The sequence below is a fragment of the Dendrobates tinctorius genome, unplaced genomic scaffold, assembly GCF_039654945.1.
Source record: "Dendrobates tinctorius isolate UK_male_01 unplaced genomic scaffold, ASM3965494v1 ptg000331l, whole genome shotgun sequence".
In the NCBI taxonomy this organism is placed as follows: domain Eukaryota; kingdom Metazoa; phylum Chordata; class Amphibia; order Anura; family Dendrobatidae; genus Dendrobates; species Dendrobates tinctorius.
The window spans coordinates 1,230,090-1,302,178 of NW_027361997.1; the positions used below are offsets into that span (position 1 = coordinate 1,230,090).

The 72,089-nt window shown below is 44.5% G+C and overlaps 1 protein-coding gene across 2 annotated transcripts; it reads left to right on the forward strand.

The window, feature by feature from the left end:
* Positions 1-10,184: 10,184 nt before the first annotated feature.
* On the forward strand, positions 10,185-38,021 carry LOC141074256 (uncharacterized). Of its 2 annotated transcripts, none has more exons than XM_073561875.1 (7): positions 10,185-10,473; positions 11,688-11,791; positions 13,867-14,046; positions 34,446-34,521; positions 34,628-34,725; positions 34,806-34,914; positions 35,654-38,021. In XM_073561875.1, the coding sequence occupies exons 2-7, from the start codon at positions 11,714-11,716 to the stop codon at positions 36,442-36,444; spliced, it is 1,332 nt and encodes a 443-aa protein (XP_073417976.1). In that variant the 5' UTR covers positions 10,185-10,473; positions 11,688-11,713; the 3' UTR covers positions 36,445-38,021. The 2 variants fall into 2 exon arrangements, with proteins under 2 accessions (XP_073417976.1, XP_073417975.1); XM_073561874.1 differs by having other exon boundaries at positions 10,187-10,473; positions 11,637-11,791.
* The last annotated feature ends 34,068 nt before the right edge of the window (positions 38,022-72,089 follow it).

Below are 72,089 nucleotides of genomic sequence, written 5' to 3' on the forward strand. Positions count from 1 at the left end.
CCGCACTGGGCGCCGCACGCGTACCTCAAAGCCCTTGCTCGCCCTGACCCTAAACCCTCACTAGGGAATTGGTCAGTGCGGAAACTAATCCCACCACTGCACTAACAACACACATGAGGGAAAGAGACAATACAGGGGGACACCACTTAGCTTTATGCTCTGTGCTTATGCTCCTGCAACAGAGCCCTCCACCTGGGTGCGTCTTCTCCTCCACCCGGATCCATCACCATAACAGGATCCTTCACCATAACAGGGTCCTTCACCATAGTGCAGCCTTGGAGCAGAGTCCACCACCAGTTGCTGCTGCTTAGAACCAGAGTCCCAAAGATGAGTTCAGCTTCTGCCACGAAGGCAAGCATGCTTGAGTCCAGCTCAGCAGCCAAGTCCCACATGGTGAGTGCCACTCTCCATAGTCGCCACTCCACCAGTCCATGCAGACACTTCCTGCCGACACCATCACTGCGACCCCACCACGCCATGCCAGCCCTTCGTCCAGACACCATAGCTGACACACGTCCCCCCCTGGCTAAGCTGCGCAGGACTCCTCCTCAGCTCCATCCTTCCACCAGGCTCTCACCAACTCAGAACAATGAATGAATGAATATCACCAGCCGTGATTACACACCCTGAGACTCATTTATAGAGCCCCACACCTGATTAATAATTATGTGCACATTAAACCTAAAGTGCGATACCACTAACCACCACCGGGGACAGTCAAGTCACTTGGCACTTGCCAAAGTAAAAAAAGTTCACCCTGTGCAATTTAAAACTGTCAGATCAAATTCAGATCATGACAGTACCCCCTCCTTAATGAGGGGCCTCTGGACCCTCAAGACCACCCCTCATTAGGGAAACACCTACAGCGGGGACGCCCAGATCCTGAGTTCACCCCACCACTACCTGACACTTCAGGTTTATGACAAACGCACCGCTGGTATTGGCAATATATGTTCATTTTGGAGGCACCACTCGTCTCCACAGCGCCGACCTGGGGAACGAGTTTATGTATGGGTATGTTTGCTATGAGCTGATCAGACTCCACAACACACTTCCACAAGATGTTTTTTGGTGGCCACCCATACATGCTCGTTCACACACAGGTCCGGACCTGAACGTTTATTGCACACATTCGTTTGTCATAATTAGTGAACTCATTCTGGACTTGACAACAAGGGCGTCCTCCTGTGTCACCACACTCACACCCCCGCCATTCACCAAGGGACACCACCCTCCAACCCTCTTCACCATGAGGTCTGCGCCTCCCAGGGTTGGTTAATGGCGAGGGTTGAGATTTGTCCCTACTCCCCCGCAGCACACCCGCTGCTCACACCAGGAGGAGAGGGACCGGATATGGAGGAAATATACACTCACTTGTCGCCTCCACACGACCAGGAGGGGCGGCTACTTCGGTGGTATTTGAAGATTTGGCGTAAACCCCGCGGACTCCACACCAGTCTGCTCATCACCGGGACGTACCCCTTCTCCTCGGGGAATACCAAGCAGCTCCGTGGGGCACCATTCCTCCCACCTGCCTGGGTACGCTCGCGTGCATGAGCAAGTCCCGCTCCCCAGCAGCGACTCTAGGGGCTTTTAGCCAGATCACAGCCGCCTTTTTTTTTTTTTTTTCTCTCAGCAGAGGCCCCAGACCCAGATAACTGCTGCTGCAGCGGCTTAAACACACCATGCCACTCCCAGTCACCTCAGTGAAGCCCAGCAGCAATTGCTCACAGGTCTCCACATGGCCAAAAGCTCACCAGAAAAAAACAAAAAACTGTAGGGCTGGTGATATTCATTCGTGGCAGAAGCTGAACTCATCTTTGGGACTCTGGTTCTAAGCAGCAGCAACTGGTGGTGGACTCTGCTCCAAGGCTGCACTATGGTGAAGGACCCTGTTATGGTGAAGGATCCTGTTATGGTGATGGATCCGGGTGGAGGAGAAGACGCACCCAGGTGGAGGGCTCTGTTGCAGGAGCATAAGCACAGAGCATAAAGCTAAGTGGTGTCCCCCTGTATTGTCTCTTTCCCTCATGTGTGTTGTTAGTGCAGTGGTGGGATTAGTTTCTGCACCGACCAATTCCCTAGTGAGGGTTTAGGGTCAGGGCGAGCAAGGGCTTTGAGGTACGCGTGCGGCGCCCGGTGCGGAACCGGCATAGGGAACGTTAGGAGTGCAGGGACACTGGCTCAGGGGAGCTCAGGAGGTCTCCACTTCCCTATTCCCTATCGCAGGGCCCACCATTGTTAATGTTTCCCAGGTCCCCCTTATTATTTAAATTCGCCGTACTGGAGGCGGGGTTTCCAGAATTTATATTAACGTGTAATACCTAAATTCGCCAGGTGGAGGCGGTGTATCCATCTGCACGTTTTATTATTTAAATTCGCCCCACTGGAGGTGTTGTATCCTGGGTCACGTGTGTTATGGGTTCGCCTTGCGGAAACATCTGCGTCCAGACACTCGTGACCATTACATTATCACCAGCCGTGATTACACACCCTGAGACTCATTTATAGAGCCCCCACACCTGATTAATAATTATGTGCACATTAAACCTAAAGTGCGATACCACTAACCACCACCGGGGACAGTCAAGTCACTTGGCACTTGCCAAAGTAAAAAAAGTTCACCCTGTGCAATTTAAAACTGTCAGATCAAATTCAGATCATGACACAGATGCTCTTATATGTGGATGACATGCTATTGGCATTTAAAAGAAAAAAAGAAAAAAAAAAATTTGGTAACAAAAGGGGTTATTTTTTTAAGATGACCTATATGTATGAACTGCCCAGTAACCTCCTAAGATATGTCATAGTATTCAACCATGGCATAAGCTATGTCTCAACAGGAGGGATGGTAGAGGTCATATCTTACGTATTTATGATGTATGGCTTTACTAACTATTAAAAATTTTTGTTTAATCTGCATTACTTGTGCAAAAATAATTCCGAAAGGAATCTGAGACCAGAGAGAGGACAATGTCCTCACCCTGAATACTTATTCCAACATATTTGTATGGATTTTATTGAACAAGTGTGAGGGAAAAAGTCCGGCCTTGTTATTATGGATGCTTTCAGCAGGTGGATTGAAGCGGTCCACCCTGATGCATTAGTGGTACCGAAGGTCCTTCTAAAGGAAATCATACCCAGATTTGGGGTTCCAGAAAATATATAGTAAACTAAGTAATGTTATTATTACCTAAAACATTGTCAATTGAGTTGGGAAACCACTGTGCCTGTCATCACCAGTCAGCCGGACTGGTTGGGAGACACAGTGGGATCTTGAAAAATAGGTTGACAAAGACCATGCAGGAAACAGGAAACATTGGTTGTACTGTTTCCTATTGGTTGTACTAAATATGTATGTCACACGGACATCGGTAGTGCTGACAGCCTTTGAAGTCATATACGGGAGACCTTTTCTGTTACCTCAGCTAAAACCCTTTAGAAGGGAGGAAGTTGATTGTACATTAGCAGAATATATGGCTAAGATATTAACTCACAAAGAAGTTTCTACTCGTAGTTTTGTTCCAGGAAACCCACTAACAAAACCTGAGATCGTGAATCCTGCAGGCTGGGTCCTTGTGAAAGTGATAAAGACGAAACACCAGCACCATCCTAAGTGGGAAGGTCCTTACCAAATCCTGTTTACTCCTACTGCGGTCAAGATTCTTGGATCCATCTCTCACACTATAAACTTGTCAGACAGGTAGGGACAGAGTAGGATCTGACTTGCTTGTCAAAGTCCAGCTACAAAGGGAGGTTTTCCACAAGGGAAAGCTTGTCTCAAACTGGTGAAGTCTCCCATTCATCCCCCTACCCGGACAAGACGGTCGGATCTAGGATGTGTACATCAGGGTTAGTCACATGTATATTCTTCGTGACCATAGTGATGGGAGATTGGAGAGTAATAGACCCAGCAGGAGAGGAAAGTCCAGGGTAGTAGAATGGTTTCAGATTTAAGACTTTAAATCCTACTTTTGAAATTGGACAGGAGGCTGCCATGTTAGTGGATTTCTGTCTGTTGTATAAATGATACAGAGATAGGGGACAAGCTGTGAAACTAGCAGAGTCTGATAAGTATGTTTGTGTTATGAGCTCTAATAGCAGAGGGGATGGATGGGTGCTGACTGGAGTAAAGCAGCGTGGACAATTGTAGCCCGAGACTATAGGTATAAGCCTTATGGCTACATAGATTTTAAAGCCTGATTCTCCATTAGGAAAAAGGAGATCCCCTTACACAAATAAGAATAATTGTAATCAGCTACTGAGAACTTTTAAAAAACCCTAAGATGAGGGATCAAAGTTTATAGGAGCTGATATGTCAGGATTAGAGTCAATATGATATTTCTACATAGAAGTTCAGAATAATAGCATACATAGACCCAAGGAAGGTATGTCAGAAATTAACCCTAACAAAGTCTATAGGGTTCATAGTTAGATTGTCTAACCTAACTTATGAAGATAAACTAGCTCTAGAGAGAGGCTGTGAGAAGAATGAATGGTTAGAATGGCTTAAATACATTGCAAAAAGGTTTAAAAAATTAAGTAATATAGTAAAACTTATGTCTCCTCAGAAAGGGAAGGAAAAGGTAAAATGTTTTAATTTTTATATCCTCCACTTGAGAAACCGGATATCCCACCACAGGTGATTGCTAATCCTGGTAACTATACTTGTTTTAGTCTTCCAGGGCATGGGCACGACTTCGGAGAGCTCCAAGGCGACTCTTGTAGAGAATGGATCATTGTCTCCCACAGGGCCAAGTACTCAGCCATATGGTCAGACCACACTATCCTGAGAGCGGATATATGGTGGTTATGCGGTGATAAAAGCATAAGAGCCAGACTACCACATGGTTCCCGAGGGGATTGTGCGGTGGTCCAGCCAATCATGCCGTTCCACCTGTTGTCAACAGGGATATGGCCAAAGGTACGTAGTGGAAGAGACAGAAGCATGAAACTCTGCAAGGATCCTTCCATTCTAGTATCTACATAGATGACATTGGAGTTCCCAGGGGAGTGACCAACGAGTACAAGACTAGGAACCAGGTAGCAGCCGGGTGGGAATCCATAATTTGGTGGGTGATTATAAAAATGAATGTAGATTGGATAAACTACTTATACTATAACCAGCAGAGATTTGTTAATTATACCCGAGATGCAGTTAAAGGGATAGCTGAGCAATTAGGACCAACTCCTCTCATGGCTTGACAGAATAGGATGGCATTAGACAAGTTAGTAGCAGAAAAGGGAGGCGTATATAAAATGTTTGGAGGATTTTGTTGCACCCTTTATCCCTAACACAGATTCTGATGGGAGTATCTCCAAAGCTCTTCATGGACAGACTGCCCTGTCTAATGAATTAGCAGAGAACTCTGGATATGACGACATATTCCTGGATTGAAGGATGGTTTGGGAAATGGTCAGGATTATTCACTTCTGCGCTGACATCTCTTACCATCGTGGCCGGAGTGCTGACTCTTTGTGGATGCTGCGCTATTCTATGCATTAGAGGACTTGTTCAAAGACTGATTGACTCTGCCATAACAAAAACTATGCATCAAGGAATGGAGACCTTGGAATCCAACGAAAGAATGAAAAATTTGGACTTGATAAATATTCTGAACATATTACTCTCCCTCTTTATTATATGAAGATCTTCTGTGAAATCTGACAAAAAGAAATCTGTCCCCAATGTGTACAGATAGATGATTTTATTACAAGATGAGGGAATGTTATAATAATAGTAATAAAGTCCTTTCTTTTGTGTGCATGGGTGTGTGTATGTATATATATATGATATATATATGTGTATATATACCCATGTGTGTATGTATGTATGAGTGTGTGTATATGTATATACAGTCATATGTAAAAGTTTGGACACCCCTATCAATGTTAACCTTTTTTCTTTATAACAATTTTGGTTTTTGCAACAGCTATTTCAGTTTCATATATCTAATTACTGATGGACTCAGTTATATTCCTGGATTCAAATGAGGCTTATTGTACTAACAGAAAATGTGCAATCTGCATTTAAACAAAATTTGTCCGGTGCAAAAGTATGGGCACCCTTATCATTTTCTTGATTTGAACACTCCTAACTACTTTTTACTGACTTCCTGAAGCACTAAATTGGTTTTGTAACCTCATTGAGCTTTGAACTTCATAGCCAGGTGTATCAAATCATGAGAAAAGGTATTTAAGGTGGCCACTTGCAAGTAGTTCTCCTATTTGATTCTCCTATGAAGAGTGGCATCATGGGCTCCTCAAAACAACTCTCAAATGATCTGAAAACAAAGATTATTCAACATAGCTTTTCAGGGGAAGGATACAAAAAGTTGTCTCAGAGATTTATCCTGTCAGTTTCCACTGTGAGGAACATAGTAAGGAAATGGAAGAACACAGGTACAGTTCTTGTTAAGCCCAGAAGAGGCATGCCAAGAAAAATATCAGAAAGGCAGAGAAGAAGAATGGTGAGAACAGTCAAGGACAATCCACAGACCACCTCCAAAGACCTGCAGCATCATCTTGCTGCAGATGGTGTCACTTTGCATCGGTCAACAATACAGCGCACTTTGCACAAGGAGAATGTCATGATCCCAGTGCGGGTTTTTGAGCTGCACACCGGGGGTTAATGATTGTAGCCTCTTTCTGGTTCTGGGAGAGCTTCATAAACCCCTGGGTAGCTTCAATCCCTGCCAGTTATACTTTTGCCATTGGCCTAGTGTGCTGACCCCCGTGTGCCTGTTTGTTGCTATAGCTTGTTTATATGGTTCTGACCCGATTCTGTTTCCCGTTGTGAGTTTGCCTGTTGATTTTGTACTGCGTTATTATCTGTGTATGACTCATTGCATGTGACCTGACTACTCTCTGCTCGCCCCTCTTGTACCTTGCAACTATCTGTGTATGACTCATTGCATGTGACCTGACTACTCTCTGCTCGCCCCCTTTGGTACCCTACAGCTATCTCTGTGTGTGACTCATTGGCTACGTCCTGACTATTCTCACTGTCTATTCCCCTTGGTAACTTTGTCTCGCAGTTACTCTGCTAGGAATTGTCTTGCAGCTCCTAGCTCTGTGGAGTTTAGGCCACGCCCCCAGCAGTCACGTGCTTCAGGTCCTGCAGCTCTGAAGTACGCATCTATTCGGTTGCTGCCCGCTCCACAGGTAGCTTTGAGCACTGTTCGCTTTACTCAGGACACGTGCACTGGCTCAGTGAGCAAGTTCAGTGCGGTGTCTCTGACAGAGAAGCTGTATGGGAGAGTGATGCGAAAGAAGCTGTTTCTGCAAGCACGCCACAAATAGAGTCGCCTGAGGTATGCAAAAGCACATTTGGACAAGCCAGTTACATTTTGGAAGAAGGTCCTGTGGACTGATGAAACAAGGATTGAGTTGTTTGGTCATACAAAAAGGCGTTATTCATGGAGTCTAAAAATCACAGCATTCCAAAAAAACACTTGCTACCCACAGTAAAATTTGGTGGAGGTTCCATCATGCTTTGGGGCTGTGTGGCCAATGCCAGCACCGGGAATCTTGTTAAAGTTGAGGGTCGCGTGGATTCAACTCAGTATCAGCAAATTCTCGACAATAATGTGCAAGAATCAGTGACGAAGTTGAAGTTACGCAGGGGATGGATATTTCAGCAAGACAATGATCCAAAACACCGCTCCAAATCTACTCAGGCATTCATGCAGAGGAACAATTACAATGTTCTGGAATGGCCATCCCAGTCCCCAGACCTGAATATCATTGAACATCTGTGGGATGATTTGAAGCGGGCTGTCCATGCTCGGCGACCATCAAACTTAACTGAACAGGAATTGTTTTGTAAACAGGAATGGTCACAAATACCTTCATCCAGGATCCAGGAACTCATTAATAGCTACAGGAAGTGACTAGAGGCTGTTATTTTTGCAAAAGGAGGATCTACAAAATATTAATGTCACTTTTATGTTGAGGTGCCCATACTTTTGCACCGGACAAATTTTGTTTAAGTGCAGATTGCACATTTTCTGTTAGTACAATAAACCTCATTTGAATCCAGAAATATAACTGAGTCCATCAGTAATTAGATATATGAAACTGAAATAGCTGTTGCAAAAATCAAAATTGTTATAAAGAAAAAAGGTTAACATTAATAGGGGTGCCCAAACTTTTACATATGACTGTATATGTATGTATATATGTATCTATGCACATGACTGCATATATGCCATTTATTTTTGCTTAAGACTTTGAAACTCTTTTCAGCTGATGTAATACATGGGTGTTACTTTTGGGCATTACTTTTTGTGAACGTTAGCTGCTTTCCTTGTCTTGCGTGACTTCTCTGGTAACGTAGATAAGAAGGATTTCTAACAAGCTAAGCATATTCCATGTACTCTTTTTGCAAATGTAGTGTTTTCAACGCCTTTCGGCTCTGCTATTTAAACTCTTAAGAATATTTATTGAGTTAGACAGAGGACGGCCCACACCTGGTGTGGCTGTCATTCTCTCTCCATGTCGGCATGTCCAGTAAAGAAGCATCTTACTTATTCACTTCTGGACGATTTCTAATTGGAAGACAAACTCCCTTGACAGAGACAGCTAGAATGGAGTTGCTGTATAGAGGACGTCCTTATAGACAGTAATGTGTGCACAGAAATCATGAGCCTCAGTGCAGGAACTCCGATCTACTCATCTCTGTAGTGAGACAGCTAGAATGGAGTTGCTGTACAGAGGACGTCCTTATAGACAGTGCTGTGTGCACAGAAATCATGAGCCTCAGTGCAGGAACTCCGATCTACTCATCTCTGTAGTGAGACAGCTAGAATAGCGTTGCTGTATAGAGGACGTCCTTATAGACAGTGCTGTGTGCACAGAAATCATGAGCCTCAGTGCAGGAACTCCGATCTACTCATCTCTGTAGTGAGACAGCTAGAATGGAGTTGCTGTATAGAGGACGTCCTTATAGACAGTGCTGTGTGCACAGAAATCATGAGCCTCAGTGCAGCAACTCCGATCTACTCATCCCTGTAGTGAGACAGCTAGAATGGAGTTGCTGTATAGAGTACGTCCTTATAGACAGTGCTGTGTGCACAGAAATCATGAGCCTCAGTGCAGGAACTCCGATCTACTCATCCCTGTAGTGAGAGAGGTAGAATAGAGTTGCTGTATAGAGGACGTCCTTATGGACAGTAAGGCTACTTTCAGACATCAGATTTCTTTATCCGGCAGGATGCGGTGAAATGCCGGACTACCGGATCCAGCCGGAAACGCTGACACCGGATCCTTCTTTCTGCCGGATATGTTCCTGGCAGAGAAGGTCTTCCAGGCATGTGCAGTGCGAAAAACCGGTCCAGCGTTTGGAAAAAAAAGTTGCATGCAACGTTTTTTCCAGACGCCGGACCGGCAATTCTTGCGGTATCCTGCAAAAGCCGGATGTGCCGCATTGCCATCCGGCGCAATGCGGCGACAATGAAAGTGTACGGGAACAAAGCTGGATCCGGTCGTAACAGGCGCCGGATCCGGCTTTTACATATTTTGCCGCATCGTGCCGGAAAGCAAAAAACTGAAATGTGAAAGTAACCTAATGTGTGCACAGAAACAGGCAGGTAGAATGGCGTTGCTGCTTGGAGCTTGATGTTTTCTGGGCAGGTACACATTTCAGCCTCATTCATTACCATTCTGTGTGCCAGGCTTGTTGAATGGTCTGCCGTAGCACGATGCCCCAAATTCCCTCATCTCTGTACACCTCTTGCTGAATGTGCTCTGCCTCAGGTAATCCACTCCACGGAGTCCATGTTTGTAGTCATTTTCTCCACTCTTGTGCTGTAACATATGATGAATCTGCCAACCTCCTCAGGCGCTACCCACTCTTCAAATTGTGGCGCTGGCACAAACGCGGCAAGAGCCCATCTCTAGCGAACCCCTCTGATGAATCGCGCCATACATGCCATTTTTTACGGTACGAAAAGGGATACAACGAATGCAAACTACTTGCAGAAAAATACAGTTTGCTGGCCGACACAGAAATCATCTGAAAATGCAAAGTTACTATTATTACATTCTTGAGGTTTATTCTATTACAAGCTAAGCAGAAGCAGTGCCCCAGAGTATATATGGCAGCCATGAAATCATAAAGGACTGTAATGTGCCTATCAGCACAGGATCCTCGGGCGGAGTGTGTGGGCGCTGCAGCAGCTGCTGGAATCTCCTGGCTACAACGGAGCTGCTGTACGGACCTCATATGTAGCGCCTCTGTCAGGACCAGTCTCCACACATGCGCACTACAACTTCCTGGTATGGTTGAGCGCTGCACAGTGGGAGGCGCCGCCTCTTCTGGTGACGTCATCGCACATAGCCCAGCTGCATTCTGGACACGCCCATTCCTGCCCATCTGCTGTGTTCCTGTGCTGCCGTACCCCAGTGACAGAGCCCAGATACCCGGTACCTGATCGCCCACCTGTGGTGGCAGTTTTGGGGTCTCATTGCTCGGTATGTATGCTAGCTTTGACACTAAACAGTCCCAGGTGGTAAAGATCGATATTTTTATTATAACTCTTCCTTGTTCCGAAATGGAATGCCATAAATGCAGATAGGACTGACACCAGTGTACACTAGCAAAAATAACTGCATTGGCCTCGGTCACACCTCACTGTTCTGCTTGGTACCTACAGACTGAGTGTAATGGCTAGAATTGCCATTCAGGATCTGCAGAAAGCTGGGTGACACTCCCTATGTGCAGTGTTAGTGCCCATCATTGATTGCCCCTCTGCGTACTGTGGTAAATATCTGTGTAGTGTGGCTATAAGGGGCCTGCAGAAGATAAACGCTGTATACTGACGCCGGCCACGGATCATGTGCCCGAGCCTAATGCTGGACCCCACTGGCTTCCTGTATAATGCAGCTGCGAGGTGGCTCCCCTCTGTGGTGACGGCACGTACCGGTACACCAGGCCTGGTTCTGTCACAGTGATTGCTTGTGTGTCTGTCACAGTAACATCAGACTAGACTTGTATCATTTACTATTGGCCAGAGGGGAATAGAACTTCTAGCGGAGTGAGACGGGCTACCTAGTAATGGGGCCTGGCCACCCACCACCACTTGGCACCCCCTGCTGTAAGGCTAATGTGCTGCCAAATCATCTTCAAGAGTCATAGGAAAGGGTAGACTGTTGGTGTTATACAGTACAGTATTTAAAGACATATTGATTATTTTTTTAACATTTTTTAGATTCCTGTCTTAGGTCTTAAATCACCACTCCAGAGGTCCCTGACCTTAGCATTATACTCACCAACCACCGTCTAAAGTGCCGCTCCAGTCCTGCGCCGCCATCTTGTGACTCCTGACTGACCGCAAGTCACAAGCTCTCAGTGTAAGTCTGTGGGACCCTCGTTCTGGCTCTCATAGACTTACATGGAGCTGTGACCTCAGGCTTGTCCAGCAAACACTGGAGCAATCCGGCAGGTCTCAGACTGCTGGAGACCAACCGGAACAGCGCTAATAGTAGGTGAAGACAGCGGCTGTTAAGATGAGACTAAGGACAGATAGTTTCTGTTAGTAGCTTTACTCCAGTGTTGCAGTAAAAATAGCTGGAGTGGTGCTTTAGTATTTCTTTTATTTGGTATTTTTCTTGATTATGTCCTTTTATGTTTCCAGATGCCACCTTACTGCTAGAAATCTGATACAATTTCTTCTACTCATGCACAGTCACTACCTCTGATGTTCCTGGGACAATGGACATAAATAATGACAAGATTGCTGGGAGAATATTAAATCTAACCCTTGAGGTCATCTATCTGCTGACTGGAGAGGTGAGACATTTACACATTAGGTGGCTGTCAGCAGAATGATACTTCAGACATTCAGCTGACAGCCATCTCTCCCATACATGGAGACTCCATTGGTCGAGCACCTCTGTGTTTTTTAGGAATAAGTATCTGACTGACGTGTCGGGCCTCATCTTATCTCAACTAGAATAAAGCGATTAACAGTCCAAAATTGGACACAGCTAATCCGACATCAGTTGACTGCCGAACCCATCAATATCAGTGGATGTGGCTATTAGTCTAAAATGTATGGGGCTTTAAATAGTTGAGAGATTCAATAATAAGATAGGGACATGTCCAAAGAAGCAAGGGATTCAATGATGAGATGGAGACACATCCAAAAAGGTGAGGGATTCAATGATGAGATAGGGACATGTCCAAAAAGGTGAGGGATTCAATGATGAGATAGGGACATGTCCAGAGAGGCAAGGGATTCAATGATAAGATGGAGACTGAGGGAAGGGATTCAATAATGAGATGGGGACATGTCCAATGAGGCGAGGGATTAAATGATGAGATGGGGTCATGTGCAAAGAGGTGAGGGATTCAGTGATGAGATGGGGACACATCCAGAGAGGCGAGGGATTCAAAATAAGATGGAGAAACGTCCAGAGAGGCGAGGGATTCAAAATAAGATGGAGACACGTCCAGAGAGGCAAGGGATTCAAAATAAGATGGAGACACGTCCAGAGAGGCGAGGGATTCAATTATAAGATAGAGACACATCCAGAGAGGCGAGGGATTCAAAATAAGATAGAGACACATCCAGAGAGGCGAGGGATTCAAAATAAGATAGAGACACATCCAGAGAGGCGAGGGATTCAAAATAAGATAGAGACACATCCAGAGAGGCGAGGGATTCAAAATAAGATAGAGACACGTCCAGAGAGGCGAGGGATTCAAAATAAGATTGAGACACATCCAGAGAGGCGAGGGATTCAAAATAAGATTGAGACACATCCAGAGAGGCGAGGGATTCAAAATAAGATGGAGACACGTCCAGAGAGGCGAGGGATTCAAAATAAGATAGAGACACATCCAGAGAGGCGAGGGATTCAAAATAAGATAGAGACACATCCAGAGAGGCGAGGGATTCAATTATAAGATAGAGACACGTCCAGAGAGGCGAGGGATTCAACGGAGACACGTCCAGAGAGGCGAGGGATTCAATTATAAGATGGGGAATGAGGTGAGGGATTCAATAATAAGATGGGGACATTTCCAGGTAGTCATGGGATGCAATGATAAGATGCGGACATGCCCAGAGAGGTGAGGGATTCAATAATAAGATAGAGACACGTCCAGAGAGGCGAGGGATTCAAAATAAGATAGAGACACATCCAGAGAGGCGAGGGATTCAATTATAAGATAGAGACACGTCCAGAGAGGCGAGGGATTCAACGGAGACACGTCCAGAGAGGCGAGGGATTCAATTATAAGATGGGGAATGAGGTGAGGGATTCAATAATAAGATGGGGACATTTCCAGGTAGTCATGGGATGCAATGATAAGATGCGGACATGCCCAGAGAGGTGAGGGATTCAATAATAAGATAGGGACACATCCAAAGAGGTGAAGGATTCAATAATAAGATGGGGTCACATCCAGAGAGGCAAGGGATTCAATGATGAGATGGGGACTGGGATGAGGAATTCAATAATAGGATGAAGATAAGTCTAGAGAAGTGAGGGTTTAAGTGGTAAGATAGGGATATTTCCAGACAGGTGAGGGATTCAATGGTAAGAGAGGCGTGGGATCCAATGATAAGATGAGGACACCTTGGCAAGGGATTAAGTGAGAAGATGGGGACATTTCCAAGAGAGGTGAGGGATTCAGTGATAAGATGGGGACATGTCCAGAGAGGCAAGGGAATCAGCGATGAGTAAAATTGAGCCATGTTCCGTAAGGTGATGGATTGAGGGGAACAGTAAATGTTTTTGTATTAATAAAACAGGAATAGGCTTTATATCAATAAAACTACTGGAATATAAGGTTGTGTTTCACAACTTGATATAAGATTTGACCCCAGCTTAATGTTTTATTGTGTATTTATCATTTAGGGTTATATTTTTACAAAGAAGACATTTGAGGAACCTGAGACATCTGGTAATAGCTCAGGAAGATGGAGCAGGGCACAAAACTACATCACAGTGTCTCCTCATGTGATGACGCAGGAGAATGATAATGAGCAGAAGATTTTACAACTTACCAACAAGATTGTGCATCTCCTAACTGGAGAGGTGAGCATGGCTGGGAGATTATACTGTAACACCATTCACATTGTTAATAATAATAAAAATAAAGATTATTATTATTAACAATGTGAATGGTGCCTCAACGCAGTTTCTAGCACTGGAGAGGGTATTGGGGGAGAATGAGGGGCATGTAATGGTGTCAGTGGCCTTACTAGAGGGCTGGCATCACTTTCAACAGTATCTGTGTCCCCCGTAATTGGGTACAGTTGAAAGCTGCCCTGCCAGAGGCATAGAGTGGGCACTATTTCTGTGAGGGGACACAGAGGGGGCACTATTTCTATGTGGAGACACAATAGGGACTGTTACATTGTTGAGGCACAATGGGGCATTGTAATTGGATTGTGGCACTGAGAGGACATTTTACTGTGTGGGTGCCCAGAGAGGGCATTAGTACAAGGTGGGAACACAGAGGGGGGCATTCTTACTAGATGGGGATACAGAAGGGGAACGATTTAAAAGAGACAACTCTGATGTATCATACCTTCTAATGATTTTATATATAGACACTGCTACATGTATAACCACGGACGAAAATGTTTACCACATGGATATTAGAATTAGGACTAATACTAAAATATCCTGCACAAAAAGGCCAAAAAACAAAAAGGTGATATAAAAATAGAAAAACCTTTATTGATCTGAAAAGAAACTGTTTCAGAAAGCATCAGTCACTAAGGAACCTGAAGATGAAGCAACAATCTTCTACATAAACTACACCTGACATGTCGTGTTTAACCAAGAAATAAATGTCAGGTACAACACTGACAGCCCTAAATGACCATAGTGAAACTGCATGACTAGGGTGAGGCTAAATAGTTACTGCACATATATTCTTAGGCCGGGGTCACACTAGCGTATGGCATCCAATGCGCTAATGACCCTCGGCTCTTGCTCTGCTGCGAGCGGGATACGAGGGTCATGCGTCTGTGCTCCGAGCTTCTCGCACATAGAGGATCGGAGCACAGCTGCGGAGAAATGAATTTCCTCATCTCCTCCATTGCCGGAGACTCCTCCGAACCCTGGGAACCATAAATCTGTAAAAAATAGAATTAAAATAAAAATTAGTGATATACTCACTTTCCGACGGCCCCCGGACCTCGCGAGAGTGACGTCATCTTTGGTCCTTCGCGCTAAGCCTTACTGGGACCGGAAGATGCGCATACTCCGGCGCCAGAGCCACACTCCTCCCCCAGTCTCCGGCAGAACGGGACAGCGCTGGACCACAGGAAAGATGGGTGAGTATAAATGTTTTTTTTGTATGTGTATATGTTTTTTTGTATATGTCCTAGGGGTGAGGGGACCATGCATACCAGTAAAGGGGGGTGAGGGGACCATGCATACCAGGAAAGGGGGGTGAGGGGACCATTCATACCCAGAAAGGGGGGCGAGGGGGACCATGCATACCAGGAAAGGGGGGTGAGGGTAACATGCATACCAGGAAAGGGGGGTGAGGGTAACATGCATACCAGGAAAGGGGGGTGAGGGTAACATGCATACCAGGAAAGGGGGGTGAGGGGACCATGCATACCAGGAAAGGGGGGTGAGGGGACCATTCATACCCAGAAAGGGGGGCGAGGGGGACCATGCATAACAGGAAAGGGGGGTGAGGGTAACATGCATACCAGGAAAGGGGGGTGAGGGGACCATGCATGCCAGGAAAGGGGGGTGAGGGGACCATTCATACCCAGAAAGGGGGGCGAGGGGGACCATGCATAACAGGAAAGGGGGGTGAGGGTAACATGCATACCAGGAAAGGGGGGTGAGGGGACCATTCATACCCAGAAAGGGGGGCGAGGGGGACCATGCATAACAGGAAAGGGGGGTGAGGGTAACATGCATACCAGGAAAGGGGGGTGAGGGGACCATGCATACCAGGAAAGGGAGGGTGAGGGGATCATGTATACCAGGATAAGAGGGGTGAGGGCGACCATGCATACCAGGATAGTGGGGGTGAGGGGGACCATGCATACCAGCAAAGGGGGGTGAGGGGACCATGCATGCCAGGAAAGGGGGGTGAGGGGGACCATGCATACCAGGAAAGGGGGGTGAGGGGGACCATGCATACCAAGAAAGGGGGGTGAGGGGGACCATGCATACCAGGAAAGGGGGGTGAGGGTTACCATGCATACCAGGAAAGGGGGGTGAGGGGGACCATGCATACCAGGAAAGGGGGGTGAGGGGGACCGTGCATACCAGGAAAGGGGTGGTGAGGGGGACCGTGCATACCAGGAAAGGGGTGGTGAGGGGGACCGTGCATACCAGGAAAGGGGTGGTGAGGGGGACCGTGCATACCAGGAAAGGGGTGGTGAGGGGGACCGTGCATACCAGGAAAGGGGTGGTGAGGGGGACCATGCATACCAGGAAAGGGGTGGTGAGGGGGACCATGCATACCAGGAAAGGGGTGGTGAGGGGGACCATGCATACCAGGAAAGGGGTGGTGAGGGGGACCATGCATATCAGGATTGGGGGGTGAGGGGTACCATGCATACCAGGATAGGGGGGTGAAAGGACCATGCATATCAGGGTTGGGGAGGCATTGTTGCATTATTATTACATCTTCATAAATATACTACATACATATTCTAGAATACCCGATGCGTTAGAATCGGGCCACCATCTAGTAGATGAATAATGGTCCAAGTTCTATGTGATGTTTTATCGCATAGCACTCATCTGTATTTAATGCAAATGTGACTCCGGCCTTAATGGGATAGTCTAAGGCTGCTTTCGCATATCACTTTTTTGGCGTCAGTCACAATTCGTCGGCTCGACGGATCCGTCGCATATTGTGAAAAACGTATGCAACAGATCCGTTTTTTTTATGCATCCGCTAGTCGGATCCGTCACATCCGTTTCTTTCGTTTTTTGACAGATCCGTTTTTAAAGAACACCCACAGACAGATTTATAGATAGATAGATATAGGATATAAAGAATACATAGCTATATCCATAGATATATCGAAAGATAGATATATCTATAGATAGATATAGATAGATAAATAATAGCAAGGCCAATGCTTCTTAACCCCTTCATGACCAAGCCTATTTTGACCTCAATGACCAGGCCATTTTTTGCAATTCTGACCAGTGTCCCTTTATGAGGTAATAACTCGGGAACGCATCCTAACGATTCCGAGATTGTTTTTTCGTGACATATTGGGCTTCATGTAAGTGGTAAATTTAGGTTGATAATTTTTGCGTTTCTTTGTGAAAAAAATGGAAATGTGGCAAAAATTTTGAACATTTCGCAATTTTCAAATTTTGAATTTTTATTCTGTTAAACCAGAGAGTTATGTGACACAAAATAGTTAATAAATAACATTTCCCACATGTCTACTTTACATCAGCACAATTTTGGAAGCAAATTTTTTTTTTTTGTTAGGAAGTTATAAGGGTTAAAAAAAAGTTGACCAGCAATTTCTCATTTTTACAACAAAATTTACAAAACCATTTTTTTTTAGGGACCACCTGACATTTGAAGTCACTTTCAGGGGTCTATATGGCAGAAAATACCCAAAAGTGACACCATTCTAAAAACTGCTCCCCTCAAGCTACTCAAAACTATGCTCAAGAAGATTATTAACCCTTCAGGTGCTTGACAGGAACTAAAGCAACGTGGAAGGAAAAAAATGTATATTTTAATTTTTCCAACAAAAATTTTCTTTTAGCCTCAGTTATTTCATTTTCACATGGGCAACAGGATAAAATGGATCCTAAAATTTGTTGGGCAATTTCTCCTGAGTACACCGATACCTCATATGTGGTCATAAACCACTGTTTGGGCGCACGGCAGGGCCCAGAAGGGAAGGAGCACCATTTGACTTTTTGAATGGAAAATATGCTGGAATATTTAGCAGTTGCCATGCCGCGTTTGGAGAGCCCCTGTGCGCCTAAACATTGGAGCACCCCCAAAAGTGACCCCATTTTGGAAACTAGACCCTCCAAGGAACTTATCTAGATGCATAATGAGCACTTTGAACCCCCAGGTGCTTCACAAATTGATCCGTAAAAAAAAAGGCCTTTTTTTTTCACAAAAATTTTCTTTTAGCCTCAGTGTTTTCATTTTCACATGGGCAGCAGGATAAAATGGATCCTAAAATTTGTTGGGCAATTTCTCCTGAGTACACGATACCTCATATGTGGTCATAAACCACTGTTTGGGTGCATGGCAGGGCCCGGAAGGGAAGGAGCGCCATTTGACTTTTTGAATGGAAAATTAGCTCCAATCGTTAGCGGACACCATGTCGCGTTTGGAGACCTCCTTTGTGCCTAAACATTGGAGCTCCCCCACAAGTAACCCCATTTTGGAAACTAGACCCCCAAAGGAACTTATCTAGATGTGTAGTGAGCACTTTGAACCCCCAAGTGCTTCACAGAAGTTTATAACGCAGAGCAGTGAAAATAAAAAAAATCATTTTTTTTCCTCTAAAATGATTTTTTAGCCCGCTACTTTTTATTTTCACAAGGGTAACAGGAGAAATTGGACCACAAAAGTTGTTGTGCAATTTGTTCTGAGTACACAGATACCCCAAATGTGGGGGGGAACCACTGTTTGGAAGCATGGGAGAGCTCAGAAGGGAAAGACCGCCATTTTGGAATGCAGAGTTTGATGGAATGTTCTGTGGGCATCATGTTGCGTTTGCAGAGCCCCTGATGTGCCTAAACAGTAGAAACCCCCCACAAGTGACCCCATTTTGGAAACTAGAACCCCCAAGGAGCTTATCTAGATGTGTAGTGAGAACTTTGAACCCCCAAGTGCTTCACAGAAGTTTATAACGCAGAGCCATTAAAAAAAAAAAAATAATTTTTCCTCAAAAATGATTTTTTAGCCCGCTATTTTTTATTTTCCCAAGGCTAACAGGATAAATTGGATCCCAAAAGTTGTTGTCCAGTTTGTCCTAAGTACGCTGGTACCCCATATGTTGGGGGGAACCACTGTTTGGGCGCACGGCAGGGCTCAGAAGGCAAGGAGCGTCATTTGACTTTTTGAATGGAAAATTAGCTCCAATCGTTAGCGGACACCATGTCGTGTTTGGAGAGTCCCTGTGTGCCTAAACATTGGAGCTCCCCCATAAATGACCCCATTTTGGAAGCTACACCCCCTAAGGAACTTATCTAGATGCATAGAGAGCACTTTGAACCCCCAGATGCTTCACAGAAGTTTATAACGCGGATCCGTGAAAATAAAAATATTTTTTTATTCCTCAAAAAATGAATTTTTAGTGCGCTATTTTTTATTTTCACAATGGTAACAGGAGAAATTGGACCCCAAAAGTTGTCCAGTTTGTCCTGAGTACGCTGGTACCCCATATGTGGGGAGGAACCACGTTTGGGCACACGTCGGGGCTTGGAAGGGAAGTAGTGACGTTTTGAAATGCCGACTTGATGGAATGTTCTGCATGCATCATGTTATGTTTGCAGAGCCCCTGATGTACCTAAACAGTGGAAACCCTCCACAAGTGACCCCATTTTGGAAGCTAGACCACCCAAGGAACTAATCTAGATGTGTGGTGAGCACTTTGACCTCCCAAGTGCATCGCAGAAGTTTTATAACGCAGAACCGTGAAAATAAAAAAAAATTTTCTTCCTCAAAAAATGATTTTTAGCCCACTATTTTTTATTTTCCCAAGGGTAACAGGAGAAATTAGACCCCCAAAGATGTTGTGAAATTTTTCCGGAGTACGCTGATACCTCATATGTGGGGGTAAACCACTGTTTGGGCACACGTCGGGGCTCGAAATGGAGGGAACGCATTTGACTTTTTGAACGCAAAATTGGCTGGAATAAATGGTGGCGCCATGTCGCATTTGGAGACCCCCTGATGTGCCTAAACAGTGGGAACCCCTCAATTCTATCTCCAACCCTAACACCAACACACCCCTAACCACAGCCCTAACCCTAATCCCAACCCTAACCACAACCCTAACCCCAATACACCCCTAATCCTAACCCTAATTCCAACCCTAACCCTAATTCCAACCCTAACCCTATTTCTAACCCTAGCCCTAACCCTAATGGAAAAATAAAAAAAAAGTATTTTCTTTATTTTATTATACGTCCCTACATATGGGGGTGATAAGGGGGGGCGGTGATTTACTTTTTTTTTTATTTTGATCACTGTGAGACTTTATCACAGTGATCAAAATAAATGAATGAATCTGCAGCGTAGCAGATTCGAGTGGGTGCACTGCGCATGCGCCCGCCATTTTCCAAGATGGCGGCGCCCATCATCGGAGACGGCGGGACCACGGGACGGCCAGAGGGACGTCGGAGGCACCGTGGAGGGTGAGGGGGGGATCGGAAGGCGGGGGGAGCGGAGGGGAGGGGCAGCAGATTATGACGGCGGCAGCCGATCTGCGCCTCCAGTCGGTGGGGGGGGGGGCTGATCGGTTTCTCCAGCCATGGCAGATGCTATTGCAGCATCTGCCATGGCTGAATTGTAATATTTCACCAAATTTCATTGGTGAAATATTACAATCGCTCTGATTGGCTGTCAAAAGTGAAACAGCCAATCAGAGCGATCGTAGGCACGTAGGAGCTAAGCCACACCCCCTGGAGTTAACTTTGAAGGGTCCTCTGTGTGCGGGTCGGGTGACCTTTCAGTGACCCCGGTCACCCGACCCGCAGGGGGGCTTTAAAGTCATGACGTCACATAGACGTCACTGGTCATAATGGCATTGGTTTTCATGACGCCTTTGTGGCGTCATTGGTCGGGAAGGGGTTAATAAACAATATTTTTTATTTAAAAAAAAAAACGGAAAAAAATGGCGTGGGCTCCAGCGCAATTTTCTGTGCCAGAGGGGGAAAGCCGGGGGCCAATATTTGTAGCCTGGGAAGGGGGTAAAACCCATGGCCCCTTCCCAGGCTATGAATATCAGCCCGCAGCTGTCTACATAGCCTTTACTGGCTATTACAATAGGGGGACCCCCCCAAAAAAATGACGTGGTCCCCCTATATTTTATAGCCAGAAAGGCTACGCAGATAGCTGCAGACTGATATTCATAGCTTAGGAAGGGACCATGGATATTGGCCCTACCCGGCTACAAATACCAGCCCTCAGCCACCCCAGAAATGGCACATCTTAGAGATGCACCAATTCTGGCACTTGCAACCTCTCTTCCCATTGCCGTGTAGCGGTGTCTATTGCTATTGTAAGGTGACATTAAGCCCGGTTAATAATGGAGAGGTGTCAATAAGACACCTCTCCATTATTAACCCTAGAATAGTAAAGGGTTAAAAAAAAAGACACACACATTAATTAAATTTTTTTTTAATTAAATAATCACAAAAATGTTTTCAACCAAATTTATTATTCTGCTAATCCAAAAAAGCCCTTGTTCTGTAAAAAAAAAATAAAATAAAAAAACAACAATATACATCTCCACTGTTCAGTCAGGTTCCCCGCTGCAGTCCATCACAAGGGGTTAACTAGTTTACAACGGGGACCAGTGCTAATGCTCCCGGCCCCTCTGTAAACCACTGCCGAATGAATGACTTCATCTCTGCGCAGCCTCCCCGGCTGACCGGAGATGAACTAATAGGCTTGGAAAAGTTTCTGAACCTTTTCCCATGCTGTCAGTTCACCTCAGGTCAGCAGGGAACTCCTCGCAGCCTCACTGACGTCACTGAGGTTGCGCGGAGTCCCCAGCTGACCAGAGGTGATCTGACAGCGTGGGAAAAAGTTGAGAAACTTTCCCACACTATCAAGTTCACTTCAGGTTAGCCAGGGACTCCGCCCAGTCTCAGTGACATCAGCGGTAGTCAGTGAGGCTGCGCGGAGTCCCTGGCTGACCCGAGGTGAACCCAGGAGCGTGGGAAAAAGTTCAGAAACTTTCCGACGCTTATTAGTTCATCTGTCAGCCAGGGAGGCTGCGCAGAGATTAAGTCATTCATTCAGCAGTGGTTTCCAGCGGGGCCGGTAGCATTAGCATCGGTCCCCATTGTAAACTAGTTAACCCCTTGTGATGGATTGCAGCGGGGAACCTGACTGAACAGCGGAAAGGTATATATATTATTGTTTTTTATTTCATTTTTTTATACAGAACAAGGGCTTTTTTTGGACTAGCAGCATAATAAATTTGGTCAAAAACTTTGTGTAATTATTTCTTGAAAAATGTTTGATGTCTGTGTCTTTTTAACCCTTTACTACTATAGAATTAATAATGGATAGGTGTCTTATTGACACCTCTCCATTATTAACCAGCCTTAATGTCACCTTTCAATAGCAAAGTGACATTATCCCCTTATTACCCCACTTGCCACCGCTACAGGGCATGTGGGAAGAGCAGGGCAAAGCGCCAGAATTGGCGCATCTAATAGATACGCCTTTTCTGGACAGCTGCAGGCTGCTATCTTTAGGCTGTGGGGGGCCAAGATCAATGGCCCCTTACCAGCCTGAGAATATCAGCCCCCAGCTGTCTGCTTTAGCAAGGCTGGTTGTCAAAAATGGGGGGGACCCCACACCGTTTTTTTAAAATTATTTAAATAATTTAAAAAAAAAAGCATGGGAACTAGCCTTACTGAAGCTGACAGCTGAGGGTTGCAGCCCCCAGCTGTGAGTTTAATCTGTCTGATTATCAAAAACGGGGAGACCCACACCATTTTTTTTATTATTATTTATTTATATTCAGCGCAGGAGTGGCAGATGAATACTCCCATCCGCCGCTCCTGCTTTCACTACAATTCATGGTAGTAGGTTGTCAGATGATGGGATCAGTTGTCCCATCAGCTGACACCAGTGACTAGAGGTAAACTGAGCATGCTCAGTTAAAAAAACGGAATCTGTCGCCAGATTCTGGCATGTGACGAACTACGATGGTTCCATCGCTCATATTCGTCCATTCTAGCAGATGGCGACGGGATCCGTCGCTGTCCGACTTTTCGATGGAGACAAAAAATGTTCCTATGTGCATCGTCTCCGGCCGCCGGACAGAGAATTTCCGACGTATCCAGTGAACGACGGATGAAACGTGAGGCCATCCTTCGCAATCCGTTGCTGATACAAGTCTATGAGAAGAAAAACGATCCGGCGGCATCAGTCGCCGGATCCATTTTTTTTTTCAAAATTTGACGGATTACGACTGATGGCAAAAAACTGATATGTGAAAGGGGCCTTACCAGTAGAGTCTGCTGCTCCTGGAACGCCACCAACCCCAATGCTTTTTTCGGCACAGCCACCGTCTGTGGATATATAGGGTGCTTTATTACTGTGTGAAGGCAGAAAGGGTTTCATCACTATGGAGTTTGTGTATAGTTGGGGGAAAAATGAGAGGCTGCTGGAAAATCAATTGGCCAAAGATGAATGTGTTTCATTCTGCAAATGTGAGACATGGATGGAAGAAGTCTTCATGGCAATCTGGACAACTGGAGAAGATAATGAAAGTCAGTAACTTCAGAGAGAATATCACCTGTGAGTCACTGAATTTACCTGTAGTGTAATCACTTATAAAGCATGCTGTGCGCCGGTGAATGGTGTCTACAGCTTTATGGTCACTGTTTGTTAGTTATAATATTCTTTGTACAGTGGTTTTTGGTAATGACTCTTAGGGCTCATTCTCACTTGCGATGAAATCGAACGAATGCCATCCGTTTATATTTTCTACTTCTGTTTTCCAGAAGCAACGAGCAGTGTATGTTGTGGAGTGAAAATTGCAAACTGCTGTTGAAGTGACCAGTACCTTATAGTGACCAGTACCTTGTAGTTCCCAGTATGTTATGCCCAGCTCATGCTTTTGTAGACACTCGTAAATTAGGCTCATTGTTACAGAAATGCCAAATATGTGGACGCTAAATGTGGTTTAGGCACACTGGGGCTCAGTAGGGAGAGGGGCATTTGGATTTGGGAGCACAGAATTAGCTGGATTATTTTTTTTTGGGGTGGGGCGAGGAGCTATAGCGTTTTTCCAGAGCCTTTGTGCTACCAGTAATGTGGAAACCCCCTATATTTCCATTAACAGATGACAGATTTGAGTGGGGACTTGCTTTTTTGTGGATTGAAGGCTTTATTGGGAACATTTTACACAACATTTCTGATCACAATTATCCGGCGCTCTACGCTGAGCACTTACATCAGGGTTTACATCTAAATCTCCGAATGACGTGATTCAGATGAAATCTTCGAAGGATCCATTCACTACAATGAGGCATATTTATTTATTTTTTCTCTTTGGCTTCTGTCACGCACTAAAACTCGCTTTTTTATTTAATTAAAAAGCATAGTTTTTGCCTCGTGGGTTTTTTTTTACGGTCGTCACTGAAAGGGTTAATTAGTGTTACAGTTTTATAGGTCAGGTAGTTCAAGATGCAGCGATGCCAAATACTGTATGTGTATTTTTTTTTTTCTCCTTTACTTATTAACCCTTCTACCCCCGAGGGTGGTTTGCACGTTAATGACCTGGCAAATTTTTGCAATTCTGACCACTGTCCCTTTATGAGGTAATAACTCTGGAACACTTCTATGGATCCCGGTGATTCTGACATTGTTTTCTCGGGACATATTGTACTTCATGAAAGTGGTAAAATTTCATTGATATAACTTGCGTTTATATGAATGAATAAAACGGAAATTTGACGAAAATTTTGAAAATTACTCCATTTTCCAAATTTGAATTTTCATGCCCTTAAATCACAGAGAAATGGCACACAAAAAACTCTAAGTAACATTTCCCACATGTTTACATCAGCACAATTTTGGAACCAAAATTTTTTTTTGTTAGGAAGTTATAAGGGTTAAAAGTTGACCAGCGATTTCTCATTTTTACAACACCATTTTTTTTAGGGACCACATCACATTTGAAGTCACTTTGAGGGGTCTATATGACAGAAAATACCCAAAAGTGACACCATTCTAAAAACTGTACCCCTGTAGGTGCTCAAAACCACATTCAAGAAGTTTATTAAACCTTCAGGTGCTTCTTAAGAATTTTTTGAATGTTTAAAAAAATGAACATTTAACTTTTTTTCACAAAAAAATTACTTCAGGTCCAATTTTTTTTATTTTACCAAGGGTAATAGGAGAAATTGAACTGCAAAAGTTATTTTGCAATTTGTCCTGAGTATGATAATACCCCATATGTGGGGGTAAACCACTGTTTGGGCGCATGGCAGAGCTCGGAAGGGAAAGAGCGCCGTCTGACTTTTTCAATACAATTGGCTTGACACCATGTCACATTTGGAGAGCCCCTGATGTGCGTAAACAGTGGAAACCCCCCCCCCACAAGTGACCCCATTTTGGAAACTATACCCCCCCAAGGAACTTATCTAGATGTGTAGTGAGATCTTTGAACCCTCAAGGGCTTCACAGAAGTTTATAACGTACAGCCGTACAATTAAAAATCAGATTTATTCTAAAAAATGATCTTTTCACCCCCAATTTTTATTTTCCCAAGGTTACAGGACCCCAAAAGTTATTGTGCAATTTGTCCTGTGTACGCTGATACCCCATATGTGGGGGTAAACCACTGTTTGGGCGCATGGCAGAGCTCGAAAGGGAAGGAGCGACATTTGACTTTCTCAATGTAAAATTATCTGAAATTGAGATTGGGCACCATCTTGCGTTTGGAGAGCCCCTGATATGCCTGAACAGTGGAAACCCCCCACAAGTGACCCCATTTGGAAACTAGACCTCCCAAGGAACTTATCTAGATGTGTAGTGAGCACTTTGAACCCCCAAGTGCTTCACAGAAGTTTATAACGCCTGGGCGTGAAAATAAAAAATCGTATTTTTTCCACAAACATGATCTTTTAGTCCCCAATTTTTTTATTTTCCCAAGGGTAACAGGAAAAGTTGGACCCCAAAAGTTGTTGTCCAATTTGTCCTGAGTACGCTGATAACCCATATGTGGGAGAAAACTACTGTATGGGCACACATTGGGGCTCGGAAGGGAAGTAGTGATGTTTTGGAATGCAGACTTTGATGGAATGGTCTGCAAGTGTCATGTCGCATTTGGAGAGCCCCTAATGTGCCTAAACTGTGGAAACCCCCCACAAGTGACCCCATTTTGCAAACTAGACCCCCCAAGGAACTTATCTAGATGTGTGGTGAGCACTTTGAACCCCCAAGTGCTTCACAGAAGTTTATAACGTAGAGCCATAAAAATAAAAAAATCATTTTTTTTCCTCAAAAATTATATTTTTGCCCTCAATTTTCTATTTTCCCAAGGGTAACAGGAGAAATTGGACTCTAAAAGTTGTTGTGCAATTGATCCTGAATAGGCTGATGCCCCATATGTAAGGGTAAACCACTGTTTGGGCGCATGGCAGAGCTTGGAAGGAAAGGAGCACCGTTTGACTTTTTCAGCGCAGAATTTGCTGGAATTGACGTCATGTCGTGTTTGGAGAGCCCCTGATGTGCCTAAACAGTGGAAACCCCCCAAGTCTAACTCCAACCCTAACACATCCCTAGCCCTAATCCTAACCCTAGCTCTAACACACCCCTAACCCTAATGGGAAAATGGAAATAATTTTTTTTTAATTTTGTTGTTTTTCCCTAACTAAAGGGGTGATAACGGGGGGGTTTGATTTACTATTTATAGCAGGTTTTTATGTTTGGCAGCTGTCACGCGCTAAAAGACGATTTTTATTGTGAAAATAGTTTTTGCATCACCACATTTTGAGAGCTATCATTTTTCCATATTTTGGCCCAGAGTCATGTGAGGTCTTATTTTTTGCGGGACGAGTTGACGTCTTTATTGGTACCATTTTCGGGCATGTGACTTTTTTTATTGCTTTTTATTTAGATTTTTGTGAGGCAGAATTAACAAAAACCAGCATTTCATGAATTTCTTTTGGAGGGGTGCATTTACACCGTTGATAAAGCGGTTTTATTCTTCGGGCCAGTACGATAACAGCGATACCTCATTTATATAATTTTTTATGTTTTGGCTCTTTTATACACTAAAAACAATTTTATATAAAAAATAATTATTTTTGCTTCGTTTTATTCTACGAGCTATAACTTTTTATTTTTTCGCTGATTACGCTGTGTGGCGGCTCGTTTTTTGCAGGACAAGATGACGTTTTCAGTGGTACCGTGTTTATTTATATTCGTCTTTTTATTCGCGTGTTATTGCACTTTTTGATCGGCGGTATGATGATAAAGCATTGTTTTTTGCCTTTTTTTGAAGGGGTTTACTAAAGGGGTTAACTAGTGGGACATTTTTATAGGGGGGGGTCGTTACGGACGTGGCGATACTAAGTATGTGTTTTTATTGTTTCTGTTTTTTTTTTATTTACAAAAAAAATTATTAGGGGATTTTTTTTATTTAGGATTTCTATAAAAAATATTTTTATACATGATTTTTTTTTTTTTTAGACAATTTAACTTTGTTATATTGTCTCGGGGGGGGGGGGGGGGGGGACATCACTGTGAAGTGTCAGATCGCACTGAGAAAGTCGCCTCCCTGCAGGAACCCGAAGGCCCCCACGGCCATATTGGATCCCGGGGCCTGCAGGGAGGAGGCCCTCGGAACAGCGCAATCACATCGCACTGTTCAGAGGGTCTCAGGGAGGCACTCAGGGAGCCCCCTCCCTGAGCGATTCTTCCCTGTGCTTCCGGAACACTGCGATCATGTTTGATCGAAGTGTGCCGGGGGTTAATGTGTCTGGGGCGGTCCGTGACCGTCTCTGGCACATAGTGCCGGGTGTCAGCTGTGATAATCAGCTCACACCCGGCCACGATCAGCGGCGCTTCCCCCGTTAACGCCGCTGATCAACTATGACGTATTGTCCAGTCCATGGAAATTAAGTCCCGGGTCACATGGACGTCATATGGCAGAAAGGGGTTAATGGGTATAACTATATTTGTATTTTTTATTTTATTTTAGTAGTTAGTGATTTCTATATTGCAGGGATTGCGTAACAAGCAGACAATCCCCCCGTGTGTTGTCTGTTGGCTCAGCCGGGAGACATGCATTAGCGGCAGCGACTTGCATATTTTTCGAGCACGCCGAAATACTCCATTAGGACATGAGCATGCTCAGATCACAACTTATCCGAGCACACTCGCTCATCATTAGTAAACAACTTTGTTTCAAGCATGTGATGCTTGTTCAAATGCACCTGTGGCAAGTAATAAGTGTGAGCAATGTGAAAATTGAACCTGAAGCCAGATAAAAAGGGGAGAAGTTAACCCAACCTTTGCATTGTTTGCCTGTGTGTGCAGCGCTAAGCATGCAGAACAGAAGGAGAAGAGAACTGTCTGAGGATTTGAGAACCAAAATTGTTGAACTATAGCAACAATTTAAAGGTTCCATGTCCATCTCCAGAGATCTTGATGTTCCTTTGTCAACAGCTCGCAACATAATCAAGATATTAAACTAATAGCAAAGCCACAAAAGAGGACAGAAAATCCTCCAAAAAATACAACAAAAAAGGGCAGCTCCGCATACCTGCCCAAGTCTTTGAACAAAATCACTACAGGATGCAGCCAGTCCATATAGCAAAGATGTTGCAAAATACTAAGTAGCCACTCACTGCATACCCATTCATGGAGGGGGTCTTGAATACAGGGGTGTTGGGATGCATTTAGAGAGTGCTGGCCAGCAGCCCGCCTAATCGAATATTAGGGGCTTGACTAATAGGCTGTGAACCAGACACTATGCCTACCTGCATGTGAACAGTTCCATATACGGTCCTCTATTGTGCAAATGTATAGAAAGCAGTCACCCTCTCCATGAGTAGGTATGCGGCGAGTGGCTGTCTATTATTTTGTGCCTGTGTTTTGAAACATCTTTGCTATATGGGCTGGCTGCATCTTGTAGTGCATTTGTTCAAAGACCTGGGCTGGTAAGCGGTGCTTTTTTTCTGCTGTATTTTTATTATCAAGAAATTGCTAAACGTAGAAGGGTTATTCCAGGCACCATGTTTGTGTTACGTGTGCAACAAACAACCTGACTCCTCCTTTAAAATTCACCTCAACAGACCTCTTCTGGGTGGTGCATAAGCTGGTTGCACATGATAAAAGATAACAAAGAAAAACAGAAAGCACTCACCCGATCCTTATTCCAACTTGTGGTTTAATCCATTACAACGATGTCATTATACATGCGGACGTGCAGGTGTCAGGGGAGTTTTTCAAGTGAACAAGAAGACCTGATGGACAACGGCCGTTACACGCCTTGCTGGCGCTTCTACGGGTTCAACCGTAGAAGCGCCAGCAAGGCGTGAAATGGTCATAGTCTGTCAGGTCTTCATGTTCACTTGGAAAAACTCCCCTGACACCTGCACGTCCGCATGTATAATGACATCGTTGTAGTGGATTAAACCTCAAGTTGGAATAAGGATCGGGTGAGTGCTGAGTTCCTGTTTTTCTTTGTAATCAAGATGTTTCCAACATATGGCCCTTTAGCTAGTCTCCCTCGACATGGACAGCAGAAAAAAATTGACGAAAGGTTTCAATGCAGAATAGTCCAGATGGATAATTCAGCTCAATCAAATTCTAAATAAATTGTCCTGCAGTCTCAGTGTGCATCATTGTCAGCGTGAACTATCAGTCGACATGAATGAAATTACACGCTATGGCAGGAGACCCAGGAGGACTCCACAGCTGACCCTGAGAAATAATGAAGCTAGACTGTAGTTTGACAAAATATACGTGACTAAGCCAAAATCCTTCTGGGAAATCGTCTTGTGGACAGATAAGACCCAGATAAAGCTTATCGATAAAGCACATAATTCTGCTGTTTACCAAAAATAGAATGAGTTCTACAAAGAAAAGAACACAGTATTTACAGTCAAATGTAGTGAAGGTTCAAAGATATTTTGAGGTTGTTTTGCTGCCTCTGTCACTGGGTGTCTTGATTGTATGCAAGGCATCTTGAAATCTGAAGAATACCAAAGGATTCTGTGTTGCAATGCAGTGCCCAGTGTCAGAAAGCTGGGTTTAGTACTAGGTCATGGGTCTTCTAGAAGGTCAATGGCCCCAAACATACTATAAGAAGCACTCAAAAATGGAAGGAAACAAAGTGCTGGAGATTTCTGAAGTGGCCAGCAATGAGTCTGGATCTAAATCCCATTGATCACCTGTGGAGAGATCTTAACCCCTTTCTGCCATGAGACGTACTATCCCGTCCATGTGCCCTGGGATAGTACGTCATAGCGATCAGCGGCGCTCGCATGGTGAGCGCCGCTGATCGCGGCCGGGTGTCAGCTGATTATCACAGCAGACACCCTGCACAATGTGTCAGGGGCGGTCACGGACCGCCCCCGACACGTTAACCCCTTGTACACCGCGATCAAACACGATCGCGGTGTACTGGGGGTTAAAGGGAAGCATCGGCAGGGAGGGGGCTCCCTCCGTGATTCCCTGAGCCCCCCACGGCAGCGCAATGTGCAGCGCTGCTGCGGGGGGCTCTTTCCCTACAGGCCCCCGGATCCAAGATGGGACCTTTGGGGGCCTGTAGGGAACTGACTTCCTCACTGCCTGCAAAGCGCAGGCATGAGGAAGTCTGCAGCAGTGCCTGTGACAGATCGCTGATCTGTCATGGTGATCTGTGATGTGACAGATCAGCGATCTGTCACAGGACAGTGATGTCCCACCTGGGACAATGTAATAAAGTTAAAAAAAAAATGTAAAAATCATTTAAAAAAAATTGCTAAATAAATTAGTAAAACAAACAAACAATAAAGGTACACATATTTGGTATGGCCGCGTCCGTAACGACCCGCCCTATAAAACTGTCCCATTAGTTAACCCCTTTAGCGAACTCCTTAAAAAATAAAAAACGAAGCAAAAAATAATGATTTATTATCATACCACCGAACAAAAAGTGCAAGAACGCACGATCAAAAAGACGCATATAAATATCCATGGTACTGCTGAAAACGTCAGCCTGTCCCGCAAAAAACGAGCCGCCATACAGCATCATCCGCAAAAAAATAAAAAAGTTATAGCTCGCAGAATAAAGCAATGCAAAAATAATTAATTTTTATATAAAATAGTTTTCATTGCATAAAACCGACAAAACATAAAAAATGACCTAAATGAGGTATCGCTGTAACCGTACTGACCCGAAGAATAAAACCGCTTTATCAATTTTACCGCACACGGAACGGAGTGAACACACCCCCCAAAAAGAAATTCATGAAACGCTGTTTTTTGTTCATTAAAAGCGATCAAAAAATGTCACGTGCCCGAAAATGGTACCAATAAAAACATCAACTCGTCCTGCAAAGAATAAGACCTCACATGACTCGGTGGGTCAAAATACGGAAAAATTATAGCTCTCAATATGTGGTGATGCAAAAACTATTTTTACAATAAAAAGCGTCTTTTAGCGTGTGACAGCTGCCAAATATAAAAACCGCCATAAATAGTAAATCAAACCCCCCCGTTATCACCCCCTTAGTTAGGGAAAAATAAAAAAATAAAAAAATGTATGTATTTCCATTTTCCCATTAGGGTTAGTGCTAGGGTTAGGGGTGTGTTGGGGTTAGGGATGGAGTTATAATTGGGGGGTTTCCACTGTTTGGGCACATCAGGTGCTCTCCAAATGCAACATGGCGTCTGATCTCAATTCCAGCCAATTCTGCGTTGAAAAAGTCAAATGGTGCTCCTTCCCTTACAAGCTCTGCCATGCGCCCAAACAGTGTTTTACCCCCACATATAGGGTATCAGCATTCTCAGGACAAATTGCAAAACAACTTTTGGGGTCCAATTTCTCCTGTTACCCTTAGGAAAATAAAAAATTGGGGGCAAAAATATCATTTTTGTGGAAAAAAATGATTTTTTTATTTTCACGCCCAGGCGTTATAAACTTCTGTGAAGCACTTGGGGGTTCAAAGTGCTCACCACACATCTAGATAAGTTCCGTGGGGGGTCTAGTTTCCAAAATGGGGTCACTTGTGGGGGGTTTCCACTGTTTAGGTACATCAGGGGCTCTCCAAAAGCAACATGACACCCGCACACCATTCCATCAAAGGCTGCATTCCAAAACGTCACTACTTCCCTTCCGAGCCCCGACGTGTGTCCATACAGTAGTTTTCTCCCACATATGAGGTATCAGCGTACTCAGGACAAGTTGGACAACAACTTTTGGGGTCCAATTTCTCCTTGTACCCTTGGGAAAATAAAAAAATTGGTGACTAAAAGATCATGTTTGTGGAAAAAATACGATTTTTTTATTTTCACACCCGGGCGTTATAAACTTCTGTGAAGCACTGGGATGTTCAAAGTGCTCACCACATATCTAGATAAGTTCCTTGGGGGGTCTAGTTTCCAAAATGGTGTCATTTGTGGGGGGTTTCTACTGTTTTGGTACATCAGGGGCTTTCCAAACGCGACATGGTGTCCGATCTCAATTCCAGCCAAAAACGTCAAATGGCGCTGCTTCCCTTCCGAGCTCTGCCATGCGCCCAAATAGTCATTTACACCCACATATGGAGTATCAGTGTACTCAGGACAAATTGCACAATAACTTTTAGGGTCCTGTTACCCTTGGAAAAATAAAAATTGGGGGTGAAAAGATCATTTTTGTGGAAAAAATATGATTTTTTAATTGTACCGCTGTACGTTATAAACTTCTGTGAAGCCCTTGTGGGTTCAAAGTTCTCACCACATATCTAGATAAGTTCCTTGGGGGGTCTAGTTTCCAAAATGGGGTCACTTGTGGGGGGTTTCCACTGTTTAGGTACATCAGGGGCTCTCCAAACGCGACATGGCGTCCGATCTGAATTCCAGCCAATTTTGCATTGAAAAAGTCAAACGGCGCTCCTTCCCTTCTGAGGTCTGCCATGCGTGTGCCGAAACAGTGGTTCCCCCCACATATCAGGTATCAGCGTACTCAGGACAAATTGCACAATAACTTTTGCAGTCCAATTTCTCCTGTTACCTTTGGTAAAATAAAAAAAATTGAACCTGAATTATTTTTTTTTGTGAAAAAAAGTTAAATGTTCATTTTTTTTTTTTAAATATTCAAAAAATTCCTGTGACGCACCTAAAGGGTTAATAAACTTCTTGAATGTGGTGTTGAGCACCTTAAGGGGTGCAGTTTTTAGAATGGTGTCACTTTTGGTTATTTTCTATCATATAGACCCCTCAAAGTGACTTCAAATGTGATGTGGTCCATAAAAATAAAATGTTGTTGCAAAAATGAGAAATCGCTGGTCAATTTTTAACCCTTATAACTTCCTAACAAAAAAAAATTTTGGTTCCAAAATTGTGCTGATGTTAAGTAAACATGTGGGAAATGTTATTTATTAAGTTTTTTGTGTGCTGTATCTCTGTGATTTAAGGGCATAAAAATTCAAATTTGGAAAATTGCGAGATTTGCAAAATTTTCGCCAAATTTCCGTTTTTTTCACAAATAAACGCAAGTTATATGAATGAAATTTTACCACTAACATGAAGTACAATATGTCACGAGAAAACAATGTCAGAATCACCGGGATCCATGGAAGCGTTTCAGAGTTATAACCTCATAAAGGGACAGTGGTCAGAATTGTAAAAATTGGCCAGGTCATGAACGTGCAAACAACCCTTGGGGCTTAAGGGGTTAAAATTGCTGTACGGAGAAGACACCCTTCATAAATGAGAGCAGTTTGCCAGAGAAGAGTGGTGCAAAATTACAGTTGAGAGATGTAAGAAGCTTGTGGATGGTTATAGGAAGCAATTGATTGCATTTATTTATTCCAAAGGGTGTGCAACCAAATATTAAGTTGAGAGTATCAACAATTTCATCTAGTCCATTTTGGGGGTTTTATGTGAAATTATGTCCAATTTGCCCTTTTTTTCCCTCAGTTTTTTTTTTTTTTTTTTCAATACACACAAAAGAAATAAACGTGTATAACAAAACATGTACTGCAATAATTTTCTGGGAGAAATACTTCATTTCTAGAACAATTTCGAGGGTGGCAACACTTTCGGCCATGACTGCTATTGGCCTGAAATTCTCACCAGATGTTGGTAACCATTAAATCCACATGGGCAAGGAAATCTAACCATAGATGTGCATAAATTAAGAGAGATATTGTTTATTTTTTTGAGTTGGAGTACATATCTTTGTAGAGCCTACCAAAGCCAATTGAACCCACTCATGTGAGCAGCATGCTGCAAAAATTTCCTTGTGCTTGTAGGACTGTTGATTTTACTTTAGCCCCTAGTATTCTCTTAGTTGCAATGCTTCTAAACTCATCCACGGTATTCAGCTGCCTATGCCACAATGAAGTGAGAAGTCCCACCTCTGCAGCAGCCACGCATGAGCCCCCCATAGCTGTTTTAGAAACTGCTACATCAGAGGGGCACTTTCCTTTTTCACATAGTGAGAGGTGTGAGAGTACACTTTTTTGATGTGTATCCTTTTTGTCAGATTACATAGAAACGGCCCTATGATATCTTTATTATGGTCTGTGTCAGATTCCTAAATAAATGTTAATATTCTCTCACTTAGGTCTGGGAGTATTTAGAAGGAAACAGAAATCTGTACATGGACATCATAGTAACTGACCCATCCCTCACATCACAGGGTAAGAGGAGATGTTCACAACCTGTTACAATTGGTATCCTAATCATCTGCCTAGCGCATATAGAATTCATATTAAACCACTGTATTTTCTTTTTTTTTTTCTACAGCTGGTCCCAATAGCAGATATACACCTGAAAAATGTCACATCTCTCATTACTCCAAGGACCTTCCAAAGGAAGATCAAGATATCTCACAAGACTCTCCGGTAGAATGAAATGGAGTTGGGATATTTAAAATCCTCTTTATAGCCATATGAGTCCATTGTGGTGTTTGTGTATTACGTAGGGTGAAGATTTGATTGATATTAAAGTTGAAGTACTAGCGGAAGAAGAAGATGCATTTGAGAACAGTGAGGCGCAGTGCAAGGAGGAGACACGTTCTACTACCACATCATGTGAGTAATAATTACTAAACCCTTAAGGTTGTTCTTTTTTTCCAGTCATAATGCTTCAATCAGGTGTCCCTTTTTCTCGTATATGTTCTGTGTGTGTTGTTCATGGCTAGAACACATACTCATTATAGTCTAGGAGGCTGTTCACACCTTCATATGTTTTTGCAAAAGAAAACCTAGACATGTTCATTTTTTATCTAAGTCCTGGATCTAATTCCCCAATGAAAGACTGTGGTCTTAATTTGTTGTACCCACCAGTCTTAATAAAGGAATATTTTGGAGTAGAGTGACACATCTTCTCAGTAGCGTGTGCCTCGTCAGAACTGCGTAAAAGATGCCACACGTGTTGATGAATTTGACTGGCAGGCAATTCCCAATATCTGCCCAATTTGACAGAGCTGCTAGGAAAGTTGTGTGAGAATAGAAAGTTACAACAATTTTGCACAACTGCACATTGCTCAAAAAACTAGCAACTTTTAAAGTGTTTTACACAAGTTTTCTGGCGTAAACACTTTGAAGCATCATGGTCTATGGGTCTGTGAAAAATGTCACTGAGTGTTTGGAAGGAAAATTTAAGTAAAAAATCTCCATCAGTGTTTTTTTTTTTTTTTTTTTTAATGAGAAAAACTGATCAAACTCTGATTGTAGAAAAGGACAAACTGACTAAACACTGATGAAAATCATAGACTTTTATATAGTATAAATTGCTGTACCACACTGAAATTTGTATTATATTTTGTAGGTGATGGAAATAATAGGAAGGTTGTTGCTGAGGAAGATCCAATTTTATCTGCTATTTGTGATATGAAAGAAAAAGACATTGCAGTGGTTAAGGAAAATCAGGCTCTGAGTGGACCAGATGTACTATGTGATAGTTCTGGCCACAAGAGAAGTGGACCCGATACAACAAATATTGATGCAAATTGCACATCCCATACATGTAATGGCTTATTCCCATGTTTTCATTGTTTTACAAAAAATTCAAGTCTAGTTCCAGAAGAGACAATTGATGTATGTAAAACCCCATTTTCATGCTCTGCCTGTGGAAAATGTTTTACCAAGAAATCAAATTTGGTCCGTCATCAGATTATTCATACAGGCGAAAAGCCGTTCCCTTGCCCCGAGTGTGGAAAGTGCTTCAAAACGAAAAGTGATCTGGTCAAGCATAAGAAGACACACACTGGAGAGAGACCTTTTTCATGCATTGAATGTGGCAAACGTTTTTCAGGTAAATCTAACCTTTTCTATCATCAGCTAATCCACACAGGAGAGAAGCCATTTCCATGCTCTGAGTGCGGCAAATGCTTTACACGTAAACAGCAGCTTCTCGTTCACCAGAGGACACACACAGGGGAGAAGCCATTCCCGTGTTTGGAATGTGGGAGATGTTTCAGTAATAAGTGCGATCTAGTTTTCCATGAGAAGACTCACACTGGAGAGAGACCGTTTTCATGTTCGAAATGTGGGAAAAGTTTCATTCGTAAATTTCGTCTCATTCATCACCAAAAAACTTGTAGACAACAAGCAACGTAACTATGCAGCTGGGGAACACACCTCAATAATAATCACAGTGACCCCCTCAATTTGAAGCCATTCCCAGTTTTTTTTCTGTAATGGATCATTTGCCAAGGAGCTTTGAAGACTAAAGTTACCGCATTAGAATAGAGAACCAAGGAAGCAGTGAGAAATGTATATGGTTTGACATTTTGAGAATGGCTTTCACTATGCACACAGAGTTGGTTTTAGGAAGACTTTTCATCTTGAGATAAATACACCAGCTTGTTGTTACGTCCACTATTATGGTAGCTAGTCATTGTACTCTCATTTTTTTTAAATTTTTACAGCTAGTCCTTAGAAAAGAAAGGTAAAATTGTTACTATAGTCTGTATTAATTAAATTGCCACAGTATATATTGTCTTTGGACTAGAGGTCAAGCTTCAAAGGGTTGTCTCAAGAGACATTACACAAATGCTGTAAATAATTGTCCATCAGTGACTAAACTGGTTGTAACTAAGGAATTTACAAGAAAAGTATCTCCTTAAAGGGGTTGTCCAATCTTTTGAGGAAAGTCTGCAGTCACTCTGACTGCAGACTTCTGAATCCTTACAGCTTGCCCACTGCATGTGTCAGGATTCTCCAGTATTACCAGTGAGAGTGGGCGGTCACATGACCACAGGTATTCGATTTGCATGCATGTGGTCACATGTTGACTAGTTGTGCTCAACCCCACTAAATAGAAGGGAATTACGGCTCGTATTGTCTGGAATTATGCAAACTGTATGCTTGTGGTCACATGACTGTCTACTATCACCGGTAATATCGGAGAATCCTGACAGCGAGCGTTGCTCACACAGTAAGGATGCAGAAGTCTGCATAAAGTCACTGCAGACTTCCATCAGAAGATCGGGCAACCCCTTTCAAGAAGACCTAAGTATCTCCTCCAACTGATGCTACTCCGTTGATTCTAGAAACATTTTTATTTTCCTTCTGAGCCCCTCCGTTCCAAAGTTATGCACCCTGCTAATGAAGGGGTGTTAAAACCTAACTTTTATTATTCCTTTTTTCATTTAACAAAATCTATCCCCAAATGAACTATATTAAAATAATGTCTCCGTCTTGACGCGTTTTGTGGGTCTGTTTGAGCAACTCATGAGGAGACACACTGACAAAGTCAGAGACACCATGACATAAAATCAATATGTAGTGGATTCTACTCTATTTATGTGTCTATAACAACAATATGCCAAGTGAATCAATCGATTGCAGCTGGGCAGGATGCCCCCATGACGCATACATCAGGGGCTTGGCTCACTCCGCCAATAGCAAAGCTAGAGGGGGCAGTACATAGGCCCAGAGCAACAAGTGCTAAACCGGAGGCGTTTTTCTCCGTACTGTATTCATACTATTGCCTGGATATGTCTAGGCGAGTATTGGTAAAGGCACTCATCACCATATTAACATCAGGAAGACCTCTCACTTGGTCTTATGACATAATACTCTTAAAGAAGGACATGTTTATTATGTGTTATAGATATTAGACATATTAAAATAATTTTTGTATGATATACAGGTTATTTAATTTTGATTTTTGAATAAAAGTTATGTCATAACATCCTGTTCGGTGAGTCCTGTTAGTGTAGGGATTTATTATACCTGTCAGTGATATGTCCCCGCTAAGGGAATAGCAAATTTTCCTTTCAACCAACTGGGCTTATACCACAGAGCTTCTCTGTGGGCATGGATGTGAATTTTAGTTTTCTGGCATTAGAGAAGATGCCCAGTTGGTTGAAGTATAAAATTTGCTTCTTCATTACAGGGAGTTACGGTCTATGACTCGCTTACTCTCTTCTACTTTTGGGATTTCTTCCTTTGGACACATCTCTGGTGTAGGAGGATATCCAAGGGTTAAGTATCATCCAAAATGTCCAGTGTAGGGAAATGGCTCACAAGAGAGATTTTGTCTTATCCATAGGGTATGCCCCTAATTTCAGATGCAGTTCTGTCGTCTGTGACCTGCATTAATCAAAAGAATAGGGATCCCCAATCACCTATTCCCGCTAGCATCTGCCTACCAGTGAGTGGAGAGATGGTGGCACATGAGCCGTCGCTCTCTGTTCATTGCTTTTAGGAGTCCTGAATACATCAGAGCAAGTACTCTCAGCTTCCTCTGCTGTAGCAATGAAAGAAGGCCATTGAAAGAATGACAATGGGGAGGTAGGATAGGGGAACTTCAGTTATGAATGGTCAGATTACTGGGTCAGAACCAGATAGGAACAAAATTGGCAGACATTAAAACGGTCTGAAAACAAGCCTAGGTCACAATCTAGTGTTCACTGGAAACACAGAAGCTAAGACAGTAGTTTTCCAGAGCTAATATACCCATGACTGGCAGTTAGTAATGAGCGAGCGTGCTTGGATAAGGTGTTATCCAAGCACGCTTGTGTCCTAATCGAGGATTTTCGGCGTGCTCAAATAAAAATGCTTGCGTCTAGGTGACTGTTCGACAGTTGCAACACATGCATGGAGGGATTGCCTGTTTGTTAGGCGATCTCTGCATGTACCTTATCCGAGCACGTGCACTTATCATTAATGGCAGTAAATAGCAGAGTTCAAGGAGCTTAAATATTCTGGAGGCGAAAAATCAGAGAGCAACAAACAAATTGGCTCCCGAGCTACCAGCCCTGACTGTACAAATCCCAGAGAACATAGGACTAGCGCTATCATCTGAAACGATAGGGCAGTGCTGCCCAGCGACAAAAAATGACTCCTGAAGGGCTGGCACTGGTATGGATACAAAATACTGTATTTTTTTCATGACTGCACGTGAGGTTACCATTAAAGGTTCAGACTGACCTTCATGTGTTAATGCAGGAGTGGGGAATATCTGGCCTATGGGCAGTATACAGCCCATAATAACTTTTGGTCTGGCCATCAAGCAGATTCCTGTTGGGATGCAGCACTCAACTGCATATTGGTTTGCTGGCTCTTTTTTTGGAGAAAAACAAAACTGAATTAAGTCTGATTCTGACCAGCATCAGAAAATTTTTTGTGAGTGGGGATAGCACACTGTGCTCTTCTGTCCTGCTCCTACTATTATTGCTCCGCCGCCACACGCGGTCTGTGAGCATCGGGTGAGCTGCATCCAATTATTTTTTTTCCCCATCTTTAAAGTTTGTGTGAGTTGGTGAGATTGGGCCTATGTGATGTACCGTGTATAGCAGTCTTGGGCGAAGTTCACACTTGCGGATGGCTGGTCTGCAGATGGCTGCGTGCATCCTCCCTTAAGCTCCGGCTACTTCTGCATGTGTCCTCCGTTGTCCTGCATATCTATCTTTAACATTGGGTACGCAGGGACATGCGTTGTATGCGGATGCGTCCGCATGCGGCATTTTGACGTCTCCGCCGACCACACGGGAACGCATTTCTGTGTGGTCGGCGGGCACGTCAGAACGCCGCATGCGGACGAATCCGCATACAACGCATTTCCATGCGTACCCAATGTTAAAGATAGGTATGCAGGATGCATGCGGAAGTAGGCAGAGCTTAAGGGAGGTCATACGCAGCCATCCGCAGACCAGCCATACGCAAGTGTGAACTTAGCCTTAGTGCATCCTAAGTGATGTATTCAGCAGTCTGTGCATCTTGTGTGATGTATATACATCAGCTTTTAAAGTGTGTTTTTCTCTAAAAACTTTGCAGCATTTCAGAGTCAAACATATCTGGCTGGAATCATGCATTGTGCATCAGGCATCATGTATCAACTGTCAGGTTCCTGTTAACCAATGTTCCATTTGGTGGAGTGGTTCTTGCCATATCCTGGCTTAAATGGAATCTGTCACCCCTTTTTTGAGTTCTATTGTGTGTCACATAAGGATTCTCTTAGTACTTTTGCTTCCCCCTGACGCCGCACCTTTCATGCATAAATACCTTTTTTATATCGCTTCAGATGTATGTAAACTGCTGCTTTCCCGTCCGCTGGGCGGGGCTTATTCACCTGCCCCCCCCTGTCTTGCTCTACGCATTTCTTCTTGTATAGAGCAAGACAGGGAGGGGGGGAGCAGTTAATAAGCCCCGCCCATCGGACCGGACCGTGGCAGTTTACATACATCTGAACCGATATAAAAAAGGTATTTATGCATGAAAGGTGCGGGGTCAGGGGGAAGCAGAAGTACTAAGAGAATCCTTATGTGACACACAATAGAATGATATCATTATATGATATCTCAAAGGGGTGACAGATTCCCTTTAACACAGTTGTGGAATAAGAATCCGCACTCTATGGAACTGTGTACCAACCCTGCCTCTGCAAAATAGACCTGATCAACTCTTGATGAGGTATACCTGTTCATTGGAAGCCTTTCCTGGTGACTACTTGATGAATCTGCTTAACATGTTAATGATAAGCAGATGATGAACAAATGTAAACAATAGTTTCAAAACCTCTCTGTATATTCAGGAATGGGTAAGAGCGACACATGCAGAAATCCCTGCACTTATGACTTTTGACGTTATCAATTAGGTCATTAATGGTTAGTGACTGTTCTGCCACACTGAATGAATTTGGACTTGCAAGTTGTCAAGATCCACTGCGGGCAGCTCCGTTTGCAGTTGCCGACCAATGATGTGCTTGATGGAAGACAAGGAGACGTTGCAGGTTCCTACATACTGACAAGCCTCTTTCTTGGTGTTGCAATTTCATCAACTCTGAGGTTCATATATATATACCGTATTTTTCAAACCATAAGACACACTTTTTTCCCAACATTTTTTTGGGGAAAATGGGGGTGCATCTTATAATCAGAATATACTTACAAAAACTGTGGCGGCAGCAGGGGTTGGGCGATTCTGCTGTGGTCCTAGTCCGACGCTGCGGGGTAATGATCACACTGCCTTCCCAGGCTGGTGTGGCAGGTTCGGTGGTGGTGTTCTGTGGTGCGGGGGGCTCCGCCGGCATTTTGTGAAACCCTGGAGGCCCTGCACATCCATTGCTGCGATGAGGTGGCCTTTGGAAAAATGGTCGCTGGGAGGCGGCGCATGCTCAGACTGAGATCTTGGCAACGAGATCTCAATCTCAGCATGCGCTGCCCCCGACGGCCATTTTCCCGGAGGCCACTGCATCGCAGTAATGGATATGCAGGGCTTCCGGGCTTTCACAAGATGCCGGTGGAGCCACCTGTACCACAGAGCACCATCGGTGCACCGGCCTGGGATGGGATATCCTGGAAGCCACCGCATCACAGCAATGGCTATGCAGGGTCTCCGCCGGGCTTTCACACGATGCCAGCGGAGCTCTGAGCACCACCGCCGAATCTGCCGCACAAGCCTGGGATGGGAGTCATATCGACAAACATCTCCTGTAATGCCGCTCCCCCAGCGCTGCTGATTCCCCCCCCCCCCTTGCTGTTGCAAGTGTAATCCGGCCTAAGATGGACTCCCATTTGACACATTAATTTTTTTCCCTATTTTCCTAATGAAAATTTGGGGTGCATCATATAGTCCAAAAAAATACGGTACATGGAGGCTGGCTTTATACTTTTTCTCACATACACCTCACAAGATGTATAACCATTCGTTCAGAGTCATGTACCATTCGTGCTTGTCATATCGCTTAACCATAAAGGAGCTTTAAGCTGAGATACTCCAAGGTGGTAAGTATGGGAAAAAAGTAGCCAAGAATTTAGGTCTCTGCTTAGGGACAAATCAGATGTATTTTGTACAATGTGAAAAGGAAAATGAGAAATTAAATTGTAAATGGATTATAGTTGGCAAAGAGAAAGTGAAAAATATTTTATATTTGGTTGATGTAGTTCATGAATTCATACCAGACAAATCTGTGTATGTTAGTGCAGTTACTATAGTTTTTCAGGATACAGTCCATGTTGTGAGGCAGTGAAGGGAATTATATGCGAGTGACTGTATGTATCTCCCAGGATGCGCATAGAAGCGTATTGAGGCAGCTGAAGTACATTGCGGTCACAGACATAGCTGTGGTTGCAGTGCAGAATAAAAGTAAGTTTGGTCTTGGACAAGCTATTTGCCCAAGGCATATTTAAGAAAACCTGACATGGGCTTTTATTTTTGGAGTGAACTACAGGATGGTGGTGGTGTGGTTCACTCTCTCCAGCCGGGTCTTACAAGTGGCCCATGGCCACAGCGCTCATTTAAAAACCCTGCAGCAAAAATTGGGTGTGTCAGTGTTGGTTTGCAAGCTGCAGAGCAGGTGGCTCTGCAACAGTCTTATGTGTGCAGTGAACACAGCCAAGGGAAGCAAGACGCCTGGCACCCCTCAGCATGACGCGGTGGTGCAGTCGCCCACGGCAAAAGGTCTCGGAAAAGGACTGTTGATGCCACGGCTGCGATCCGGAGGATACTGCTTGCTTTTCATGTGAGTTGTTTTGGACATTAAAGACATTTGCGTTCAACTTTACTGGGTCAGTCCCTCATTACCGCACGGTGTGAACACATATGGTTGGAGAATGGGGGCAGTGTGAACTGACGCATACCCCAAAGCGTGCTGCATGGGAGTTATTAATACTGCAGTGCTACAGCTAAAGCCTGCTAAGAACATGGAGGAAATACTTAAGCAGTTGGCACACACCTGGCAGCAGGAGCAGCAGCTGCAGTTACAGCAGCAGGAGCAGCACCAATTGCAGCAGCACAATCACCAGCAGCAGCAGCTGTATCACCAGCAGTAGAAAACCAATGAGCTGATCCTACAACAGATTAAAGCTCTGCGAGAGATGTCCTCACCAGCAACCATGATCCGTTCGGAGGTCCGGTATAAAGTTTGGTCAGCCTTGAGGAGGGTGACTTATGGAAGATTTGGAGGCTTTCCTCACCATGTTCGAGAGCACAGCAGAGCAAGAGAGCTTGCTGATGTCCCAGTGGGCTGAAGTGGTGGCCCACCTCCTGACGGAGATGCCCAGAAGGCCTACTTGGACCTCAGTCGGGTAGATGCCCTTGACTATGAGAAACTCAGAGGTGAGATCCTTGGCTGACTGGGGATTAATACATATGTGCGGGCCCAACGGGTGTTGCAGTGGTCCTCTGCGGAGTCTCTCCCCGCCAGGTCTAAGGCATGACTTGCTACAGCTGGTAAAAAAAATGGCTTCATCCTGAGACCTTAATCCCTTACTAGATGGTAGAGAGGGTGGTGGTCGATCGGCTAGTAAGAGCTCTGCCAGATGCTAGTCAGCATTGGGTGGGCGAAGGGTATTCCGGCACCCTAGACCAGGTGGTCAGCCTGATTGAGCGGTATACGGCCACTCAGGACTTTATACGGGACTCTGCTCCACTATGTTCACCATGTTGGGCCCTGCCAGCCCAGGAGCCTGGGAAAGGTCCACGACCCTCTGCTGAGGCCAATCGGGACCGAGCCCATACTGAGGGGGTACCCCAAATTGAGAGTGACGAGACTCGTTTCCCTTAAACTGGTCCCAGGGTCCAGTCGTGTCGCAGCTATTAGATGCTGGCGGTGCCAACTGCCCCCTGTCAGCTGAACCCATGGACTGCGAGTTTACTCAGCGTGTGTCGATGTACGATCAGGCTGTTTTCGCCGCTGATGGTTTCGTTCCAGCAGATGAAACGTATCTGTGCACGATGCGCGTAAACGGACACCAGGCCGAGGCCCTCCTGGACTCGGGAAGCTTAATGACACTGATACATGAGTCGTTAATCTCAGGCTTAGAATCCACTGGGAAGAAAAGTGGGTGTTTGTATACATGGTGTACCCGACCGCAGAGGTTACTTTATCCACCCCACGTGGAGAAATAAAACATGGCTCGGGATTGGTGAAAACCCTTCCTTATGGGACTGTGTTGGGAAGAGACTTGCCCCTGTTCTGGTCCCTGTTGGAGAACAGGGCTAACCCTCCCAGGGCAAATGTTATACCGGTCACAGAACCTGAAAATCCTGAATCAGGGATACCTGCCGTAGGGGTCGCCAACCTAGGGACAGAGTGTAACCCTAATAGGTTTCCCCTAGAGGTACTGGCAGGACAGGTCGAGGAGACCCCAGCAATCCCCGAGCTGGAAGTATCCCCTGGTACGTTTGGGACAGCTCAACTCCAGGATCCCACTTGGCCCAGGCACAAGAAAAGGTGGTAGAAATAAATGGGGTGGCTCATAAAACTGGGCACAGAGGTGGTCTTCCCCCGCATGGCTGTCAACCAAGAGTTTTTATACATGGTTGATAAAATCTGGGATGAAGTGGTGAACAGCTGGTGGTGTCCCAGTCGTACCGTCGGGCAGTACTAGAGATGACACTTATACACATGCTGGGGGGAAACTTAGGGGTAAAGAAAACCCAAGAAAGTATAGTGCGGAGGTTCTTTAGGCTGGAATTTATGCTGAGGTGGAGAGGTATTGTGAGTCATGTCCCAAATGTCAACTCGACACACCCACTGCTAATTTTCAGAGTCCATTGGTACCTCTCCCCATTATAGAGGTAAAATTTGAGCGGATAGCAATGGATATGGTGGGGCCTATAGTCAAGTCTGCCCCCGGCCACCAACATATTCTGGTCGTAGTGGACTATGCCACCCGTTAACCAGAGGTGATACCTCTTCGGCACAACTTATCGCCCGCAAGCTGTTTTCAATGTTCTGCTACATTTGGCTACCAGAGGAGATTCTTACAGATCAGGGGACTCCTATTATGTCCAAAATGACAAGGGAGCTACAGGTGCTACTCACAAAATTAGAATATCATCAAAAAGTTTATTTCAGCTCTTCAATACAAAAAGTGAAACTCATATATAGCATCATTACAAACTGAGTGATCTATTTCAAGTCTTTATTCCTGTTAATGTTGATGATTATGGCTTACAGTCAATGAAAACCCAAAATTATCTCAGTAAATTAAAATTAAAATCTGAACTGTTGGTCTGCTAAATGTACTCAATACTTGGTCGGTGCTCCTTTTGTATCAATTACTACATCAATGTGGCATGGCATAGAGGTGAACAGCCTGTGGCACTGCTGAGGTGTTATGGAAGCCCAGGTTGCTTTGCTATCAGCTTGGCTGAAACAATGATGTCCTAGGCTGGGATCGAGTACTGATGTACTCGATCCTAGAGCCGGTTCCTGGCAACGCCAGGCACCGGCAAAAAGCACCCGGATTGGCGCGATCGGCGATCTGATCGATCGCGCCAATCGCAGTGCACAGCGGCGCTATATCGCCGCTGTGCCCTGCCAGTACCGGCCGGATCGGTGCTATATTAGCACCGATCCTAGGCTGGAGCCTGATGCTCCTGCAGAAGTTGGCTGGCGCGATCGATTAGATCGGCGATCGCGCCAACCACAGGGCACAGCTGCGGTCACCATGTGACCGCTCTGTGCCCTGCTAGTGACCTGGGCATGACCTGCGAGCTCCGATTCTAGGCAGTTGCCATGGTCACCAGGCAGATCAGGGATTGGTGGGATCGATGCAATCATTCGATCCCACCAATGACAGGTCACAGCAGCGATGTGACCGCTCTGTGACCTGCCCCCTGACCTGCCTCTGACCTGTCTGCAGGGGTCCTCACTCTAGCTGAGGATTCCTGCAGAGAGGTCGGACGCAGCAAGAGCTCCTGTGCTGGGTATTGTGGTGCCACAGCTTGTAGCATCACAATCCCTGCAGAAGAAAGAAAACTACAACTGTAAGTGCTAATTGATCCCTGATCCCCTGCCCAATCTATCTTCACCCCCCCAATCTATCTTCACCCCCCCAATCTATCTTCACCCCCCCAATCTATCTTCACCCCCGCATCCCCCCTCCACCCCCCTCTTACCCCCCTTCACCCCCCTTTTACCCCCCTCCACCCCACTTTTGCGCCACCTTCGTGCGCAGCCGGCGAGCGTTGATCGGTGACGCAGTTCACCGATCAACACTCGAGCTCGCTTTTTTTCCTTAGCCCCCTTTGCGCCACTTCCGTACACCCATCCCGCAGCTGCAAAAGTTGGATAAGTGACACACGTCACTTATCCAAGCTTGTGCCTGCCGTTTTTCATTTTTTTCACCCCCCTTTATGCCACCTAACTACAACCCTAACTGTTCATCCACCCCAATCCCCCCATCCCCCTTCCCCCTATTTTTACCCCCCTCCACCCCACTTTTGCGCCACCTCCGTGCGCAGCCGCCGAGCGTTGATTGGTGACGCAGTTCACCGATCAACACTCGAGCTCGCTTTTTTCCTTAGCCCCTCCGTACACACATCCCGCAGCTGCGAAACTTGGATAAGTGACACAGTTCACTTATCAGAGTTTGTGCCTGCCGTTTTCCTTTTTTTTTTTTTTTTTTCCACCCCCCCCCTTGTGCCACCCCGTGCGCACATCCAGCAGCCTAGTTTTGATAAGTGACACTTATCAGCTAGGGCCTGCTGTTTTAGACTTTTTTCCACAGCTTTTTCTTTACAGAAAGTTTACACCAATCACTCCCCCCCTTACGTACACATACAGTTTTCAATAAAGTGTACACCCAAGCACCATATTTACACAAAAATGTCATCAAATTCATCCCAACAGCGCTATTCAGTGGAGGAGGCATATGCTTTACTTGCCTCCGACACTGATAGCGATTTGGATGGCGATCCGACTTTTCTTTATTTTTCGGATTCTTCATCCTCTTCCTCTTCCCCCTCCTCATCTTCCTCCTCGAGTCCTGCGGAACCGCCACGCAGACGCTCCAGGACAGAAGATGAGGCAGCGCCCACCATGCCCGCAGCTGACCCAGTGCTCCCCGTATGGACCTCGCCCCCCGAAAATTACGAGCCACTGATTCCTGATTTTGTGGCAGAATCAGGAATCAAGTTTGACACCACCGGCCTCACAGAAATTGACTTTTTCAAAGTCTTTTTCTCTGAGGATTTTGTTAACCTCATGGTGGAGCAAACTAATTTGTACGCTCGTCAATTTTTGGAGCAAAACCCGCGTTCAACATTTTCAAACTGGTCTCCTGTAGACGCAGTTGAAATGACGCAGTTTTGGGGCCTGGTCCTCCATATGGGGATACTGAAGAAGCCGGAAATTCTGCAATATTGGAGTGTTGATATTTTATACAACACTCCAGTGTTCCGAATGGTCATGGCCCGGATGCGTTTTGAGGCCATCCACAAGTTTCTGCATTATACTGATAATGCAGAGTGTCCCGCACAAGATGACCCCAAGTGTACGTGCCCCAAAGGGACTTCTGCGTGGATGAGTCCTTGGTTCACTTCAAGGGAATGCTGCGATTCCGTCAATACCTGCCCAGTAAGAGGGCCAGGTACGGAATCAAACTCTATAAGTTGTGTGAGAGTACCTCAGGGTACACCCACAAGTTTAGAGTTTACGAAGGGAAGGACACCCGGATTGAACCCCCTGAGTGTCCTCCTTTCCTGGAAGTGAGTGGGAAAATTGTGTGGGATTTGGTGCACCCACTGCTGGATAAAGGTTATCACCTCTACACTGATAACTTTTATACCAGCATCCCACTCTACAAATCCCTCTCTGAGCGACGTACCGCAGCCTGCGGTACTGTCCGCAAAAATCAGAGAGGCCTCCCGAAGATGCTACTTGGGCAGATGCTCCGAAAAGGTGAGAGCAGAGCCCAATGTAGCGACCACCTGCTGTGGTCAAGTACAAGGACAAGAGAGATGTCCATCTCTTGACCACCATACACGGTGATGGCAGTACCCTCTACACTGTACGGGGTACCTCTACACAGGTCCTCAAACCGACATGTGTAGTGGGGTAGAACAAAAACATGGGGGGAGTTGATCTCTCCGATCAATACCTCCAACCGTACAATGCATTGAGGAAGGCCAAGGCGTGGTACAAAAAGCTGGCCGTGCACATCGTCCAAATGGCAATGCTCAACGCATTCCTGCTGTCACAATGTGCATGCCCCAGCGATACGGCGTACCTTCATTTCCAGGAGGTAGTGGTTAAGGCCCTGATGTTTGGCTCTCAGGAAGGAGCGGGCCCCAGTACTTCTGGTACTGAAGGTGCTCGTATTGTTCCAGGTCAGCATTTTCCGGGGGTGGTCCCGCCAACCCCAAGAAAAGGTAAGCCGCAAAAAAGGTGTCGAGTGTGTTACAAAAAAGGAATAAGCAGGGACACCACTTATCAATGCGACACCTGCCCCGAAAAACCTGGCCTGTGCATGAAGGATTGCTTCAAATTGTACCACACCTCCATGCACTACTAATTTACATTAGATTAGTTGGGGGCACCTCTAGATTTGTTCTTTGGGGGTCTAGTATCCAAAATGATGTCATATGTGGGGTTTTTTCCTGTTTAGGCACATCAGGGACTCTGCAAATGGAACATGACGCCAGCAGACCATCAAAGTCTGCATTCCAAAACAACACTACTTCCCTTTCGAGCCCCGACGTGTGCCTAAACAGTTTTTTCCCACATGTGGGGTACCAGAGTACCCAGGACAAATTGGACAATGACTTTTGGGGTCCAATTTCTCCTGTTACTCTTGGGAAAATTAAAAATTGGGGACTAAATGATCATTTATGTGGGAACAAAACAGGATTTTATATTTTCACGCCTGGGCATTATAATCTTTAGTGAAACACTTGGGGGTTCAAAGTGCTCACCACACATCTAGATAAGTTCCTTAGGGGGTCTAGTTTCCAAAATGGGGTCACTTATGGGGGGTTTCTACTGTTTAGGAACATCAAGGGCTCTGCAAATGGAACATGACGCCCGCAGACCATTCCATCAAAGTCTGCTTTCCAAAACGTCACTACTTCCCTTTCGAGCCCTGACGTGTGCCCAAACAGTAGTTTTCTCCCACATGTGGGGTATCAGAGTACTCAGGACAAATTGGACAACAACTTTTGGGGTCCAATTTCTCCTGTTACTCTTGGGAAAATTAAAAATTGGGGACTAAATGATCATTTATGTGGGAACAAAACAGGATTTTATATTTTCACGCCTGGGCATTATAATCTTTAGTGAAACACTTGGGGGTTCAAAGTGCTCACCACACATCTAGATAAGTTCCTTAGGGGGTCTAGTTTCCAAAATGGGGTCACTTGTGGGGGGTTTCCACTGTTTAGGCACATCAGACGCTCGTCAAACGTGACATGGCTTCCGATCTCAATTCCAGCCAATTTTAGGTTGAAAAAGTCAAACAGGGCTCCTTCCCTTCTGAGCCCTGCCATGTGCCCAAACAGTGGTTCCCCCCTACATATTGGGTATCAGCGTACTCAGGACAAATTTGACAACAACCTTTGGGGTCCAATTTCTCCTGTTACCCTTGGGAAAACAAAATATTGGGGACTAAATGATCATGTTTGTGGAAAAAATATGATTTTTTATTTTCACGCCCGGGCGTTATAAACTTCTGTGAAGCCCTTGGGGGTTCAAAGTGGTCACCACACATCTAGATAAGTTCCTTAGGGGGTCTAGTTTCCAAAATGGGGTCACTTGTGGGGGGTTTCCACTGTTTAGGCACATCAGACGCTCGTCAAACGCCACATGGCGTCCGATCTCAATTCCAGCCAATTTTAGGTTGAAAAAGTTAAACGGGGCTCCTTCCCTTCTGAGCCTTGCCATGTGCCCAAACAGTGGTTACCACCCACATATTGGGTATCGGCGTACTCAGGACAAATTTGACAACAACTTTTGGGGTCCAATTTCTCCTGTTAACCTTGGGAAAATAAAAAAATTGTTGCTAAAATATTATTTTTGTGACTAAAAAGTTAAATGTTCATTTTTTCCTTCCACGTTGCTTCTGCTCCTGTGAAGCACCTGAAGGGTTAATAATCTTCTTGAATGTGGTTTTGAGTAGCTTCAGGGGTGCAGTTTTTAGAATGGTGTCACTTTTGGGTATTTTCTGCCATATAGACCCCTCAAAGTGACTTCAAATGTGAGGTGGTCCATAAAAAAAATGGTTTTGTAAGTTTTGTTGTAAAAATTAGAAATCGCTGGTCAAATTTTAACCCTTATAACTTCCTAATAAAAAAATGTTGTTTCCCAAATTGTGCTGATGTAAAGTAGACATGTGGGAAATGTTATTTAGTAACTATTTTGTGTCACATATTTCTCTGTTTTAAGGGCATACAAATTCAAAGTTTGAAAATTGCAAAATTTTCAAAATTTTCGCCATATTTCTGTTTTTTTCATAAATAAACGCAAGTTATAGCGAAAAATTGTTACCACTAAAGTGAAGTACAATATGTCACGAGAAAACAGTCTCAGAATCGCCTAGATCCGTTGAAGCGTTCCAGAGTTATAGCCTCATAAAGGGACAGTGGTCAGAATTGTAAAAATTGGCTCGGTCATGAACGTGCAAACCACCCTTGGGGGTGAAGGGGTTAAGAGACGCAGATCCATTTACATCAGCGATCCAGGCTGCCATATAGCGTGCAAGAAAGGTGGACTACGCTAAGGACAAGTTACAAAAAGGAACATTAGGTGCCTTTTCCTCCATTCTCTTACTTCTGCGAGTTCATCAAAGACAAAGCAGAGTGCAAGGCCAACCCAAGCTTCACCTGTGTAGAACCCACAGACACAGCTTCACCCGCTCCCAAATATGAGACACTGTATTGCCAAGTTTTTAACACTAAGGTTCGGAGACGGCTTTAAAGAAGGCTACTACTTGCGATATAATGCAATTTTATTTCAAAGTACAAAATTAAAGGAATAGTATGATTGCATAGTATGATTGTGAAGATATGTGAAGAGTCTCCGCGAGCTCAACGATCACTGGGTTTTGGCCGTTGCAGCTGAAAAGAGGAAATAGGAAAACCAGGGGAAGAGTCTTGAGGAGACCATTTGCATATTCCCAGTGCCTTCTGGAATGAGTGAAGAGTCTCCGCGAGCTCAACGATCACTGGGTTTTGGCCGTTGCAGCTGAAAAGAGGAAATCGGAAAACCAGGGGAAGAGTCTTGAGGAGATCATTTGCATATTCCCAGTGCCTTCTGGGATAAGTGAAGAGTCTACGCGAGCTCAACGATCACTAGGTTTTGGCCGTTGCAGCTGAAAAGAGGAAATCGGAAAACCAGGGGAAGAGTCTTGAGGAGATCATTTGCATATTCCCAGTGCCTTCTGGGATAAGTGAAGAGTCTCCGCGAGCTCAACGATCACTGGGTTTTGGCCGTTGCAGCTGAAAAGAGGAAATCGGAAAACCAGGGGAAGAGTCTTGAGGAGATTATTTGCATATTCCCAGTGCCTTCTGGGATAAGTGAAGAGTCTCCGCGAGCTCAACGATCCCTGGGTTTTGGCCGTTGCAGCTGAAAAGAGGAAATCGGAAAAACCGCGCGCCTGTCGGCGCGCAAATTTTGGCTCATCTTTCATCGATTTTTAAGAAATCTCAAGATGGAAGAGGCCAGGAGCCATTTGGTGAGCTGCATTTCTTGCTACATGTTCACAGATTTACCAGTGGAAAAGCCAAACTTCACATGCCACAAATGCAAGCTTGTGTCCCTGTTGGAGGAAAAGTTGCAAAATCTCGAAGAGAGGTTAGCTACGTTGAAGATCATTAAGGAAGGTGAAGAGTTCTTGGACAGAGCAGAATTATCTCTTCATGTTACAGAAAGAGAAGAAATTCGAAGTGCACCTGAAGAAACAGAGGAATGGAGACATGTGACCCAGAGAAGCAGGAGGATCAGGAAGCAGTCAGCACCCATACTGCTCAGAAACCAGTACCAGGCTCTCACGCAGGAAAACGATGAAGAAATACATCAGGATAAGACTTTGCCAACAAACAGCAACCTTGTACGCCTTCAGAGTCCTCCTGGATGGAGAAAGAAAAATGTTGTGAAGAAGAAACGGAGAGTGGTGGTCAAGAAACCACTGGAGCCATAGGCGGAGGAGGACATGACTTGGGGATGGGTGGACCTTTACTCCTGCAGCTTTTTTGGTGTAGTGGTATAGATTTGCACAAGGGATGTTGATTTCAGAGTAAGAAGCCCAGTATGTCTGTGCCTGGGGGTTACTGTGAGGACGGTGGGACTTATATAGGACAGGAAATCTGTGTCTCTCTCTCTTTCATGCACAGGATGAACAGGAGGAAGCATGTCTGCAGTGTCAGGGAGTATAATACTGGGGTTATCACCTCACATTACAGATGATAGGAGCACATTCACCTCAGACATCATGTACCAGTGTAGTATCAGCACCTACATTATGTATGGGACCAATATTACCTCAGCAATTCATGCAGCTGCCATGTCCCTCATGTGCATGCTACATTTTCCTCACAGACTGTGAGACAACTTCTGTGTGACCTCCCTGCAGACATGTTTGATATACTACTCTGCGTTCACCTCAGACATCATGGACTAGTGTAGTATCAGCACCTACATTATGTATGGGATCAATATTACCTCAGCAATTCATGTAGCTGCCATGTCCCTCATGTGCATGCTACATTTTCCTCCCTGCAGACCTGTTTCATATACTACTCTGCATTCACCTCAGACATCATGTACTAGTGTAGTATCAGCACCTACATTATGTATGGGACCAATATTACCTCAGCAATTCATGTAGCTGCCATGTCCCTCATGTGCATGCTGCATTTTTCCTCACAGACTGTGAGCTTCCGTGTGACCTCCCTGCAGACATGTTTCATATACTACTCTGCATTCACCTCAGACATGGTGTAGTGTGTACTAGGGTAGTATCAGCTCCTACATCATATCTGGGATCAAGATTACCTCAGAAATTCATGTAGCTGCCATGTCCCCTCACTTATTGCAGAGGCAGCTTTTGTGTGACCACCCTGCAGACATTTCTGATATACCACATTACTGCTGTATTATACAGAGTCTTCATGAGTTCTGGGTTTATGTATGATAGGACAGAGCAGGGACACATGCGGTGTCTGCCATTACTATGGTGGAGCGGGGCAGTCCCATGTATTAGAGACACTGGTGAGAGGAGCAGTCGGGGGATAGTATATGTATGATGATGAGAGGCTGCACTTCATGTTAGTGCACTGTATACTGACCCTGCTGTGTGCTGATTATCCCCCCTTCCCAGTTATGGAGTCTGATGATCTGTATGTGACCTCATCTCTGTTACATACTTTGATGCTGGGTGTACAGATCCAGTGTAACCAGGTTACTCGCTATATGTGGTATCTGTGTAAAGGCTCTATTCCTGTGCTGTATACTTCACCTGTACCACAGGTCTGTATACATGATATCACTCCTCACTCTGCTATATACGGATCACGCTGGGTATAGACATCCTGTGTCTCCAGGTCATTTTCCTGGCTGTACATATAACCTGGACATGACTTCCAGCTTAGTGCTTGATTTCTGTAGCTATTGCTGCCTTTAGTCCTCTTATGTTACATGCAGTCCTGCCGGATATATCCATCCTGTTTATATTGTCTCCTTCGTATGTTGCATGATCAGAGTATACCCACCAAGAGCTTATTTTATATTACCTAAGATGGCGGATAGCACGGGCCTGAATGGTTTATGTTTTATCATGTGTAAAATAAATAATCGTGGAGTAACTCGGCACATTTGAGTGTGCACTAATAACTCAGCACATGGCGGGCAGTGAGTGGGCACTAATAACTCAGCACATGGTGGGCAGTGAGTGGGCACTAATAACCCAGCACATGGCGGGCAGTGAGTGGGCACTAATAACTCAGCACATGGCCGGCAGTGAGTGTGCACTAATAACTCAGCACATGGCGGGCAGTGAGTGGGCACTAATAACTCAGCACATGGCGGGCAGTGAGTGGGCACTAATAACTCCGCACATGGCGGGCAGTGAGTGGGCACTAATAACTCAGCACATGGCGGGCAGTGAGTGGGCACTAATAACTCAGCACATGGCGGGCAGTGAGTGGGCACTAATAACTCAGCACATGGCGGGCAGTGAGTGGGCACTCCTAGTGTGAGGCTGCACATTGCTCTGGAGGACACAGCATGGGCCCAGTTTTCAGCCCTGTCTCTTGTCTGTTGTATGTAGTTGAGTGACTGACTGGGATACAGAACTTGCAGTTTTCTATCACACACCTATGGCTGCAGGCAGCTTATATTAGACCTACATATTTCTTACCATTTATACGCAGCTGGTGATTAGAGTCTGTCTGTAACTGCTGTAGAGGAGCAGGCGGCTTGTCATTTATTGTTACAGCATATAACACAGCATTGCCCATCTCTGCCTATTCCTGGACCTTACGATGGGATATTTTCCATTATTAACCTGTTGTATACCTTGGTTGTAAACCTGCATGATTTTCACCCTCACTTATCCCACATTTTGTGCGGTTGGAGGGGTCCTTGAAGTTGGTTAAATATGGTCTGGGGATCCATTGGGATATGGTTTCCTCCTTTTGGAATTCAATATGGTTCTGATCTGGTGAAAGGTGGAGGGGAGTTTTGGCAAGGGTTTGTCGGATCCCCAAGAAATTCGAGTGAACATTGGAACCCTTGTGGTTATGGTGCTCCCGAGCTGGTGGGGTAATGGCTGGGAGTAATTGTTGGTACATTTTATGTTCACTTTATGTTTGGTAATCACCAGATTTTTGGGAGCTTCAAGGACTCCTACCAGCGTGTTAATATTATTTATGCTTTGATGTTTTATGGTATGCTTGTTTTAATAAAGGTGTGAATAATAATTATATTAAAAAAAAAAAAAAAAAGGGATCGGTGTATACCAACCAAGTGCTTATTTTATATTACTTAAGATGGCGGATAGCACAGGCCTGAGTGGATTACCTGGACCCTGGTGGTTGGGGGGGGTCCTTGAAGTTGGTTAGAAATTGGTCTGGGGGATCCATTGGGATATGGATTCCTCTTTTTGGAAGTTAATATGGTTCTGATCTGGTGAAAGGTGGAGGGGAGTTTCGGCAAGGGTTTGTCGGATCCCCAGGAAATTCAAGTGAACATTGGAACCCTTGTGGTTATGGTGCTCCCGAGCTGGTGGGGTAACGGCTGGGAGTAATTGTTGGTACATTTTATGTTCACTATGTTTGGTAATCACCAGATTTGGGAGCTTCAAGGACTCCCCCCAGCGTGTTAACGTTATTTATGCTTTGATGTTTATTTTATGTTTATTTTAATAAGGACATGAATTTAAAATAAAAAAAAAACAGTTATTTGTAGTGTTGAGCATTCCGATACCGCAAGTATCGGGTATCGGCCGATACTTGCTGTATCGGAATTCCGATACCGACTTCCGATATTTTTTCAATATCGGAATTCGGCATCGGAATCGGAAGTTCAGTTGATTGACGGCCTGACGTCATCATGATGCGCGCTGTGTGCGCATCATGATGCGCCGTCATTTCGGGCCTTCCGGGGGTCTCTGCCGGCCTGCCGGGGGGCTGTGCCGGCCTGCCGGGGGGCTGTGTGGACTGCCCGGGGTCTGTACCGGCCTGCCGGGGGGCTGTGCCGGCCTGCCGGTGGTCTGTGCACCCTGTGGAGGTCTGTACCGGCCTGCCGGGGGGCTGTGCCGGCCTGCCGGGGGGCTGTGCTGATGTCCGGGGGTCTGTGCAAGCATCGTCCGATGGGACTACAAGTCCCATCGGGCGATGCCTGCTACCATGACAGTGATTGACACATTAGCCAATGATGGGACAGTAGTAGTCCCATCATCCGGCTAATGTGTTAAATGTTAAAAAAAAAAAAAAAAAAAAAAAAAATACTACATGCATGCTACATACATACTACATGCATGCTACATACATACTACATATATACTACATACATACTACATACATGCTACATACATACTGCATGCTACATACATACTACATACATACTACATACATACTACATATATACTACATACATACTACATACATACTACATACATACTGCATGCTACATACATACTACATACATACATACTACATACATACTACATACATACTACATATATACTACATACATACTACATACATGCTACATACATACTGCATGCTACATACATACTACATACATGCTACATACATACTACATATATACTACATACATACTACATGCATGCTACATACATACTACATGCATGCTACATACATACTACATACATACTACATGCATACCACATATATACTACATACATACAATACATTCATACAATACATACATAGACATACAGTACATATAACATAGAGTAACATACTTACCAATACTTGTCACATTGTTCCCCGAAGCCATTGTCTATTCCGGGATAAATATTAACATAACAAACCACAAAAATACTCACCCACGATCCGAAGCAGTCCACGAGTGTGTCCCACGACGATCTTGGGTAGAGAACTGCAGCATCAGATGATGCTGCCGTTCTCTACGGGCTGCAGGAATCCAATGACGGAAGGTAGGTATCCTTCCGCACTGTATTCCTCCGCCACTTAAAAAAAAAAAGTCCCTAGTCTCACTTTATGCCATTGCTGTGTGGGAATTTCCCACACAGCAATGGCATAAAGTGAGACTAGGGACTTTTTTTTTTTAAGTGGCGGAGGAATACAGTGCGGAAGGATACCTACCTTCCGTCATTGGATTCCTGCAGCCCGTAGAGAACGGCAGCATCATCTGATGCTGCAGTTCTCTACCCAAGATCGTCGTGGGACACACTCGTGGACTGCTTCGGATCGTGGGTGAGTATTTTTGTGGTTTGTTATGTTAATATTTATCCCGGAATAGACAATGGCTTCGGGGAACAATGTGACAAGTATTGGTAAGTATGTTACTCTATGTTATATGTACTGTATGTCTATGTATGTATTGTATGAATGTATTGTATGTATGTAGTATATATGTGGTATGCATGTAGTATGTATGTAGTATGTATGTAGCATGCATGTAGTATGTATGTAGCATGCATGTAGTATGTATGTAGTATGTATGTAGTATGTATGTAGTATGTATGTAGTATATATGTAGTATGTAGTATGAATGTAGTATATATGTAGTATGTATGTAGCATGTAGTATGTAGCATGCATGTAGTATATATGTAGTATGTATGTAGCATGTAGTATGTATGTAGCATGCATGTAGTATATATGTAGTATGTATGTAGCATGTAGTATGTATGTAGCATGCATGTAGTATATATGTAGTATGTAGCATGTAGTATGTATGTAGCATGCATGTAGTATGTAGCATGTAGTATGTATGTAGCATGCATGTAGTATATATGTAGTATGTATGTAGTATGTATGTAGCATGCATGTAGTATATATGTAGTATGTAGCATGTAGTATGTATGTAGCATGCATGTAGTATGTAGCATGTAGTATGTATGTAGCATGCATGTAGTATATGTGTTATGTATGTAGCATGTAGCATGCATGTAGCATGCATGTAGTATGTATGTAGTATATATGTGGTATGTATGTAGCATGCAGTATGTATGTAGCATGCATGTAGTATGTATGTTGCATGTAGTATTTATGTAGTATGAATGTAGCATGTATGTAGTATGTAGTATGAATGTAGCATGTATGTAGTATGTATGTAGCATGTAATTTTTTTTTTTTTTTACATTTAACACATTAGCCGGATGATGGGACTACTACTGTCCCATCATTGGCTAATGTGTCAATCACTGTCATGGTAGCAGGCATCGCCCGATGGGACTTGTAGTCCCATCGGACGATGCCTGCACAGACCCCCGGAGCCTGCACAGACCACCGGCAGGCCGGCACAGCCCCCCGGCAGGCCGGCACAGCCCCCCGGAGCCTGCACAGCCCCCCGGCAGGCCGGCACAGCCCCCCGGCAGGCCGGCACAGCCCCCCGGAGCCTGCACAGACCACCGGCAGGCCGGCACAGACCACCGGAGCCTGCACAGACCCCCTGGCAGGCCGGCACAGCCCCCCGAAAGGCCCGTACAGACCCCAGAGAGGCTGTACAAGGGCAGGAAAGGGTTTTTCTTATTCCGATACCGGAAGTCCCATAGACTTGAATGGGACTTCCGGTATCGGAATCGGCGATACCGATACTTTTTTTAAAGATCGGCCGATACCATCCGATACGATACTTTGAAGTATCGGACGGTATCGCTCAACTCTAGTTATTTGTTTTCCTTTTAGTGGGTCCTTGGAAGTTATTTATAAATTTGTCAGTAGGGGTAACCATATTAAGTATGGACCTCTGGGGTGGGGTTCTTGGAGTTGACGCTGAATCAGCGAAAAGGAATTGGAAGTTAAAATTCTGGATCTGGCTTTTTGGTTACGGCTCTGGACGGGTAACTCTGGACGGGGTGTTACCCGGGAGCTTTTGGATCTGGCTTTTTGGTTACGGCTCTGGACGGGTAACTCTGGACGGGGTGTTACCCGGGAGCTTTTGGATCTGGCTTTTGGTTACGGCTCTGGACGGGTAACACTGGACGGGGTGTTACCCGGGAGCTTTTGGTGGTTGGACTTCCCGGAACGGGATGTTTGGTGCCCTTGAGCTGGTGGTTTACGGCTGAGGGTAACGTGGATTTTTAAGTTCTTGTGTTTTTTGCCAAATATTTAGCCAGAATTTTTGGGGCTCCAAGAACCCTTCCCTCATGTCGTATAAGATTGTGTATTTAATACTTATTGTAAATGTTTATGTTAGTTGTTAATAAACTGGCCGCTGACCCCCCCCTGGGTTTGGAAGGGTAACCATTTCAGGTATGGCACCCTGGTTTTGAGGGGTAATCATTTCAGGTATGGCCCCCTGGTATGGAGGGGTGACCATCACGGTATGGCCCCATGGTCTCCAGAAGCATTTATATTTTATAGGACCCTGTTAGGGTAAAGTCCCTGGGGTCATGGCAATCATATTTTGCATGCCTACAGAAGAAATTGCCTCCTCTGAGCCAGGAACAGCGGCTGGAGGGGAGAAGAGAACAAGGTTGTCGTCTGGACAATGCAGTTATCTAGTGCATGAAACTGAAGAGCAATGTACATAATCTATGTGCCCTTGAGCCAGTGGGAGCAGCTAAGGGTAAAGTAATCAAGTGCATTAACACGAAGGGCAATATGCCTATTCCCAATGCCGTTGACCCAGTTGGAGAGGTCAACAGTAAATGTTATCAAGGGCATGAAAAACAACAATGGCGTGGCAGTTTTATTAATAATGCCTTTGTAGACTTTTTCTGCTTTAGGTTTATTTAAATTACTACTTCCAGATATTCTGAATGTTATTTTATGGTCCGTTATAATGTTGTTATATTGTGTATAGTTTTTAATTACTCCCTATTTATAATATCTTTCTATTGATGTGTTCATCACTTTTCGGGTAGTGATAGTAAGTGGGTTTAAGAAATTTTACTGCACAGCTACTGTAAATAATGGTGGTTTCTACAACTAAAATCTGTGATTTGGTGAATTATTAGAGCTGGCTGCAATATGAGCGGTATAATAGTTTTTTGAGGCATGACAGATGTCATTATACAGGTAATCAGATTGTGGCTACGACCTTAATTATGGTTTACTTTCCACATTCCCCATTATGGGATCCTCATTGCAGGATGTTTAGCAACTGCTATTTTGCTGTAGTTACCGTATTATCGATCATAACTTGGTAGCATGGCATTGATAAAATTAATCTGTCGGAGCTCTGGAATTTTAAGTTTATTACTTGTGTGCACAGACTTTCCATAGCATGTAGAAATGGTTGATGGGGGTCGAGTCCATTTAAGGTGTCAAATGGCCTCTCTGGTGGCGGTTTAGGAGTCAGGTGGAAGTTGCAGGCAAGTTAAGGGGGACTCATTTTAACTAATAGAGGATGTAAAACCTCATGGTGGTGAACAGGCTCGGCTTTGGTGGCCAGCCTCAAGGACGTTGTAATGGTAACGTCAATCAGGGGCGGGCACAGTGGTTAAGCACAGGAGTGAGGATAATAGGGTCATTGGTGCCCTGAAAGTTTACTGGCTCTGCTTGAATGGCAAGCCAGTGCGTGCCGCCCCTTTATGGCTGTCTGGCCTGGTTCTGTATGTCAGACAGCTGGGGATATCACAGTACTTGTGAATCCCAATGTACTAGCACTTCACCTGACTCCTACTGTGATTGTTTTTAATCCTGTGATTTAAATAAAGCTGTGGCCATTTTGACAACCAAAATAATGTGTTGTGTATTTATTCTAGTGCCTAGGTTTACTGTAGTTATGGTGGTTTTAAGATGGAGTGGGGGTCCGTCCCATATCCATAAGTCAAGAAACCACTGGAGCCATAGGCGGAGGAGGACATGACTTGGGGATGGGTGGACCTTTACTCCTGCAGCTTTTTTGGTGTAGTGGTATAGATTTTTAAGCACAAGGGATGTTGCTTTCAGAGTAAGAAGCCCAGTATGTCTGTGCCTGGGGGTTACTGTGAGGAGGGTGGGGCTTATATAGAGCAGGAAATCTGTGTCTCTCTCTCTCTCTTTCATGCACAGGATGAACAGGAGGAAGCATTTCCCGCCCACCCGCCCTGTTTATAATCATTGTCCTAAAACGTTTTAATTATTGCTTGTATGATGAATGCTTTATTGTATTTTTGAACTTACCATTGTATATTTTGTTCCAGGTTCAATTTTATCATGGCTATAAAGAGTTAACGGCATTAACCTTCTAAGCCCAAGGGAAGGGCCATCCTTCAGCCATGGTTCCCTAGAGGTTTCCTCCACAGGGGTTTTTTCCTCTCCTGAGTGCTGTAGGATGACTCTTTGTGAGTCGGAGGTTTGCCAAGTTAGAACCCTTAATGCTTTTGCAGGGACTTCTAGTTTATAAGTTTACTAAAGTGATTTATAAAAAAAAAAAAAAAGGTGTCAAATGTGAATTTATAACCCGTCACAGCTTTGTGGTTTAGGAGTCAGGTGGAAGTTACAGGCAAGTTAAGGGGGACTCATTTTAACTAATAGAGGATGTAAAACCTCATGGTGGTGAACAGGCTCGGCTTTGGTGGCCAGCCTCAAGGACGTTGTAATGGTAACGTCAATCAGGGGCGGGCACAGTGGTTAAGCACAGGAGTGAGGATAATAGGGTCATTGGTGCCCTGAAAGTTTACTGGCTCTGCTTGAATGGCAAGCCAGTGCGTGCCGCCCCTTTATGGCTGTCTGGCCTGGTTCTGTATGTCAGACAGCTGGGGATATCACAGTACTTGTGAATCCCAATGTACTAGCACTTCACCTGACTCCTACTGTGATTGTTTTTAATCCTGTGATTTAAATAAAGCTGTGGCCATTTTGACAACCAAAATAATGTGTTGTGTATTTATTCTAGTGCCTAGGTTTACTGTGGTTATGGTGGTTTTAAGATGGAGTGGGGGTCCGTCCCATATCCATAAGTCATGGGGGATTCCCTGTTGAGAGGAACAGAGGCCGCTATCTGCAGACCGGATATAACTTCAAGAGAAATGTGCTGTCTTCCAGGTGCAAAAATTAAAGATGTGTCTGACAGGATATCAGGACTCTTCAGACCTACAGATGACTACCCATTCCTTCTACTACATGTGGGGACAAATGACACAGCAAGAAACGACCTGGAAACCATCTGCAGAGACTTTGAAGACTTAGGCAAGAAAGTGAAAGAACTGGGAGCGCAGGTGGTCTTCTCTTCCATCCTCCCAGTGGATGGCCATGGAACAAGGAGGTGGAATAAGATTCTGCAGGTGAACAACTGGCTACGTCGATGGTGCCGTCAGCAACGATTTGGATTTCAGGATCACGGAGTGAACTACTTGTACGATGGACTACTTGCTAGAGATGGGGGGCACCTTACGAAGACTGGAAAGCATGTATTTGGAAGTCGCCTTGCTATACTTGTAAGGAGAGCTTTAAACTAGAACAACATGGGAAGGGAAGCAAAAGACCAGAAAAAGCCATACACCTGACAAATGCTATTGAGAACTCTGCTATTAGAAGTGGAAAGGAAGAACAAAGACGAAAGAATCTAATTAATAAAAATATTGGAGAAAGAGAAACCAATCACAAACTAAAATGTTTCTATACTAATGCACAAAGCATGGGCAACAAACAAGGAGAATTGGAACTTTTAACACAGGAAAAGAAATATGATGTCATTGGAATCACTGAAACTTGGTGGGACAATACACATGATTGGAATACAAGACTAGAAGGATACAACTTATTTGCAAGAAACAGACTTGATAAACGAGGAGGGGGTGTCGCATTGTATGTTCGAAACGCGTATATCTGCACAGAGATTGAAGCTTCAGAGACTGGGAGTTCTGTGGAAACTGTTTGGGTAAGAATACAAGGACAGAACAATGGAAAGGACACCATTGTAGGCATTTACTACAGGCCGCCTGTGCAAGCTGAAGTTATGGATGAACTCTTTATGCATCAAATGGCCAAGTTCTCCAAAAAATATGACATAGTTGTCATGGGAGATTTCAACTATCCAGACATTTGTTGGGAATCTCTCTCAGGTAAAACTAACAGGTCAAGGAGATTCTTATCCTCTCTTGCTGACAACTTTATCTTCCAAAAGGTAAGGGAGAAAACAAGGGGAACTGCTACCTTGGATCTAATCCTTATAAACAGGGAGGAAATGGTTGAGGAGGTAAAAGTGGCTGGGACCCTAGGAGGTAGCGACCATGCTATTTTAGAATTTTGGATAACTAGAGGCAGAAGACCTGTGAAGACTCAGACATCAAGGTTAGATTTCAGAAAGGCAGATTTTAAGGGATTCAGAAAGAGAATTGGAGGGATCCAATGGCTGGATATCCTTAAAGACAAAAATGTCCAGGAAGGATGGGAAATCTTGAAAAATGAAATTCTCAAAGCACAGTTGTTAACAATTCCGAAAAGAGGGAAGAATAGGAAGCATTTAAGGAAGCCAGGATGGATGAACACAGAACTTAAGCACATGCTAAAAAGGTCGAAAAAAATGTTTATGAAATGGAAAGAGGGAGGCATATCTAAAGAAGAATATAATGCTGTCTGCAGAACCTGCAGGGCACAAATCAGATTACTAAAGCTGAAAATGAATTGAGGCTTGCAAGAGATGTCAAAAGCAATAATAAAGGATTTTGGGGATATGTCAAAAGTAAAAGAAAAGTCAAAGATGCTATAGGATTTTTACAGGATGAAAATGATGACATGGTAAGACAGGATGTTGAGAAGGCTGAACTTTTAAATTCCTATTTTGCATCTGTTTTCTCTCAGAAAGGAAATGTAACATCAACTGTTATTCACTGTCCTATTAAGGGAATAGAAGAATCTAGGATATCTATAAACAGAAAGATAGTGAGGAAACACTTAGCTAACCTAAATGAATTCAAGTCTCCAGTTCCAGATGAATTACACCCCAGAGTACTGAAGGAGATAGCAGAAGAAATTTTTGAACCCCTCTCCATAATCTTTGAAAATTCTTGGAGAACAGGAGAAGTGCCAGAAGACTGGAGAAGAGCAAATGTTGTTCCTATCTTCAAAAAGGGGAAGAAGGTGGACCCAGGCAACTATAGGCCTGTGAGTCTGACTTCTATACCAGGAAAGATCTTTGAACAAATTATTAAACAACATGTATGTCAATACCTGGATAAGAATGAAGTGATTAAACAGAGTCGGCATGGGTTTGTAACTAATAAGTCATGTCAGACTAACTTAATTTCCTTCTATGACAGTATCACTGATTGGGCGGATCAAGGAAATGCTGTAGATATAGTATATCTTGACTTCAGCAAAGCATTTGACAAAGTCTCTCATACAATCCTTATTGAAAAAATGACTAAGTATGGAATGGACAAGGCAACTGTTAGGTGGATTCATAACTGGCTTAGTGATCGGACCCAAAGAGTGGTCGTAAATGGCTGCACATCCAGTTGGAGGAATGTCTCAAGTGGGGTACCACAGGGCTCTGTCCTGGGCCCTGTATTGTTCAACATCTTTATCAATGATTTAGATGAAGGAATTGAGGGTAAACTGATCAAATTTGCTGATGACACAAAGCTAGGAGGGATAGCTAATACTAGAGAAGTGAGAGAGAGGATTCAAAAAGATTTAAATAAACTGGAGAAGTGGGCAGCAACTAACAGAATGGTTTTTAACAGGGAGAAATGCAAAGTACTACATCTGGGCAATAAAAATGAAAAAAGCATATATAGAATGGGAGGAATAGGGCTAAGTGACAGCACATGTGAAAAAGACTTGGGTATACTAATAGATCACAGACTGAATATGAGTCAACAGTGTGATGCAGCAGCAAAAAAGGCAAATGCAATTCTAGGATGTATTAACAGAAGCATACAGTCTAGATCACGTGAAGTCATTATTTCCCTCTACTCCTCTTTGGTCAGACCTCATCTGGAATATTGTGTCCAGTTTTGGGCACCACATTTTAAAAAAGACATCAACAAACTGGAGCAAGTTCAGAAAAGAGCGACCAGAATGGTGACCGGTCTGCAAACCCTGTCTTATGAGGAAAGGTTGCAGGATTTGGGAATGTTTAGTTTGCAAAAGAGAAGACTGAGAGGAGACTTAATAGCTGTCTACAAATATCTAAAGGGCTGTCACATTGTAGAAGGAACAACTTTATTCTCATTTGCACAAGGAAAGACTAGAAGCAATGGGATGAAACTGAATGGGAGGAGACACAGATTAGATATTAGAAAAAACTTTTTGACAGTTAGAGTGATCAATGAGTGGAACAGGCTGCCACGAGAAGTGGTGAGTTCTCCTTCAATGGAAGTCTTCAAACAGAGGCTGGACAGACATCTGACTGGGATGATTTAGCGAATCCTGCTTTGAGCAGGGGGTTGGACCAGATGGCCCAGGAGGTCCCTTCCAACTCTACGATTCTATGATTCTATGATTGCGTACACTTTTGTATATTTTAACATACAAAGGTTAAGTACATACAAAGATTAAATACATCTAATGATTAAGTACATATACTCACATCATCCATCACCAAGAGGCTTTTAAACATCATCCGTCTGGAATATCAGAGAAGCAACATCAAGACAGAGAACCCCTGGGAAATTCACAACACTGCACAGACGTCCCCAATTATGCAGGTATCGACACTGTACAGGTACCTAAGTTTTTGCTTCTGTCTTAGTCATGTTTCTCTGGACTTATAGAGTGATTTACACTATGTAGTAACTCTAGTTTCACCCTTCCCTTCCAGTGGCGAGCTTTCAAGATCGGATGAAACTGAGATACCAGGCGAAAATCAAACGATGAGAAAAGCATACATGGATTTAGATGAAACCACAATAACAAACAACAAACATTTAGAAACTTAGAACTATTTGTGAGGTGAAAAGGGTTTCAAGTGTATGGAGTGTGACAGTGAGGACCATGTAAAAACACTCCATCCATCCCAGCTTAACCCTACACCTGCGCCTTCTCCCACCACAAGCCATGGCGGGGAGAGTACAGGCAAAGCAGCAAGTCATCTCGCAGTATCTTCATGCACAGAAGTCTGCGGAGAAGGTCTTTGTGACATGTCTTGTGCGAAGATTTGCCTGGAAAAGGTATAGCCCAAGGGTCACCCAGAGAAGGCCATGAAGGTGTATAGAATCCTGGACGATCAGAGCAACCGATCACTAGCAAGGTCAGAACCCTTTGGTCTGTTCGATTAAAAGGGAAGCGCCTACCCCTACACCTTAGGCACCTGTAGCGGCATCTCAGAAGTCTTCGGAAAAGGGCCAGTGGTCTCATGGTTACGTCTCTTGAAAATACCATAGAAATACCTGTACTTACACTCGTCGAGTGCAATCAGATTCCGTCCAACAAGGACGAGATCCCAACGCCGGAAGGCGCTCTTCATCACCCTCACCTGAAGAATATAGCCAGCAAGATTCCAGCTCTCAATCACAACCCAGAAATCATGATTCTACTTGGGAGAGACATCCTCCGTTTACACAAGGTACACCAGCAAATCAACGGCCCACACAATGCATCATGTGCTCAGTGCTTCAACCTAGGCTGGTTAATCATAGGGAACGTCTGCATAGACAAAATGAAGAGACCTAACGCTATCTCCTCCCACAAGATGCACATATTGCCAAATGGTCGCAACACTCATTTCCAGCCATGCCCACATCATTACTGGGTGAAAGAGAAACTGAGCGACACCAAGTGGCGAAGGCCACCACTTGACAGTGCGAACACGGACAGTCCATAGGACGAAGATCTCTGGTCAACGGTGTTCAATTCCACAAGTGGAGACAACAAGTTGATACCCACAAGAGAAGATAAAGAGTTTATAAGGGTAATGGACAAAGAATTCGCTCAAGACGACTCCAACAGCTGAGTGGCACCATTACCCTTTCATTCTCAAAGACTAAGGTTGCCAAACAATCTGCAGCAAGCAACTGAAAGGTTCTCTTCTCTAAAGCGCACTTTAAAAAGGCCAGAGATAAAAAGACATTTCATTGATTTCATGCAAAACATATTTGACAGAGGTCATGCAGAACCCGCACCACCACTGAAGGAAGGAGAAAAATGCTGGTACCTTCCATCCTTCGGGGTCTACCAACCTCGGAAACCTACCCAGATCAGGGTGGTATTTGACTCCAGTGCTCAGCACGAAGGCGTCTCCTCAGCGGCATACCGTCATTAGTAGCAGACCACGCAGCTGCTATGGGGCCCGGAGAGGTGAGGGGGCCCGCGACGGCCGCTGCGGTTTGGCAGCTGTGCTGTGCTGACACAGTACTATCTCCTTTAATTAAATGTAAGCAACGGCTGCCGGCCACTGTATACCCCCTTGAAGCACCCCTTTCCTTGTTTCCTGGTCAGCAGTTGGCAAAAGTCTCTGGCTGGATTTCCATAAGAATGCCACGCCTCCTAGCAGCCAGAGAGGTAGCAGCACACATGCATTGCAGGAAGCAGAAGGGTCTCTGGTGCTGATGGGCTACATGTACAAGGTGATGTGTTATAATGAAGGGTCCTGTCTGCACGTGTAGGCTGTCTGTCAGTGGTGGGCTGTGCTTGGTCAGGATGTAGCAGACCGCTGTGTGTTCCCCCTCCAGAACATGAGCTCAGAAGGAGTTAAGATGTTGCTCCTTGGGAGGAGACCCAGCCGTCTGTCAGGAGGTGGATGAGGTGTGTGAAGGACTTTGGCTTCCTCCCTGTGAATTGTGACATAACATTGCTTCTTCAATAGTGATGTGTCGTTCGTGAACGATCCTATTCAAAGAGCCGGCTCCCTGCTGTGAACGAAATGAGCCGGCTCTGCAGGGAGAACAGTCGAGTTTTTTTTTTTCCTGGAGCCTGGCAGCTTCAGCTTAGGCCTGTTTCACGGATCTGTTAAAATAACTGTCCGGTGCGAAACATTGTGGTCACTACGGGAATGGATCTGTTATCCGCCATTTTAGCGGATTTTGACTGACCAAAAAAACTGATGTGTGAAACAGGCCTTAGTGAAGTCTGACTGTGACTCATCTGGGGGGAGGAGCGTTCAGGAGAGGAGGAGATGTGGAGTTGTGGGCTGTAAATAAATGCACGTGAGTTAACCCTTCAGTCCCAAATATATCCTGCCAGTTCCTCCATGGCATACATGGTATGTGACTATGTGTAGTAGGAGGAGGGACTCAGCACATTGTTTGTCATCATCATCATCTGCAATGACCTGTGCGTTACCTTTAGTCCCAAATAAAGATATACTTCACTGTCCCCTCATCCATGGCGTATACATACTATATACTGTATGTGTAGGAGGAGAGGCTCAGCACATTGTTTGGTATATCATCTTCTCATAGTGTTGTTAGGCCAGGTTCACATTGCGTTAATGGCCCACGGGATCGTTACATAGCAGCACTAACGCACTCATTGGCCGCAATGATACTAACGTATCCAAACGCATGATGCGTTACTTCATGGCGCACCCCCAAATGCTGCAGACCGCGTTCCAGGGTGCGTCATGAAGTAACGCATCATGCCGATTTTGAATGCGTTAGTATCATTGCAGCCAAAAGGGTGCGTTAGTGCCGCTATGTAACGGATCCCGTTGAACGCAGGGCCAGGAGGATTCAGGACAACACTACAGGGAGGAGGATAGACAATGTCAGTTGTTGCTGCTAAGGGCTCATACTCACTAGCGAGAGAGTCACGTGATTCTTGTGCGAGTCTCTCGCATGGAAACCTGGCACTGCCGCCAGCACTGGGACTGAAGCATGCGGCTTCATGTACTTCTATGCAGCCGCCGCCTCCGGTCCGAGTGCCGGCGGCAGTGCCAGGTTTCCATGCGAGAGACTCGCACGAGAATCACGCGACTCTCTCGCAAGTGAGTATGAGCCCTTAGGGTAGCGTAAGTAATATAAAGTGATTTTAGGTAAAACCTGTGGAGAGATGTAGGTCCAGCTCCAGTCAATATATAGAGTTCAGCTGGTTTCACACTTGCATATTTTGGCTGCACACGGATCCGTTTTCGTCTCCATTGACTTTCAGTGGTGACGGATGGGACTGTGCATCCAGTTGTCACCATTTTCCCACAGATCCGTGTGTCTGCATATTTTATCAGATGCACAAAAACGCAATTTGTTGCAGTTTAGTGTCATCTGAAAAACACGCAGGCACAGGGAGACGCATGGATCCGCGGCTACACGTCTGGAATTAACATGGAGCTCTATGGAGCACAGATCCAGGAGAACACGGATCCATGTGCAGGGATCCGTTTTGCGGCACTGATGCTCGGAAGCAAGGGATGTGCTGTATAGGAAAGTGATGACACTGTATGGGAACAGACTGCAGACATAATGGTACACTACATCTGTATGTTGATCTGTCATACAGTGATCTTTCCCGCCTCACTAGAAGGGCTTGTGCCCTATGTTACAGTGTGGTAATGATAATAAAATGTATTGAGAGCATGTATATGACATGGGGGCTCCTGGTTAGGGGCTGCACGAGTGGGGCTGCGTTCACACTAGTGTTTTGGTACGGTGCGTTGTGAAGCGTAGCAATCCTGATGCATCCTGATCCAGATTACATGCTAACATAGATAAAGAAGCATTAAATGCTACAGTACGTCCAGCTGTACAAGAAATGGGACCAAATGTGAAAAAACAAACATCAGGAAGGGAAAAAAAAATGTGAAAATGAGCTGATTTTCCTGAGTAATGAGTGAAGAGCTGTAATCAGCAGAACGCAACAGCGATTAAGCACTAATTGGATGGAGCACGAGTGATGCTGCCGGAGAGGAGATAGCACTGTGCTGCGCTATGACTCTGGGGCAGGATTACAGATGTTTGCAGGAAACTAAGGCATATAGAGGATTAATGTGTGGGCAAAAATGCTTTAACCCCTTCTCGCTGACAAAACGTATACTTGCATCTTAGATATGATGATCATGCCTATTGTCTGTTTAGAACACCCCTGGGAGGTGATGGGAAGACACAATGTGTAGTTCTTGCCACTTAAAATTCCCTTATGTATCGCTCATCATAGTGACCTATTGTCATTCAATCTGATTCTGGGGGAAAAAAAAATTAAAAGGAGTCTGAAAACAAAATGACAAAGTACAGGTGCTCAGTGCACCCTTGGTGAGGCCAGTCTAGGGCACCTTCTGTCTACTTTCTATCTAGCTCTGCCAAGGGTGCACTGAGGACATATTTGTTATGAGCAGTCATTTTGTGCCGACAGATTCCATAATCGCTGGTCTCATGGTAGACAGCTTAACGAGGTTGTCCTGCTTAATCTTCCATTTTGACTTTTACAAGGAATATATCAAATTGGATGTAAGTGTTTTACTTTTTCTTTTACTCAAATGAGAAAAAAATCAAAGACTATTGCTATAAAATTAATTGTTTGACCTATAACATGCATGCCTGGAGTTAAGAGCACCTGTTGATTTTTTTTTTTTGGGGGGGGGGGGCATTCAGACTTTTGCTATGGGGCCCCATGATTTCTATGTACGCCCCTGCATCTCCCTCAACAACTTGCTTCTTACTGGAGCCAACATGAACAACAGCCTCATAGGAGTGTTGATTCGCTTCAGGCCGACATCCAGCAGATGTTTCATAGTTTCTACTGTCTTCCTTCACAATGATGCAATCTCAGGTTCCTATTGCACAAGGGCAACGACATCCATGAGGAGGTCATAGACTACTGGATGAAGGTAGTCTATCTTCGGTAACAGCCCTTCACCTGCTGTAGCAATCTATGGACTGAGACGGGCAACCCAGGAAGGTGAGAGAGAATATGGAAGCGATGCTCGTCAGTTTGTAGAGAAGAACTTCTATGTGGACGACGGGCTCAAGTATTTATCCTCAAGTGAATAGGCTATCGATCTGCTCTCCAGGACTCAGGAAATGCTCTCATCATCAATTCTCAGGCTCCACAAGGTTATCTCTAAGAGATAAGAGGTAATGGAAGCGTTTTCATCTGAAGACTATGCCATGAGCTTAAGAGACCTTGATTTAGGTTCCGATGTCCCTCCCACGCAACACAGCCTCGGTCTGCTACTGGATATTAAACAGGTTGCATTCATCTTTCAAGTGTCACCCTGCGACAAACCATTCACCAAACGAGGAGTCCTATCTGTCATAAACAGTATGTACGACCCTCTTGGGTTCATCGCACCTATCACCATTCAAGGCAAGATACTGCTAAGACAGCTCACTGACGAAAATACCAATTGGGATGCTCTGCTGCCATCCCGGAAACAACAAGGATGGGAGGCCTGGAACAAGTCACTGAAGGTCCTAGAACAACTCCCGTGTTGTTGTTCTTTAAAATTTTTAGTTGCCATCAGAAGAGAAGTCCACATTTTCTCCGACGCGTCTACAGAAGCCATAGCCTCAGTAGCTTATTTGAAGACCTCAGGAGCGCTCAATGAAGTGCACTGTGGTTTCATTCTGGGTAAAGCCAAACTAACCCGTAATACTCCACACTCATCACACATGGGTGGATCCTGTAAACGCATGATTGGAATTACACGAAAAATTCTTGATTCAATGTTGCTGGACCACAAGCTTCCGCTTACCCATGAAGTGCTGGTCACTTTCCTCGCAGAGGTGTCAGCTATAATAAATGCCAGACCATTGGTTCCAGTATCATCTGACCCTGATGCTCCAATGAGTCTTACTCCAGCTACACTCCTTACGCAGAAGATTGGAGCTGTTCCAGTCCCTCCCAGAGACTTTGATCAAAAGGACATTTTCAGATGTCAAAGGAAACAGGTACAACATTTTTCTAATGTATTCTGGCATCAGTGGAAGACTGAATATCTGCATCTGCTTCAAAACCGTCACAAATGGCTGGAGCCAACTCCTAACCTACAAGAAGGAGATTTTGACCTTTTAAAAGACAAAGAGGCTCATCATAACCACTGGCCGATGGGTCTTATCACCAAGGTTGTGCCCAGCGCTGATGGAAAAACTTGGAAGGTAGAAGTCAAGGTGACTAAAGGGGGTTCAACTCGAATCTTCTTTCGCACAGTCACTGAACTAATTCTACTTTTACCGAAGGAGGACATCACATGAATGGAACATTGTTACTGGACTCCTCCACGGCGGGGAACATACCCCCTCATATCCCAGCCGTGTTAGGACATAAAACATTTGCATGCAACCGGACTTGAACACTTCACTGTGGATTAAATGTTACTATTGGATTGTTGGGTTGGTGGAAGAGTTGACTTGTTGTGGCTTCTCGAGCCCAAAGATAGGTTTTTCTACTAAACTCATTCATTTTTTTATTTCTTTTTTCAAGGACTACGCGTCGTCGCTTAAGCATGGACTTGAATTTTTGCATTATTGTTGCATTGTGTTTTCATCTTACTCCTCTTTTCAGGTTCCATGGCAATATTGGAGAGCAATGACTCGTCACTTCATACAGAGACTTTGTGAAATCTGAAGATTTCAGACA

What these genes read in the sequence shown, in the direction of transcription:
- LOC141074256 (XM_073561875.1), top strand. Translation starts at nt 11,714, where the DNA reads ATGGACATAAATAATGACAAGATTGCTGGGAGAATATTAAATCTAACC. An exon ending in CCCATCCCTCACATCACAGG is followed by an intron (nt 34,522 to 34,627) that starts GTAAGAGGAGAT and finishes TTTTTTCTACAG; the next exon opens with CTGGTCCCAATAGCAGATAT. An exon ending in ACGTTCTACTACCACATCAT is followed by an intron (nt 34,915 to 35,653) that starts GTGAGTAATAAT and finishes TATATTTTGTAG; the next exon opens with GTGATGGAAATAATAGGAAG.